The following is a 72,089-nucleotide window of genomic DNA, read 5'->3' as shown; positions in this document are numbered from 1 at the left end:
TGAGTGGGGCCCCTCAGGGTCCGATTTGGTGGGTGGGGCCCCTCAGGGTCCGATTTGGTGGGCGGGTCCCCTCAGGGTCCAAATTAGTGGGCGTGGCCCCTTAGGGTCCGATTTGGTGGGCCGGACCCCATAGAGTCTGATTTGGTGAGCGGGGCCCCTCAGGGTCCGATTTGGTGGGCGAAGCCCCTCTGGTACCGATTTTTTTGGCGGGGCCCCTCTAGGTCCGATTTGGTGGGCGGGGCCCCTCAGGGTCCGATTTTGTGGGTGGGGCCCCTCAGGGTCCGATTTGGTGGGCGGGTCCCCTCAGGGTCCAAATTAGTGGGCGTGGCCCCTCAGGGTCCGATTTTGTGGCAGGGGCCCCTCAGGGTCCGATTTTGTGGGCGGGGCCCCTCAGGGTCCGATTTTGTTGGCGGGCCCCTCAGGGTCCTATTTTTTGGGCGGGGCACCTCAGGGTCCGATTTGGTGGGCGGGGCCCCTCAGGGTCCGATTTGGTGGGCGGGGCCCTCAAGGTTCGAATAGGTGGGTTGGGCAACTCTGGGTCTGATTTGGTGAGCGGGGCCCCTCAGGGTCCGATTTGGTGGGTGGGCGGAGCCCCTCTGGGTCCAATTTGGTGGGCGGGTCCCCTCAGGGTCTGATTTGGTGGGCGTGGCCACTCAGGGTCCGTTTTTGTGGCAGGGGTCCCTCAGGGTCCGATTTTGTGGGTGGGGCCCTTCAGAGTCCGATTTTGTGGGTGATTTTGTGGGTGGGGCCCCTCAGGGTCCGATTTTGTGGCCGGGCCCCTCAGGGTCCGATTTTGTGGCCGGGGCCTCTCAGGGTCCAATTTTGTGGCAGGGGCCCCTCAGGGTCCGATTTTGTGGCCGGGGCCCCTCAGGGTCCTATTTTGTGGGTGGGGCCCCTCAGGGTCCAATTTGGTGGGCGGGGCCACTCTCGGTCTGATTTGGTGGGCGGGGCCCCTCTGGGTCCGATTTGGTGGGCAGGGCCCCTCTGGGTCCGGTTTGGTGGGCGGGGCCCCTCTGGGTCCGATTTGGTGGTCGGGGCCCCTCAGGGTCCGATTTGGTGGTCGGGGCCCCTCAGGGTCTGATTTGGTGGGCGGGGCCACTCTGGGTCCGAGTTGGTGGGTGGGGCCCTTCAGGGTCCGATTTGGTAAGCGGTTCTCCTCAGGGTCCGATTTGGTGGGCGGGGCCACTCTGGGTCCGATTTGGTGGGCTGTGCCACTGGGTCAGTTTTGGTGAGCGGGGCCACTCTGGGTCCAATTTTTTGAGCGGGTCCACGCTGGGTCCGATTTGGAGGCCGGGGTGGCTCAGCCTCCGATTTGGAGGCCGGGGTGGCTCAGTCTCCGATTTGGAGGAAGGGGTGGCTCAGCCTTCGATTTGGAGGCCGGGGTGGCTCAGCCTCTGATTTGGAGGCCGGGGTTGATCAGCCTCCGATTTGGAGGCCGGGGTGGCTCAGCCTCCGATTTGGAGGCAGGGGTGGCTCAGCCTTCGATTTGGAGGCCGGGGTGGCTCAGCCTCCGATTTTGATGCCGGGTTCAATCAGCCTCCGATTTGGAGCCTGGGGTCACTCAGCTTTCGATTTGGCGTGCCGGCCCTTTAAGACTTGTTTTGGTGCGCCGGCCCTTTAAGAATCACTTTGGCGTGTCGGTCCTTTAAGAGCCAGTATGGCGCACTGGGCTTCTAAATCCACTTTGGCGCACATTCTCTCTCATCTTCATGTGATGAAGCTGCCCCATGTCTTCCTATGGCAAAATTTTCCTATTGAAATGCATTGAGACAGTACATTCCAATGATGTGGAAAAAAATTTTCAAATGCAAATTGCGCAAAAACTACAAATGCGATCGACACGAAAAATACTTAGCACACCACTCGTGGACGTTGGCTTCGAAACGACACCTCAATGGAGTCTGTGCATGTAGCGGTTTGGGCCACATTAATTGCGGAATTCAACTGAATAATAAGAATAAGTTAGCAGCGTTCGGATTACAACATTAATACTAGATGTGTATTTCCTGAAGGAAGTACAGATAGTGGTTTGAAATGCTGCCCAGGCTGCCCCTTTAAGAGAGACTTGCCTGCTGCACCTGCAAGACTTTCAACTCAGGATCCGTTTTAACTGTGGGTGCCTCTCAGGGGCCACTTTGGCCTCAGGGTCTGATTTTGTGGGTGGGGCCCCTCAGGGTCCGATTTGGTGGCCGGGTCCCCTCAGGGGCTGATTTGGTGGGTGGGGCCCCTAAGGGTCCGATTTTGTGGCCGGGGCCCCTCAGGGTCTGATTTGGTGGTTGGGGCCCCTCAGGGTCCAATCTTGTGGCCGGGGCCCCTCAGGGTCCAATTTTGTGGGTGGGGCCCCTCAGGGTCCGATTTTGTGGCCGGGGCCCCTCAGGGTCCGATTTGGTGAGCGGGATCTATCAGAGTCTGATTTGGTGGGCGGGGCCCCTCAGGGTCCAATTTGGTGGGCCCTCGGGGTCCGATTTGGTGGGCGGGATCCCTCGGGGTCCGATTTGGTGGGCGGGGCCCCTCGGGGTCCGATTTGGTGGGCGGGGACCCTCGGGGTCCGATTTGGTGGGTGGGGCCCCTCGGGGTCCGATTTGGTGAGCAGGGCCACTCTAGGTCTGATTTGGTAGGCGGGCCACTCTGGGTCCGATTTGGTGGGTGGGGCCTTTCAGGGTCCGATTTTGAGGGTGGGGCCCCTCAGGGTCTAATTTGGTGGGCGGGGCCCCTCAGGGTCTGATTTTGTGGGTTGGGCCCCTCAGGGTCTGATTTTGTGGCCGGGGCCCCTCAGGGTCTGATTTTGTGGCCGGGGCCCCTCAGGGTCCGATTTTGTGTCCGGGGCCCCTCAGGGTCCGATTTTGTGGCCGGTGCCTCTCAGGGTCCGATTTTGTGGTTGGGGCCCCTCAGGGTCCGATTTTGCGGCCGGAGCCTCTCAGGGTCCGATTTTGTGGTTGGGGCCCCTCAGGATCTGATTTTGTGGCCGGGGTCCCTCAGGGTCCGATTTTGTGGCCGGGGCCCCTGAGGGTCCAATTTTGTGGGTGGGGCCCCTCAGGGTCCGATTTTGTGGGTGGGGCCCCTCAGGATCCGATTTTGTGGTTGGGGCACCTCAGGGTTCAATTTTGTAGGTGGGGTCCCTCAGGGTCCGATTTTGTGGCCGGGGCCCCTCAGGGTCCGATTTTGTGGCCGGGGCCCGTCAGGGTCCGATTTTGTGGCCGGGGCCCGTAAGGGTCCGATTTTGTGGTTGGGGCCCCTCAGGGTCCGATTTTGTGGGTAGGGCCCCTCAGGGTCCGATTTTGTGAGTGGGGCCACTCAGGGTCTGATGTTGTGGCCGGATCCCCTCAGGGTCCGATTTTGTGGGTGGGGCCCTTCAGGGTCCAATTTTGTGGCCGGGGCCCCTCAGGGTCCAATTTTGTGGGTGGGGCCCCTTAGGGTCCGATTTTGTGGGTGGGGCCCCTCAGGGTACAATTTGGTGGGTGGGGCCACTCTGGGTCCGATTTGGTGGGTGGGGCCACTCAGGGTCTGATTTGGTGGGCGGGATCTATCAGAGTCCGATTTGGTGGGCGGGGCCCATCAGGGTCCAATTTGGTTGGCGAGGACCCTCGGGGTCCGATTTGGTGGGCGGGATCCCTCGGGGTCCGATTTGGTGGGCGGGGCCCCTTGGGGTCCGATTTGGTGGGCGGGGCCCCTCGGGGTCCAATTTGGTGGGTGGGGCCCCTCGGGGTCCGATTTGGTGAGCCGGGCCACTCTAGGTCTGATTTGGTGGGCGGGCCACTCTGGGTCCGATTTGGTGGGCGGGGCCCCTCAGTTCAATTTGGTCAGCGGGGACCCTCAGGGTCCGATTTTGTGGGTGGGGCCCATCAGGGTCCGATTTTGTGGTTGGGGCCTTTCAGAATCCGATTTAGTGGGCGGGGCCCCTCAGGGTCTGATTTGGTGGGCGGGGCCCCTCAGGGTCCAATTTGGTGGGCGGGGCCCCTCAGGGTCCTATTTGGTGGGCGGGGCCACTCTGGGTCTGATTTGGTGGGCGGGGCCACTTTGGGTCCGATTTGGTGGGCGGGGCCCTTCATGGTCCAATTTGGTGGGCGGGGACACTGAGTCTGATTTTGTGGGTTGGGCCTCTCAGGGTCCGATTTTGTGGCTGGGGCCCCTCAGGGTCCGATTTTGTGTCCGGGGCCCCTCAGGGTCCGATTTTGTAGCCGGTGCCTCTCAGGGTCCGATTTTGTGGTTGGGGCCCCTCAGGGTCAGATTTTTGGGGCCGGGGCCCCTCAGGGTCCGATTTTGCGGGTGGAGCCCCTCAGGGTCCGATTTTGCGGGTGGAGCCCCTCAGGGTCCGATTTTGCGGGTGGGTCCCCTCAGGGTCTGATTTTGCGGGTGGGGCCCCTCAGGGTCCGATTTTGCGGGTGGGGCCCCTCAGGGTCCGATTTTGTGGCCGGGGCCCCTTAGGGTCCGATTTTGCGGGTAGGGCCCCTCAGGGTCCGATTTTGTGGACGGGGCCCCTCAGGGTCCGATTTTGTGGCCGGGGCCCCTCAGGGTCCGATTTGGTGGGCTGTGCTACTCTGGGTCTGATTTTTTGAGCGGGGCCACACTGGGTCCGATTTGGAGGCCAGGGTGGCTCAGCCTCCGATTTGGAGGCCGGGGTTACTCAGCTTTCGATTTGGCGCGCCGGCCCTTTAAGACTCATTTCGGTGCGCTGGCCCTTTAAGAATCACTGTGGCACATCGGCCCTTTAAGAGCCAGGGTGGCTCACTGGGCTTCTAAATCCACTTTGTCGCACATTCTATCTCAGGGGCATGTGTTATGTGATGAAGCTAGATTTGCATTTGTGCTGTGGGTTTCACTTTAAGAGCTGATATTATGTGGCAGAAGCTCTGTCCTTGGGATGTCATGTGACGTTCGTAGGCGTTGGCATAGTAACTGGGTCTGCCTGCGCATATCAATGAGCTCAACTGCCATTTCAATCGCCTCAGGGCACGTTTTGCCATTACCCATTGAAAAGCATTGGAGACCGTGCATTCCAATGACGGGAAAAAAAAATTTCAAACGCAAATTGCGCAAAAACTACAAATCCGATCGACACGAAAAATACTTAGCACACCTCTCGTGGACGCTGGCTTCGAAACAACACCTCAACGGCGTCTGTGCGTGTAGCGGTTTGGGCTGTATTAATTGCGGAAATCAACTTAATAATAATAATAATAAGAAGAAGAATAAGTTAGCAGCGTTCGGATTACAATATAGTGGTTTTTTCAAACCACTATAATAATAATAATAATAATAATAAGAAGAAGAAGTTAGCAGCGTTCGGATTACAATATAGTGGTTTTTTCAAACCGCTATAATAATAATAATAATAAGAAGAATAAGTTAGCAGCGTTCGGATTACAATATAGTGTTTTTTTCAAACCACTATAACTAGATGTGTATTTCCTGAAGGAAGTACAGATAGTGGTTTGAAATGCTGCCCAGGCTGCCCCTTTTAAGTGAGACTTGCCTGCTGCACCTGCAAGACTTTCAACTCAGGATCCGTTTTAACTGTGGGTGCCTCTCAGGGGCCACTTTGACCTCAGGGTCCGATTTTGTGGGTGGGGCCCTCAGGGCCCGATTTTGTGGGTGGGGCACCTCAGGGTCCGATTTGGTGGGTGGGGCCCCTCAGGGTCCGATTTGGTGGCTGGGTCCCCTCAGGGGCTGATTTGGTGGGTGGGGCCCCTAAGGGTCCGATTTTGTGGCCGGGGCCCCTCAGGGTCTGATTTGGTGGTTGGGGCCCCTCAGGGTCCAATCTTGTGGCCGGGGCCCCCCAGGGTCCGATTTTGTGGGTGGGGCCCATCAGGGTCCGATTTTGTGGCCGGGGCCCCTCAGGGTCCGATTTGGTGGGTGGGGCCCCTCAGGGTCCGATTTGGTGAGCTGGGCCCCTCAGGGTCCGATTTGGTGAGTGGGGCCCCTCAGAGTCTGATTTGGTGGGCGGGATCTATCAGAGTCCGATTTGGTGGGCGGGGCCCCTCAGGGTACAATTTGGTGGGCGGGGACCCTCAGGGTCCGATTTGGTGGGCGGGATCCCTCGAGGTCCGATTTGGTGGGCGGGGCCCCTCGGGGTCCGATTTGGTGGGTGGGGACCCTCGGGGTCCTATTTGGTGGGTGGGGCCCCTCAGGGTCCGATTTGGTGAGCGGGGCCACTCTAGGTCTGATTTGGTAGGCGGGCCACTCTGGGTCCGATTTGGTGGGCGGGGCCCCTCAGAGTTCAGTTTGGTCAGCGGGGCCGCTCAGGGTCCGATTTTGTGGTTGGGGCCTTTCAGAATCCGATTTAGTGGGCGGGGCCCCTCAGGGTCCGATTTGGTGGGCGGGGTCCCTCAGGGTCCGATTTTGTGGCCGGGTCCCCTCAGGGTCTGGATTTGTGGGTGGGGCCCCTCAGGGTCCGATTTTGTGGGTGGGGCCCCTCAGAGTCCGATTTTGTGGCTGGGGCCCCTCAGGGTCTGATTTTGTGGCTGGGGCCCCTCAGGGTCCGATTTTGAGGGTGGGGCCCCTCAGGGTCTAATTTGGTGGGCGGGGCCCCTCAGGGTCTGATTTTGTGGGTTGGGCCCCTCAGGGTCCGATTTTTTGGCCGGGGCCCCTCAGGGTCCGATTTTGTGTCCGGGGCCCCTCAGGGTCCGATTTTGTGGCCGGTGCCTCTCAGGGTCCGATTTTGTGGTTGGGGCCCCTCAGGGTCCGATTTTGCGGCCGGAGCCTCTCAGGGTCCGATTTTGTGGTTGGGGCCCCTCAGGATCTGATTTTGTGGCCGGGGTCCCTCAGGGTCTGATTTTGTGGCCGGGGCCCCTGAGGGTCCAATTTGGTGGGTAGGGCCCCTCAGGGTCCGATTTTGTGGGTGGGGCCCCTCAGGGTCCGATTTTGTGGTTGGGGCCCCTCAGGGTTCAATTTTGTAGGTGGGGTCCCTCAGTGTCCGATTTTGTGGCCGGGGCCCGTCAGGGTCTGATTTTGTGGCCGGGGCCCGTCAGGGTTCAATTTTGTAGGTGGGGTCCCTCAGGGTCCGATTTGGTGGGCGGGGCCCCTCAGGGTCCAATTTGGTGGGCGGGGACCCTCAGGGTCCGATTTGGTGGGCGGGATCCCTCGAGGTCCGATTTGGTGAGCGGGGCCACTCTAGGTCTTATTTGGTAGGCGGGCCACTCTGTGTCCGATTTGGTGGGCGGGGCCGCTCAGAGTTCAATTTGGTCAGCGGGGCCGCTCAGGGTCCGATTTTGTGGTTGGGGCCTTTCAGAATCCGATTTAGTGGGCGGGGCCCCTCAGGGTCCGATTTGGTGGGCGGGGCCCATCAGGGTCCGATTTTGTGGCCTGGTCCCCTCAGGGTCTGGATTTGTGGGTGGGGCCCCTCAGGGTCCGGTTTTGTGGGTGGGGCCCCTCAGAGTCCAATTTTGTGGGTGGGGCCCCTCAGGGTCTGATTTTGTGGCTGGGGCCCCTCAGGGTCCGATTTTGAGGGTGGGGCCCCTCAGGGTCTAATTTGGTGGGCGGGGCCCCTCAGGGTCTGATTTTGTGGGTTGGGCCCCTCAGGGTCCGATTTTTTGGCCGGGGCCCCTCAGGGTCCGATTTTGTGTCCGGGGCCCCTCAGGGTCCGATTTTGTGGCCGGTGCCTCTCAGGGTCCGATTTTGTGGTTGGGGCCCCTCAGGGTCCGATTTTGCGGCCGGAGCCTCTCAGGGTCCGATTTTGTGGTTGGGGCCCCTCAGGATCTGATTTTGTGGCCGGGGTCCCTCAGGGTCCGATTTTGTGGCCGGGGCCCCTGAGGGTCCAATTTTGTGGGTGGGGCCCCTCAGGGTACGATTTTGTGGGTGGGGCCCCTCAGGATCCGATTTTGTGGTTGAGGCCCCTCAGGGTTCAATTTTGTAGGTGGGGTCCCTCAGGGTCCGATTTTGTGGCCGGGGCCCCTCAGGGTCCGATTTTGTGGTCGGGGCCCGTCAGGGTCCGATTTTGTGGCCGGGGCCCGTCAGGGTCCGATTTTGTGGTTGGGGCCCGTCAGGGTCCGATTTTGTGGCTGGGGCCCCTCAGTGTCTGGATTTGTGGGTGGGGCCCATCAGGGTCCGATTTTGTGGGTGGGGCCCCTCAGGGTCCGATTTTGTGGCTGAGGCCCCTCGTGGTCTGATTTTGTGGCTGTGGCCCCTCAGGGTCTGATTTTGAGAGTGGGGCCCCTCAGGGTCTAATTTGGTGGGCGGGGCCCCTCAGAGTCCGATTTTGTGGGTGGGGCCCCTCAGGGTCCGATTTTGTGGGTGGGGCCCCTCAGGGTCCGATTTTGTGGCTGGGGCCCCTCAGGGTCCGATTTTGTGGGTGGGTCCCATCAGGGTCTGATTCTGTGGGTGGGGCTCCAAAGGGTCCGATTTTGTGACCCGGGACCCTCAGGGTCTGATTTTGTGGGTGGGGCCCCTCAGGGTCCGATTTTGTGGCTGGGGTCCCTCAGGGTCTGTTTTTGTGGGTGGGGCCCCTCAGGGTCCGATTTTGTGGCGGGGCCCTTTAGGGTCTGATTTTGTGACTGAGGCCCCTCTGGCTTCTATTTTGTGGCCGGGGTCTCTCAGGGTCCGATTTTGTGGGTTGGGCCCCTCAGCGACCGATTTTGAGGGTGGGGCCCCTCAGGGTCTAATTTGGTGGGCGGGGCCCCTTAGGGTCCGATTTTGTGGGTGGAGTCCCTCATGGTCTGATTTTGTGGGTGGGGCCCCTCAGGTTCTGATTTTGTGGTTGGGGCCCCTCAGGTTCTGATTTTGTGGCTGGGGTCCCTCAGGGTCTGATTTTGTGGGTGGGGCCCCTCAGGGTCCGATTTTGTGACTGGGGCCCATCAGGGTCTGATTTTGTGGTTGGGGCCCCTTAAGGTCCGATTTTGTGGCCGGGGTCTCTCAGGGTCCGATTTTGTGGCCGGGTCCCCTCAGGGTCTGGATTTGTGGGTGGGGCCCCTCAGGGTCCGATTTTGTGGGTGGGGCCCCTCAGAGTCCGATTTTGTGGCTGGGGCCCCTCAGGGTCTGATTTTGTGGCTGGGGCCCCTCAGGGTTTGATTTTGAGGGTGGGGCCCCTCAGGGTCTAATTTGGTGGGTGGGGCCCCTCAGGGTCTGATTTTGTGGGTGGGGCCCCCTCAGGGGCCGATTTCGTGACCTGGGCCCCTTAGGGTCTGATTTTGTGACTGGGGCCCCTCTGGGTTCGATTTTGTGGCCGGGGTCTCTCAGGGTCCGATTTTGTGGGTGGGGCCCCTCAGGGTCTTATTTTGCGGCTGGGGTCCCTCAGGGTCTGGTTTTGTGGGTGGGGCCCCTCAGGGTCCGATTTTGTGACCGGGGCACCTCAGGGTCTGATTTTGTGGTTGGGGCCCCTGAGGGTCCTATTTTGTGACTGGGCCCCCTCTAGGTTCGATTTTGTGGCCGGGGTCTCTCAGGGTACGATTTTGTGGTTGGGGCCCCTCAGGGTCTGATTTTGTGGCCGGGCCCACTCAGGGTCCGATTTTGTGGGTGGGGCCCCTTAGGGTCTGATTTTGTGGGTGGAGCCCCCTGGGTCCATTTTGGTGGGCGGGGCCACTCTGCGTCCGATTTAGTGGGCGGTGCCCCTCATGGTCCGATTTGGTGGGCGGGGCCCCTCATGGTCTGATTTGGTGGGCGGGGCCCCCCTGGGACCGATTTGGTGGGCGGGGCCCCTCTGGGTCCGATTTGGTGGGCTGGGCCCTTCAGGGTCTGATTTGGTGGGCGTGGTCAATCTGGGTCCGATTTGGTGGGCGGGGCTCCTCGGGGTCCGATTTGGTGGGCAGGGTCAATCTGGGTCCGATTTGGTGGGCGGGGCTCCTCAGGGTCCGATTTGGTGGGCGGGGCCCCTCAGGGTCCGATTTGATGGGCGGGGCCCCTCTGGGTCCGATTTGGTGGGCGGGGCCACTCTGGGTCCGATTTGATGGGCGGGGCCCTTCAGGGTCCAATTTGATGGGCGGGGCCCCTCTGGGTACGATTTGGTGGGTGGGGTCACTCTGGGTCCGATTTGGTGGGCGGGGCTTCTCAGGGTCTGATTTGGTGGGCGGGGCTCCTCAGGGTCCGATTTGGTGGACGGGGCCCTTCAGGATCCGATTTGGTGGGCTGTGCTACTCTGGGTCTGATTTTTTGAGCGGGGCCACACTAGGTCCGATTTGGAGGCCAGGGTGGCTCAGCCTCCGATTTGGAGGCCGGGATGGTTCAGCCTCCGATGTGGAGGCCGGGGTGGCTCAGCCTCCGATTTGGAGGCCGGGGTCACTCAGCTTTCGATTTGGCGCGCCGGCCCTTTAAGACTTATTTCGGTGCGCTGGCCCTTTAAGAATCACTGTGGCACGTCGGCCCTTTAAGAGCCAGGGTGGCTCACTAGGCTTCTAAATCCACTTTGTCGCACATTCTATCTCAGGGGCATGTGTCATGTGATGAAGCTAGATTTGCATTTGTGCTGTGGGTTTCACTTTAAGAGCTGATATTATGTGGCAGAATCTCTGTCCTTGGGATGTCATGTGACGTTCGTAGGCGTTGGCATAGTAACTGGGTCTGCCTGCGCATATCAATGAGCTCAACTGCCATTTCAATCGCCTCAGGGCACGTTTTGCCATTACCCATTGAAAAGCATTGGAGACAGTGCATTCCAATGACGGGGAAAAAAAAATTTCAAATGCAAATTGCGCAAAAACTACAAATCCGATCGACACGAAAAATACTTAGCACACCTCTCATGGACGCTGGCTTCGAAACAACACCTCAACGGCGTCTGTGCGTGTAGCGGTTCGGGCTGTATTAATTGCGGAAATCAACTCAATAATAATAATAATAAGAAGAAGAATAAGTTAGCAGCGTTCGGATTACAATATAGTGGTTTTTTCAAACCACTGTAACTAGATGTGTATTTCCTGATTGAAGTACAGATAGTGGTTTGAAATCGTACCCGGCCGCCCCTTTAAGATAGACTTGCCTGCTGCCACTGCAAGACTTTCAACTCAGGATCCGTTTTAACTGTGAGTGCCTCTCAGGGGCCACTTTGGCCTCAGGGTCTGATTTGGTGGGTGGGGCCCCTCAGGATCTGATTCCTTGGACTGGGCTCCTCAGGGCTTGAATTGTTGGCCAGGATCTCTTAGGCTCCTCTTTTGAGGGTGTGGCCCATCAGGGTCCGATTTTGAGGGTGTGGCCCCTCAGGGTCTGATTTTGTGAGTGGGGCCCCTCAGGGTCCGATTTTGTGGCCGGGGCCCCTCAGGGTCCGATTTTGTGGCTGGGGCCCCTCAGGGTCTGATTTTGTGGCCGGGGCCCCTCAGGGTCCAATTTTGTGGGCGGGGCCCTTCAGGGCACGATTTTGTAGCCGGAGATCCTCAGGGTCCGATTTTGTGGTTGGGGCCCCTAAGGGTCCGATTTTGTGGGTGGGGCCACTCTGGGTCCGATTTGGTGGATGGGGCCACTCTAGGTCCGTTTTTTTGAGCAGGGCTACTCAAGGTCCGATTTGGCGGGCGCGTCCCCTCAGGGTCCAATTTGGTGGGCGGGGCCCCTCAGGGTCCAATTTGGTGGGCGGTACCCGTCAGGGTCCAATTTGGTGGGCGGGGCCCCTTAGGGTCCGATTTTCTGGCAAGGGCACCTCAGAGTCCGATTTTGTGGATTGGGCCCCTCAGGGTCCGATTTTGTGTCCAGGGCCCCTCAGGGTCCGATTTTGTGGTTGGGACCCTTCAGGGTCCGATTTTGTGGTTGGGGCCACTCAGGGTCCGATTTTGTGGCCGAGGCCCCTCAGGGTCCGATTTTGTTGGGTCCCCTCAGGGTCTGATTTTGTGGCAGAGGCCCCTCAGGGTCCGATTTTGTGGGTGGGGCCCCTTAGGGTCTGATTTTGTGGGTGGAGCCCCTCTGGGTCTAATTTGGTGGGCGGGACCACTCTGGGTCCGATTTGGTGGGCGGGAACACTCTGCATCCAATTTAGTGGGCGGGGCCTCTCAGGGTCCAATTTGGTGGGCGGGGCCACTCTGGGTCCGATTTGGTGGGTGGGACCACTGTGCGTCCAATTTGGTGGGCGGGGCCTCTCAGGGTCCAATTTGGTGGGCAGGACCCCTCTGTGTCTGATTTGGTGGGCGGGGCCCCTCAGGGTCAGGTTTGGTGGGTGGGGCCTCTCTGAATCCGATTTGGTGGGTGGTGCCACTCTGGGTAAGATTTGGAGGCTGGGGTCGCTCAGCCTCCGATTTGGAGGCCGGGGTCGAAGAGCTTCCGATTTGGAGGCTGGGGTCGATGAGCTTCCGATTTGGAGGCGTGGGTGGCTCAGCCTCAGATTTGGAGGTTGGGGTGGCTCAGCCTCCGATTTGGAGGCCGGGGTGGCTCAGCCTCCGATTTGGAGGCCGGGGTGGCTCAGCCTCCGATTTGGAGACCGGGGTGGCTGAGCCTCCGATTTGGAGGCCGGGGTGGCTGAGCCTCCGATTTGGAGGCCGGGGTGGCTCAGCCTCCGATTTGGAGGCCGGGGTGGCTCAGCCTCCGATTTGAGGCCGCGGTGGCTCAGCCTCTGATTTGGAGGCCGGGGTGGCGCAGCCTCCTATTTGGAGGTCGGAGTGGCGCAGCCTCCTATTTGGAGGCCGGGGTGGCTCATCGTCCAATTTGGAGGCCGGGGTGGCTCAGCCTCCGATTTGGAGGACAGTTTGGCTCAGCCTCCGATTTGGAGGCCGGAGTGACTCAGCCTCCGATTTGGAGGCCGGGGTGGCACAGCCTCCGATTTGGAGGCCGGGGTGGCTCAGCCTCCGATTAGGAGGCCGGGGTGGATCAGTCTCCGATTTGGAGGCCGGGGTGGATCAGCCTCCGATTTGGAGGCCGGGGTGGCTCAGCCTCCGATTTGGAGGCCGGGGTGGCTCAGCCTCCTATTTAGAGGCCGGGGTGGCTCAGCCTCCGATTTAGAGGCCGGGGTGGCTCATCCTCTGATTTGGAGGCCGGGGTCGATCAGCCTCCGATTTGGAGGCTGGGTTGGCTCAGCCTCCGATTTGGAGCCTGGGGTCACTCAGCTTTCGATTTGGTGTGTCGGCCCTTTAAGACTCATTTCAGTGCGCCGGCCCTTTAACAATCACTTTGGCGTGCCGGCCCTTTAACAATCACTTTGGCGCGTCGGCCCTTTAAGAGCTAGTTTGGCTCACTGGGCTTCTTCTAAATCAACTTTCGCGGACATTCTCTCTCTCAGGGGCATGTGATGAAGCTAGATTTGCATTAGTGCTGTGGGTTTCGCTTTAAGAGCTGATATTATGTGGCAGAAGCTCTGTCCTCGGGGCGTCATGTGACGTGCGTAGGTGTTGGCATAGTAACTGGGTCTGCCTGCGCATATCAATGAGCTTAACTGCCATTTCAATCGCCTCAGGGCACGTTTTGCCATTTCCCATTGAAATGCATTGCAATGACGGGAAAAAAAATTTTCAAACGCAAATTGCGCAAAAACTACAAATTCGATCGACACGAAAAATACTTAGCACACCTCTCGTGGACGCTGGCTTCGAAACGACACCTCAACGGAGTCTGTGCGTGTAGCGGTTCGGGCCGCATTAATTGCGGAAATAAACTGAATAATAATAAGAAGGATAAGTTAGCAGCGTTCGGATTACAATATAGTGGTTTTTTCAAACCACTATAATAAGTTAGCAGCGTTCGGATTACAATATAGTGGTTTTTTCAAACCACTATAATAAGTTAACAGCGTTCGGATAAGTTAGCAGCGTTCGGATTACAATACAGTGGTTTTTTCAAACCACTATAACTAGATGTGTATTTCCTGAAGGAAGTACAGATAGTGGTTTGAAATGGTGTCCGGGCTGCCCCTTTAAGAGAAACTTGCCTGCTGCTCCGCAAGACTTACAACTCAGGATCTGTTTTAACTGTGGGTGCCTCTCAGGGGCCACTTTGGCCTCAGGGTCCGATTTTGTGGGTGGGGCCCCTCAGGGTCCGATTTTGTGGCCATGGACCCTCAGGGTCCGATTTGGTGGGTGGGGCCCCTCAGGGTCTGATTTTGTGCAGGGGCCCCTCAGGGTCTGATTTGGTGGGTGGGTCCCCTTAGGGTCCGATTTGGTGGGCGGGGTCCCTCAGGGTCCGATTTGGTGGGCGGGGTCCCTCAGGGTCCGATTTTGTGTGCGGGGTCCCTCAGGGTCCGATTTGGTGAGCGGGGCCCCTCAGAGTCCGATTTGGTGGGCGGGGACCCTCAGGGTCCGATTTGGTAGGCGGGGACCCTCAGGGTCTGATTTGGTGGTCGGGGCCCCTCAGGGTCCGATTTGGTGAACTGGGCCCCTCAGGGTCCGATTTGGTGGGAGTGGCCCCTCAGGGTCCGATTTGGTGGGCGGGGCCCCTCAGGGTCCGATTTGGTGGGCGAGGCCCCTCAGGGTCCGATTTGGTGGGCGGGGTCCTTCAGGGTCCGATTTGGTGGGCGGGGTCCCTCAGGGTCCGATTTGGTGGGCGGGGTCCCTCAGGGTCCGATTTGGTGAGCGGGGCCCCTCAGGGTCCGATTTGGTGGGCGGGGACCCTCAGGGTCCGATTTGGTGAACTGGGCCCCTCAGGGTCCGATTTGGTGGGAGTGGCCCCTCAGGGTCCGATATGGTGGGCGGGGCCCCTCAGGGTCCGATTTGGTGGGCGAGGCCCCTCAGGGTCCGATTTGGTGGGCGGGGCCCCTCAGGGTCCAATTTGGTGGGCGGGGCCCCTCAGGGTCCAATTTGGTGGGTGGGGCCCCTCAGGGTCCGATTTGGTTGGCGGGGTCACTCTGAGTCCGATTTGGTGGGCGGTGCCACTCTGGGTCCGATTTGGAGGCCAGGGTGTCAGCCTCCGATTTGGACCCCAGGGTCGATCAGCCTCCAATTTGGAGGCCAGGGTGGCTCAGCCTCCGATTTGGAGGCCGGGGTGGCTCAGCCTCCGATTTGGAGGCCGGGGTGGCTCAGCCTTTGATTTGGAGGCCGGGGTGGTCTGCCTTTGATTTGGAGGCCGTGGTGGCTCAGCCTTTGATTTGGGGGCCGTGGTGGCTCAGCCTTTGATTTGGAGGCCGGGAAGGCTCAGCCTCCTATTTGGAGGCTGGGGTGGTTCAGCCTCCTATTTGGAGCCTGGGATCACTCAGCTTTCGATTTGGCGTGTCGGCCCTTTAAGACTCATTTTGGTGCGCCAGCCCTTTAACAATCACTTTGGCGCGTCGGCCCTTTAAGAGCTAGTTTGGCTCAGTGGGCTTCTTCTATATCCACTTTGGCAGACATTCTCTGTCAGGGGCACGTGTCATGTGATAAAGCTAGATTTGCATTTGTGCTGTGGGTTTCCCTTTAAGAGCTGATATTATGTGGCAGAAGCTGTCTTGGGGGCGTCATGTGACGTTCGTAGGCATTGGCATAGTAACTGGGTCTGCCTGCGATATATCAATGAGCTCAACTGCCATTTCAATCGCCTCAGGGCACGTTTTGCCATTTCCCATTGAAAAGCATTGGAGACAGTGCATTCCAATGACGGGAAAAAAAATGTTCAAATGCAAATTGCGCAAAAACTACAAATCCGATCGACACGAAAAATACTTAGCACACCTCTCATGGACGCTGGCTTCGAAACGACACCTCGACGGAGTCTGTGCGTGTAGCGGTTCGGACTGTATTAATTGCGGAAATCAACTGAATAATAAGAAGAACTAGATGTGTATTTCCTGAAGGAAGTACAGATAGTGGTTTGAAATGGTGCCCGGGCTGCCCCTTTAAGAGAGACTTGCCTGCTGCCCCTGCAAGACTTTCAACTCAGGATCCGTTTTAACTGTGGGTGCCTCTCAGGGGCCACTTTGGCCTCAGGGTCTGATTTTGTGGGTGGGGCCCATCAGGGCCTGATTTTGTGGGTGGGGCCCCTCAGGGTCCGATTTGGTGGCCGGGGCCCCTCAGGGTCCGATTTGGTGGCCGGGGCCCCTCAGGGTCGGATTTGGTGGGTGGGGCCCCTCAGGGTCTGATTTTGTGGCTGGGGCCCCTCAGGGTCCGATTTGGTGGTTGGGGCCCCTCAGGGTCCGATTTTGTGACCGGGACCCCTCAGGGTCTGATTTTGTGGGTGGGGCCTCTCAGGGTCCGATTTGGTGGGTGGGGCCCCTCAGGGTCCGATTTGGTGGGTGGGGCCTCTCAGGGTCCGAAGTGGTGGGAGGGCCCCGCAGGGTCCGATTTTGTGGCCGTGGCCCCTCAGGGTCCAATTTTGTGGTCGGGGCCCCTCAGGGTCCGATTTGGTGGCCGTGGCCCCTCAGGGTCCAATTTTGTGGATGGGGCCCCTCAGGGTCTAATTTGGTGGCCGGGGCCCCTCAGGGTCTAATTTGGTGGGTGGGGCCATCTGGGTCTGATTTGGTGGGTGGGGCCACTCTGGGTCCAATTTGGTGGGGGCCCCTCAGGGTCCAAGTTGGTGGGTGGGGCCCCTCAGGGTCTGATTTGGCGGGCGGGGCCCCTCAGGGTCCGATTTGGTGGGTGGGGCTCCACAGCGTCCGATTTGGTGGGCGGGATCCCTCAGGGTCCGATTTGGTGGGCGGGGCCCCTCAGGGTTTGATTTGGTGGGCGGGGCCCCTCAGGGTCTGATTTGGTGGGCAGGGCCCCTCAGGGTCTGATTTGGTGGACAGGGCCCCTCAAGGTCTGATATGGTGGGTGGGGTCCCTCAGGGTCCGATTTGGTGGGCAGAGCCCCTCAGGGTTCGATTTGGTGGGAGGGGCCCCTCAGGGTCTGATTTGGTGGGCGGGGCCCCTCAGAGTCCGATTTGGTGAGCGGGGCCCCTCAGAGCTCAATTTGGTGAGCAGGGCCCCTCAGGGTCCGATTTGGTGAGCGGGGCCCCTCAGGGTCTGATTTGGTGGGCGGGATCTCTCAGTGTCCGATTTGGTGGGCGGGGCCCCTCAGGGTCCGATTTGGTGGGCGGGGGCGCACTTTGGCGCACATTCTCTCTCAGGGGCATGCGTCATGTGATGAAGGTAGATTTGCATTTGTGCTGTGGGTTTCGCTTTAAGAGCTGATATTATGTGGCAGAAGCTCTGTCCTGGGGGCGTCATGTGACGTTCGTAGGCGTTGGCATAGTAACTGGGTGTGCCTGTGCATATCAATGAGCTTTACTGCCATTTCAATCGCCTCAGGGCACGTTTTGCCATTTCCCATTGAAAAGCATTGGAGACAGTGCATTCCATTGACGGGAAAAAAAAATTTCAAATGCAAATTGCGCAAAAACTACAAATCCGATCGACACGGAAAATAATTAGCACACCTCTCGTGGACGCTGGATTCAAAACGACACCTCAACGGAGTCTGTGCGTGTAGCGGTTCGGGCCGCATTAATTGCGGAAATCAACTGAATAACTTGTGATTGGCGCATTATAATTGTAATACTAGATGTGTATTTCCTGAAGGAAGTACAGATAGTGGTTTGAAATGGTGCCCGGGCTGCCCCTTTAAGAGAGACATGCCTGCTGCCCCTCTAAGACTTTCAACTCAGGATCCATTTTAACTGTGGGTGCCTCTCAGGGTCCACTTTGGCCTGTGGGGCCCCTCAGGAACTGATTTGGTGGGTGGGGCCCCTCAGGATCCGATTTGGCTGGCGGGGCCACTCTGGGTCCGATTTGGTGGGCGGGGCCACTCTGGGTCCGATTTGGAAGCCAGGGTGGCTCAGCCTCCGATTTGTAGGCCAGGGTCGATCAGCCTCCGATTTGGAGGCTGGGGTGGCTCAGCCTCCGATTTGGAACCTGTGGTCACTCAGCTTTCGATTCGGCGCACTGGCCCTTTAAGACTCATTTTGGTGCGCCGGCCCTTTAGGAATCACTTAGGCGCGTCGGCCCTTTAAGAGCCAGTTTGGCGCATTGGGCTTCTAAATCCACTTTGGCGTACATTATCTTTTAGGGGCATGCATCATGTGATGAAGCTAGATTTGCATTTGTGCTTTGGGTTTCGCTTTAAGAGCTGATATTATCTGGCAGAAACTGTGTCCTGCTGGGGTCATGTAAAGTTCGTAGGCATTGGCATAGTAACTGGGTGTGCCTGCGCATATCAATGAGCTTACCTGCCACCTCTCGACTGCCCCATGTTTTCCCTATGGCAAAATTTTTTGAGACAATGCATTCCAATTACTGGAAAATGTTTATTCAAACGCAAATTGCGCAAAAACTACAAATCCGATCAACACGAAAAATACTTAGCACACCACTCGTGGACGCTGGCTTTGAAACGACACCTCAACGGAGTCTGTGCGTGTAGCGGTTCGGGACGCATTAATTGCGGAAATCAACTGAATAGTAATAATAATACTAGATGTGTATTTCCTGAAGGAAGTACAGATAGTGGTTTGAAATGGTGCCCGGGCTGCCCCTTTAAGAGAGACTTGCCTGCTGCCCCTGCAAGACTTTCAACTCAGGATCCGTTTTAACTGTGGGTGCCTCTCAGGGGCCACTTTGGCCTCAGGGTCAGATTTTGTGGGTGGGACCCCTCAGGGCCTGATTTTGTGGGTGGGGCCCCTCTGGGTCCGATTTGGTGGACGGGGCCACTCAGGGTCCGATTTGGTGAGTGGGGCCCCTCAGGGTCCAATTTTGTGGTTGGGCCCCTCAGGGATCGATTTTGTGGTTGGGGCCCCTCAGGATCCAATTTTGTGACCGGGGCCCTCAGGGTCTGATTTTGTGGGTGGGGCCCCTCAGGATCCGATTTTGTGGGTGGGGCAGCTCAGGATCTTATTTTGTGGTTGGGGCCCCTCAGGGTTCAATTTTGTAGGCGGGGCCCCTCAGGGTTCGATTTTGTGGCCGGGGGCCCGTGAGGGTCCGATTTTGTGGCCGGGGCCCCTCACAGTCCGATTTTGTGGTTGGGGCCCCTCAGGGTCCGATTTTGTAGTTAGGGCCCCTCAGGGTCCGATTTTGTGAGTGGGGCCCCTCAGGGTCCGATTTTGTGGCCGGGGCCCCTCAGGGTCTGATTTTGTGGCCGGATCCCCTCAGGGTCCGATTTTGTGGGTGGGGCCCCTCAGGGTCCGATTTTGTGGCCGGGGCCCCTCAGGGTCCGATTTTGTGGGTGGGGCCCCTTAGGGTCCGATTTTGTGGGTGGGGCCCCTCAGGGACCAATTTGGTGGGTGGGGCCACTCTGGGTCTGATTTGGTGGGCGGGGCCACTCTGGGTCCGATTTGGTGGGCGGGGCCACTCTGGGTCCAATTTGGATGCCAGGGTGGCTCAGCCTCCTTTTTGTAGGCCAGGGTCTATCAGCCTCCGATTTGGAGCCTTGGGTCACTCAGCTTTCGATTTGGCGCGCCGGCCCTTTAAGACTCATTTTGGTGCGCCGGCTCTTTAAGAATCACTTTGGCGCGTCGGCCCTTTAAGAGCCAGGGTGGCTCACTGGGCTTCTAAATCCACTTTCGCGCACATTCTCTCTCAGGGGCATGCGTCATGTGATGAAGCTAGATTTGCATTTTTGCTGTGGGTTTTGCTTTAAGAGCTGATATTATGTGGCAGAAGCTCTGTCTTGGAGATGTCATATGATGTTCGTAGGCGTTGGCATAGTAACTGGGTGTGCCTGCGCATATCAATGAGCTTAACTGCCATTTCAATCGCCTCAGGGCATGTTTTGCCATTTCCCATTCAAATGCATTGAGACAGTGCATTCCAATGACGGGAAAAAAAATTTCAAACGCAAATCCGATTTTGTGGCCGGGGCCCCTCAGGGTCCGATTTTGTGGGTGGGGCCCCTTAGGGTCCGATTTTGTGGGTGGGGCCCCTCAGGGTCCGATTTTGTGGGTGGGGCCCCTCAGGGTCCGATTTGGTGGCCGGGGCCCCTCAGGGTCCGATTTGGTGGCCGGGGCCCCTCAGGGTCCGATTTGGTGGGCGGGGCCCATCAGGGTCCGATTTGGTGGGCTGGGCCCCTCAGGGTCCGATTTTGTGGCCGGGGCCCCTCAGGGTCCGATTTTGTGTCAGGGGCCCCTCAGGGTCCGATTTTGTGGTTGGGTCCCCTCAGAGTCCGATTTTGTGGTTGGGGCCCCTCTGGGTCCAATTTTGTGGGTGGGGCCCCTCTGGGTCCAATTTTGTGGGTGGGGCCCCTCTGGGTCCAATTTTGTGGGCGGGACCACTCTGGGTCCAATTTGGTGGGCGTGGCCTCTCAGGGTCCGATTTTGTGGTTGGGTCCCCTCAGGGTCCGATTTTGTGGTTGGGGCCCCTCAGGGTCCGATTTTGTGGCCGGGGCCCATCAGGGTCCAATTTTGTTACCGGGGCCCATCAGGGTCCGATTTTGTGGCCGCGGCCCCTCAGGGTCTGATTTTGTGGCAGGGGCCCCTCTGGGACTGATTTTGTGGGCGGAGCCCCACTGGGTCCAATTTGGTGGGCGGGACCACTCTGGGTCCAATTTGGTGGGCGGGACCACTCTGGGTCCAATTTGGTGGGCGGGACCACTCTGGGTCCAATTTGGTGGGCGGGACCACTCTGGGTCCAATTTCGTGGGCGGGACCACTCTGGGTCCAATTTGGTGGGCGGGGCCCCACAGGGTCCGATTTGGTGGGCAGGGCCTCTCTGGGTCTGATTTGGTGGGTGGGGCCACTCTGGGTAAGATTTGGAGGCTGGGGTCGCTCAGCCTCCAATTTGGAGGCCGGGGTCGTTGAGCTTCCGATTTGGAGGCCGAGGTCAAAGAGCCTCCGATTTGGAGGCAGGGGTCGATGAGCTTCCGATTTGGAGGCCGGGGTGGCTCAGCCTCCGATTTGGAGGCCGGGGTGGCTCAGCCTCCGATTTGGAGGCCGGGGTGGCTCAGCCTCCGATTTGGAGGCCGGGGTGGCTCAGCCTCCGATTTGGAGGCCGGGGTGGCTCAGCCTCCGATTTGGAGGCCGGGGTGGCTCAGCCTCCGATTTGGAGGCCGGGGTGGCTCAGCCTCCGATTTGGTGTGTCGGCCCTTTGAGACTCATTTGGGTGCGCTGGCCCTTTAACAATCACTTTGGCGCGTTGGCCCTTTAAGAGCTAGTTTGGCTCACTGGGCTTCTTTTAAATCCACTTTGGCGCACACATTCTCTCAGGGGCATGTGTCATGTGATGAAGCTAGATTTGCATTTGTGCTGTGAGTTTCGCTTTAAGAGCTGATATTATGTGGCAGAGGCTCTGTGCTGGGGTTCAAGTGAAGTTCGTATGCGTTGGCATAGTAACTGGGTCTGCCTGCGCATATCAATGAGCTCAACTGTCATTTCAATCGCCTCAGGGCACGTTTTGCCATTTCCTATTGAAAAGCATTGGAGACAGTGCATTCCAATGACGGGAAAAAAAATTTTCAAACGCAAATTGCGCAAAAACTACAAATCCGATCGACACGAAAAATACTTAGCACACCTCTCATGGACGCTGGCTTCGAAACGACACCTCAACGGAGTCTATGCGTGTAGCGGTTCGGGCCGCATTAATTGCGGAAATCAACTTAATAATAAGAAGAAGAATAAGTTAGCAGCGTTCGGATTACAATATAGTGGTTTTTTCAAACCACTATAATAAGAAGAAGAAGTTAGCAGCGTTCGGATTACAATATAGTGGTTTTTTCAAACCACTATAATAAGTTAGCAGCGTTCGGATTACAATATAGTGGTTTTTTCAAACCACTATAATAAGTTAGCAGCATTCGGATTACAATATAGTGGTTTTTTCAAACCACTATAATAGGTTAGCAGCGTTCGGATTACAATATAGTGGTTTTTTCAAACCACTATAATAATAAGAATAAGTTAGCAGCGTTCGGATTACAATATAGTGGTTTTTTCAAACCACTATAACTAGATGTGTATTTCCTGAAGGAAGTACAGATAGTGGTTTGAAATGGAGCCCGGGCTGCCCCTTTAAGATAGACTTGCCTGCTGCCTCTGCAAGACTTTCAACTCAGGATCCGTTTTAACTGTGGGGGCCACTCGGGGGCCGATTTGGTGGGCGGGGCCAGAGAGAGAGAGAAAGAACAGTGACAGAAAGAAAGAGAACAGAGAGAGAGAAACACAGAAAGAAAAATTCTATAAAGATACTATAGCAGCCCGGCTCCCAATGTAGTGCCCACCTGAGCCTCCTGGTGCAGGACATATCATGATCCGCTCACATGGCCTGCATCCCCGATTCCAAGGCGATCCCGCTGTCCGCTCTGTCAGAGGAGGATGATGGATCTGAAGCATTCCCTGAAGTGCCTCCATGGTTCCGTCACAATCTCCTCCCGAAATTAACTAATTTCTGGTCAGCTTCTAGCACGTCACTTCCGGTAGAACACACGTCTCTGCTACATCCACCTTGTAAACCCCTCCTGACCCCACACAAGTACACACATGGCTCTGCTACATCCACCTTGTAAACCCCTCCTGACCCCACACAAGTACACACACGGCTCTGCTACATCCACCTTGTAAAACACCTTCTGACCCACACAAGTACACACATGGCTCTGCTACATCCACCTTGTAAAACCCCTCCCGACCCCACACAATTACACACACGGCTCTGCTACATCCACCTTGTAAACCCCTCCTGACCCCACACAAGTACACGCACGGCTCTGCTACATCCACCGTGTAAACCCCTCCTAACCCCACACAAAGTACACACACGGCACTGCTACATCCAACTTGTAAAACCCTCCTGACCCCACACAAGTACACACATGGCTCTGCTACATCCACCTTGAAAAACACCTCCTCCTAAACCCACACAAGTACACACACGGCTCTGCTACATTCACCTTGTAAAACCCCTCCTGACCCCACACAAGTGCACACACGGCTCTGCTACATCCACCTTGTAAACCCCTCCTGACCCCACACAAGTACACACATGGCTCTTCTACATCCACCTTGAAAAACCCCTCCTGACCCCACACAAGTACACACATGGCTCTGCTACATTCACCTTGTAAAACCCCTCCTGACCCCACACAAGTGCACACACGGCTCTGCTACATCCACCTTGTAAACCCCTCCTGACCCCACACAAGTACACACACGGCTCTGCTACATCCACCTTGAAGAACCCCTCCTGACCCCACACAAGTACACACACAGCTCTGCTACATCCACTTTGTAAACCCCTCCTGACCCCACACAAGTACACACACGGCTCTGCTACATCCACCATGTAAAACCCCTCCTGACCCCACACAAGTACACACACGGCTCTGCTACATCCACCATGTAAAACCCCTCTTAACCCCACACAAGTACACACACGGCTCTGCTACATCCACCTTGAAAAACCCCTCCTGACCCCACACAAGTACACACACAGCTCTGCTACATCCACTTTGTAAACCCCTCCTGACCCCACACAAGTACACACACGGCTCTGCTACATCCACCATGTAAAACCCCTCCTGACCCCACACAAGTACACACACGGCTCTGCTACATCCACCATGTAAAACCCCTCTTGACCTCACACAAGTACACACACGGCTCTGCTACATCCACCTTGAAAAACCCCTCCTGACCCCACACAAGTACACACACGGCTCTGCTACATCCACCATGTAAAACCCCTCCTGACCCCACACAAGTACACACACGGCTCTGCTACATCCACCTTGTAAACCCCTCCTGACCCCACACAAAGTACACACACGGCACTGCTACATCCAATGCACCAGATCAAACTTTTTTACACGTACCACCTTGCAGCCCACAATGGCGTTCACCTCAAACTCGTCCAAAGACAAGCTTGATGTCCCAGCAGATGACTCGGAGAACCGCGACATGTGAACGGGCTTTAGGAGGGAAACGTGGAAGGTATCAGGGCTACCCAGGGAAGTGCCAGCCAGTAGACCACAGGATTGACCTGTTCGAGGATCTTCAAAGGATCGATGTAGCGAGGTGCGAACTTAGTGGACTCGACCCGCAGCCTAATGTTACGGACGGAGAGCCACACTAAACACTAAGTTGTCAGGGGCGAAGGTTGGAGCGGGGTGCCGGTGTGCGTCGGCGGAGACCCTCATTCTCTCCTTGGAGGCCGGGATGGCATCCTGAGTGTGGTCCCAAATGTCACGTGCCTTCACCGCCATCTGCCACCCTAGAATCAGTTGAAGACATGGGCATGGGAACAGGGACGTGTGGATGCTGGCCGTAATTGAGGAGGAACGGCGTCTGACCCGTGGTATCGGCCACAGCGTTGTTCAATGCAAACTCCGCCCATGGTAGCAGGGATGCCCAGTCATCCTGCCTTGCTGAGACAAAGTGTTGGAGATATGTAACCAGGGTCTGGTTGGCCCTCTCTACCAACCCGTTCATCTCAGGATAATAGGCCGAGGAGAGATTCAGCTCAATGCTGAGCAGATTACAGAGTTCTGTCCAGAACCGAGACGCAAACTGGGGGCCCTGGTTACTGACTACCATGAAGTCGAAAGATATGCTTAATAAACAGTGCTGCCAGGCCCCGGGCAGAAGGTAACCTCGAGAGAGGCACCAGATGCACCATTTTGGAGAAATGGTCGGTGACAACCCAGATAACCGTGCTGCCCCTGGACATGGGCAGACCCATCACAAAGTCCATGCCGACCAAGTCCCAGGGCCTGTCCGCCACCGGCAGGGGGTAAAGTAGCCCAGCGGGTCGTTGCTGGGGAGACCTGTGAGCCATATGCGGCCACCAATATGTTCTCGCCAGGAGGTCGGTTGTCTGTCTCATCCCAAAGTGTCCACTCACCCTGGACATGTGAGCCCAAGAGAGGACCTCCGGTCTCAGATGGGCAGGGACAAAATTCTTGCCCGGGGCACAGAATCTAGAGCGATCGGAGCCACGGTCCTCAGGCTCTCAGATGGGACGATCAAGCGAGGCTCTGTCTTCTCCAATTACACCACGGAGTGAGAGAGAGCCTCGGCCCGGACGTTCTTCTCACCGTACAAAAAATGAAGGGTGAAGTGGAACCGGAAGAAAAAAGCGACCATCTGGCGAATTTAGCCACTGGGCCATCTGTAGGTAGAACAAGTTTTTGTGGTCAGTGAACACCTGGAAGGGAATGCGAGTCCCTTCCAGGAGATGTCTCCACTCCGATAAGGCCAACTTCATTGCCAGCAACTCCCTATCCCTGACATGGATGCTTCTGACCTTGAACGTCTTTCTGAAAAAGAACCACTCCTGCACTGACGGAAGAGGCATCCACCTCCAAGATAAAAGGCTTATCCACATCGGGACGGCGGAGAATGGGAGCGCCAGCAAAATGAGTCTTGATGGAGGAGAAGGTCTTGGAGACCTGTTCAGACCACAACTTGGGGTTAGCTCCCTTCTTGGTGAGGGCGACCAAGGGAGCTACCAAGGTGGAGAAGTGGGGAATGAACTGATGATAGTAGTTTATGAACCCCAAAAAGCGCTGCACCGCTTTGAGGGAATGGGGTTCCTGCCAGTCCATTACTGCCTGCAATTTGCAGGATCCATAGCCAAACCCTGGGCCGAGATGATATAGCCCAGGAAAGGCAAGGACTCCTGCTCGAACAGGCACTTCTCCAACTTGGCATAGAGAGAGTTCGCCAGTAAGCGGTAGAAGACTTTGCAAATCTTTCTCCGGTGGGACTCCATATCTGAAGAGAAGATGAGGATATCATCCAGATTGACCACCACCGAAGAGGAAAGCATATTTCGGAAAATGTAATTTACAAAGACTTGGAAGACGGCCGGGGCATTGCAGAGGCCGAAGTGCATGACCAGATACTCATAATGGCCATCCCTGGTATTAAAAGCTGTCTTCCACTCGTCCCCCTCATGGATACGTATCAAGTTGTAAGCCCTTCCACAGGTCGAGTTTGGTAAACTCTCTTGCTCCCCGCAACCTATCGAACAGTTCCGATATCAGGGGCAGTGGGTATTTGTTCTTAATGGTGATGGAATTAAGACCCCTGTAATCGATGCAAGGTCGCAATTCTCCACTCTTCTTCTGAACAAAGAAGAATTCTGCCCCTGCTGGTGACACTGACTTCCTAATAAATCCTCTTGCCAGATTCTCCCTGATATACTGTGACATGGCCTCTGTCTCTGGGAGAGACAAGGGATACATATGGCCCCGGGGAGGCTCGACACCAGGCAAGAGGTCTATAGGTCAGTCATAGGGGCGGTGCGGCTGAAGAGTCTCTGCCGCACTCTTGGAGAACACATCTGCGTACTACTGATAGTTCTTATGGTGTGGGAAGCAAAGTCTGCGGGGACCTCCGTGGAGGCAACCTGTACATACTCCCTCTGACATCTACCCTCACAGGACTTGCTCCAACTAAGAAATCTCCCCAAGGACCACTCTATGTGGGGCTAGTGGCAACGCAACCAGGGGACTCCCAAGAGAACCTGATCGATGCCTTCGGGCATTATAAGGAGGGACAATGTCTTGTGATGGGATGGAGACAGCGAGAGCCTTAGTGGAGCAGTCTGATGGGTAAACTGTGAAGGTAGTGTCGAGCCAATCACCACTCTGATGGTGACAGGCTGGGGTAACATAACCAAGGGGATTGTGTGCCGTAAAGCGAAGGCCAAGGACATAAAATTACCCTCCACTTCAGAATCCATGCAAACTTCTGCCGCTAGAGTGGAGAAACCATACTCTAGCGTTCCCTCGAAGGTTAGCTTGGAGGAGAATGGTGTGGTGTCTAGTAGGCCTCCTCCTATTAACACTAGACGTGAGCATTTCCCGAGCGCTGTTGGCACCTATTGGCTAAGTGACCAGACTGATTGCAATAGAAACAGACTATGGAGGGTCGGGAAGAGCAAATCCCCAACAGTGTCACCAGCAAAGCACCCCACACCATCACACCTCCTCCTCCATGCTTCACGGTGGGAACCAGGCATGTAGAGTCCATCCATTCACCTTTTCTGCGTCGCACAAAGACATGGTGGTTGGAACCAAAGATCTCAAATTTGGACTCATCAGACCAAAGCACAGATTTCCACTGGTCTAATGTCCATTCCTTGTGTTCTCTAGCCCAAACAAGTCTCTTCTGCTTGTTGCCAGTCCTTAGCAGTGGTTTCCTAGCAGCTATTTTACCATGAAGGCCTGCTGCACAAAGTCTCCTCTTAACAGTTGTTGTAGAGATGTGTCTGCTGCTAGAACTCTGTGTGGCATTGACCTGGTCTCTATTCTGAGCTGCTGTTAACCTGTGATTTCTGAAGCTGGTGACTAGGATGAACTTATCCTCCGCAGCAGAGGTGACTCTTGGTCTTCCTTTCCTGGGGCGGTCCTCATGTGAGCCAGTTTCTTTGTAGCGCTTGATGGTTTTTGCCACTGCACTTGGGGACACTTTCAAAGTTTTCCCAATTTTTCGGACTGACTAACCTTCATTTCTTAAAGTAATGATGGCCACTCGTTTTTCTTTACTCAGCTGCTTTTTTCTTGCCATAATACAAATTCTAACAGTCTATTCAGTAGGACTATCACCTGTGTATCCACCAGACTTCTGCACAACACAACTGATGGTCCCAACCTCATTTATAAGGCAAGAAATCCCACTTATTAAACCTGACAGGGCACACCTGTGAAGTGAAAACCATTTCCGGTGACTACCTCTTGAAGCTCATCAAGAGAATGCCAAGAGTGTGAAAAGCAGAAATCAAAGCAAAAGGTGGCTACTTTGAAGAACCTAGAATATAAGACATACAGTATTTTCAGTTGTTTCACACTTTTTTGTTAATTATATAATTCCACATGTGTTAATTCATAGTTTTGATGCCTTCAGGGTGAATCTACAATTTTCATAGTCATGAAAATAAAGAAAACGCTTTGATTGAGAAGGTGTGTCCAAACTTTTGGTCTGTACTGTGTGTGTGTATATATACACACACACACTATGACTTATCTCGGCTAAGATAAAGCCCAGATCCTCAGGCTACATTCACACTATGGGCGTAGCCAGGATCAAACCTAGGGGGGGCAGAATCTCATACTGTTCCGCAGAATTTCATACTGCACACCTCAGCTGCTGCAGAACCTCATACTTCACACCCCTACACTTGAAAATAAAGCCTGCACCTTAAGAAGATGTGGTGATGAATGCAGTCTATTTATTCCAGCTATCAGTTGATGTTGATGTTACTGAAGACGAGCAATGCCTGTCCTGGGCGTCCTTTTGGGCAGCTATGAGGTGTACCTGACTGGTGCTAAAAAAAAGGAGTGTTAGTCTGTGTGCTATCCGGCTTTCATTCTTTTTGGTACAGATATGATATGGATAGACAGATATGGATAAATGGATATATAGAGCGGATTTCTAATCTGCTTTTGCTATTGAAAACATTATCTATGAGCTCAAAAACCTTTCAGGTGATGCGGTTTTTTAAAAAGCTGATCTGCTTTTGCAACTGAAACGTATCCTCAAAAAACGCAGGAAAAACACTGTATGTGAATGCAGCCTTAGATCAGGAATAGAACAGTAGGACATTTCATAGGACAATAGGACATTTCATAACTTTCCCAAATTCCTATGAAAAAATATTCAGCACATTCTGCATTGAACTACTGTACCCAATTTATTATATATTTTAGGAGTCGGTCCATTTTATACCGACTCCGACTCCACCAAAATGAGCACCAACTCCGACTCCACGACTCTGACTCCACAGCCCTGGTTTGTTGACGTCTTTTTTTTTTTTTTTAAATGTGGCGCCCAAAACTGGACACAGTATTCCAGATGAGGTCTGACCAAAGTGGAGTAGAGGGCAATAATGACTTCTCGAGATCTGGACTGTATGCTTCTGTTAATACATCCTAGAATTGCACTTGCCTTTTTTGCTGCTGCATCACACTGTTGACTCATATTCAGTCTGTAATCAGCTCCTCCAGAGTGACGGGAACCTCCTGAGTGGCCAGGGCATCCTTAACGCGATCAACCAAACCCCTCGAGAAAACCAGTATAAGGACCTTGTCTGGCCATTCCAGCTCGGAAGCCAGCGTCTGAAATTGGATGGCATACTGGCTGACCGGGAGCGAAATCTGTGTCAAAGCCAACAACCAGAGCGTGGTATCATGTGTGACCCGTGGTCTCAGAAAGACTTGCTTCAGCGAGACTAAGAACTGAGAGGCACTCTGTACCACGGGGTTACCACGCTCCCAGAGTGGGGTGGCCCACTCCAGAGCCCTGTCCGACAAGAGGGAGATGATGAACCCCCACCTTAGCCCACTCAGAGGGGAATCGGGCGGCCAGCAGGTCTAACTGAATAATGCACTGGCTCACAAAACCCCTACAAGAGACACTATTGCCCTAGAACTTATCGGGCAGCGGGAGGCGCGACAACGTCAGGTCAGGGATGGCAGAGGAGACACGAGAGGCAGCCTCCACCGCAGTAACATCCGCAGCTGAGGTTGACCGCTCAAGAGCCGCCAATCTGCCTTCCAGCTGCTGGATGTACTTTTGCAGACTCTGGTCGTCCGTCATTGCTTGCCAGACCCTGCGCTAATATAATGTTAGGGACTGGCGGAACACACCTAATAAGCGTAGCGCCTAGGTGCATTCGCAGTCCGGGGTCCACCGTGCAGAGGTGTTAACTGCTGCTAAACAATAACGGACAGTGTATGGCAGGGAATAGCCAAACTCAGGAGGGTTAAAGTCACCCGGTATGTACTGAGGTGGACTCTGTTACTTCACAGAGACTGCCCTAACAGGCGTAGGAGCCATAACCTGTTCAGCCTCACAGACTATGGCTAGGAGAGCGTTAGTGTGAACTCACAGGATGCTGCCTCAAGACACGGGGTCAGCGCCCCTCTAGACCCACTCACACATGGAGCCACTACTGCGGCCTCGGGGGTAAACCCTTAAGGAATGCTGTACCCTGTTAACAGCCACAGGGTGCAGCAGGCAGTTGCTTACCGCACTGTGTGTACAGAGCCGCACTAGCAGACGCCACTAACCAGCCTAAGCCTAGAGCTGGAAAGCGCACTATCGCACAGCGTCACTCTGACAGACGCTGCAGTAATGCGGTACCGAGGTGCCGAATGGTGCCCTCAGGCGCTACTAAGTAAATGGAGCTGAGAGCACTGCGGCACTAGGCAGTGCCAGAACTCGGTGCTGACTTAAAGCCCTAAACCCTACACACATGCGTATCAAAGGGTGGGGAAATATAATAAGTCATTCACCAGAATCAGACATCCATCATCAAACGCACACTTCAGCAACAAATCTCTATATTAGCGCATGGCCAAGCGGCAATGCAAACCTTTTATAGCTGCAGCCTTCCGGGACCTTCCTGGTGGTTCAATCGGAGCAGCAACGGGACCTGAGCATGTGACCTCTGACCTCCAATGAGAGGTCGTCCCACAGGCCTGCTCAGTAGGGGAAAAGCAGGACTTAGGCTGGTTTCACATTTGCGTTAAAACAACGCTGCGCCCTGCGTCGTTAAGCCCCGCCCCGAGCCGGCTCCCTGCCCGCCCCATCCGGGATCACCGCCTACTTTCGCATTTGCACGCATGCGATCGGCGCACCCTATCTTTAGCATAGGGTGCGCAGATCATGCGCTGCCAGTGTGAAAGTAGCGTGCTGCGCACTTTTGACGGTGCGCCGTGCGCGCCGAAATGCAACATGCTGCATTTCGGCGCGCACGGCGCACCGTCAAAAGTGCGCAGCACGCTACTTTCACACTGGCAGCGCATGATCTGCGCACCCTATGCTAAAGATAGGGTGCGCCAATCGCATGCGTGCAAATGCGAAAGTAGGCGGTGATCCCGGATGGGGCGGGCAGGGAGCCGGCTCGGGGCGGGGCTTAACGACGCAGGGCGCAGCGTTGTTTTAACGCAAATGTGAAACCAGCCTTAGTCCCAGGAGTGTCTGATTGCTGCTGACTCAGGCATGATACAATAGTAGAGCCAGAAGGAGCAACCAGATGCCTAGCATTAGCCTGGGACCGTGTCTCTGCTGAGCAGCCTCCTCTCTGGCTGGAGAGAAATGGGAGACTGCAGGAGGCAAGACTTGAGTTCCCTCCTGTGCAGAGGCAGGAACCCGACACCTAAGGCCTCTTTCACACTTCAGTTTTTTGCATCAGTCAAAATCCGCCAAAAGGACGGATGGCGGCTCCGTTTTAGTACTGATGACAACGGATGCCACCTGTCCGTTTTTTTGACGGATCCGACAAATGAAGAATTTTAAAGGAATCGCAGCCTGGAAAAGGAGAGAGAGAGAGAATTTTTTTTTTTTTCTTTTTTTTGTCCGGCACCCAGAAAGAATTTCGGGTTAAATGAGTGTCAGGAGGATCCGCCAGAGAAAAAAACATTGCAAGCTCCGTTTTGAAATCTTTGAGGATGGTGACGGACAGCAACTTTTGGTGGATCCGCAAAAAAAACGGATGCAACGGACGGCAATCAGTCACAATCCGCCAATAATGGAAGTCAATGAGGGAAAAAAACGGATCCTCAAAAGAAAATTGAGGATCCGTTTTTTTCAAAACATGGCGGATTGTGACTGATTGTAAAAAACTGAAGTGTGAAAGAGGCCTAACATGTGTGCAGCAAAAACACATCCGAGCAAAGAAAATGTATGAGCGATATCAGGAAACTCACTAGATAATATGGTAATCTCATTCCCCTTCACCAGTATCTATTTAATTTTAAACAATAAAGTTGTGATTTCTTTGAGTATTATTGATTGTAGTATCATCTCTTTTTGTGTATGTATGATTATATTGATGATAGATCCGTATAGTCCTTTCGTATGCACATGGTTACCTTATATGGTTTATTGTTACTGTGCACCATGTGCAAACGTCATATAAGTTGTTATATACGTATATTACAATACTTCTTGACCAATGTCATTTTAGTGGACATGTGCGAAAATCTTACCTACCTACCTTCTCCACAAACCATTTCATCTTTGTAGTCTGTAACTGAAGAAAGCCAGTTATGGCCGAAATGTTTTTGTTTATTACTTTGACTGCATTAAAACTACATAAACTTCATCACAAGTTGAGTGCCAAGTTTATTTTACCTTATCTATACATGGTGTGGGAACCAACTTGACCTCCTACTCTAGTAGTGCATACTGTGTCTTCTTTATAATAACTAGATTAAGACAAAGCAACAAAGTTCAATGGAGCCCTAAAAAATCCCAGAATTTTTAGCCCACAGATAGGTGAGGCGTGTGATGGAGATACCTCACTTTAAATTATATGGCCTGTATTTTTTTAAAACAGCAAAAGAGCGTAAATTATTAGGCTAAAACACAGCAAAAAAGTTCAATGGAGCCTTAAAAATCCCCCAATTTTTAGCCCACAGATAAGTGAGGCTTGTGATGGAGATACAGGCCACAAATAAATGTGGGGTATTTTTTTTTTTTTTTTTTTTTTAAACAGCATAAGAGTGTGAATAACTAGGCTATGACACAGCAAAAAAAGTTCTTTGAAGCTCTAAAAAATCCCCCATTTTTTAGCCCACAGATAGGTGAGACTTGTGACGGAGATGCCCCACTTTAAAATATCTGGCCTGTTTTGTTTTTTGGCAGCAAAATAGTGTCAATAACTAGACTAACACACAACAAAAAAAATTCAATGGACCCCTGAAAAGGCATAATTTTGAGCACAATGATAGGCGATCCGTGTGGAGGACAAACAGTGTCAAATATCTGCCCTGTAGGTAGATATTTTTTAAGCAAACTGGTGTCAGAAACGTGTATAAGACACTTCAAAAAAAATTTAAAGTATCACAAAATGGCAGAATTTTATGCGCACTCAGATGTGATCACTGTGACAGCCAAATCCCTGTTTAAAATATCTTTATTTTAACACTGTACTATGGAAAGGATCTGTCTGTACTCTGCAGTGCCAACATGCAAATGAATAAAAAAAGTGTGCTCTGGATTGCTTTTAAATAAAATAATCAGGATTAAGATGCAAAAACAAATTATTCCTTGCCACTGGTACCTGGGTCTATGTATATACGGTCAATATATGTCATAGGCAGCAGCAGACAGTAATGAAACTTTTTTATTTATAAAAATACAAAACTTAAACTTACAAAAAACACTCCATTTTACAAAAACTGAGAAAACAAAATCCACAAAGCCAAAAGTTCACAAAGCAGGCCTACCAGAACCCAATAGTCCAGACTCAGGAACCCCCAGAAAGGAATTTTTTCCATGTCCTTTCCCTTTCCTTTACTGATTTTCACAAGAAAACCTAACACACATCCAACTTTCCACATTCACCTACATTCACACTTTCTCTCTTAACCCCTTAATCCCATATGACGTACTATCCAGTCCATGTGCTCTGGGACTTAGCGAACAGCGGCGCCCATGTGGTGAGCGCCGCTGATCGCGGCCGGGTGTCCGCTGATTATCACAGCTGACACCCGGCACAATGTGTCAGGGGCGGTCACGGACTGCCCCCAACACGTTAACCCCTTGCACACCACGATCAAACACGATCACGGTGTACTGGAGATTAAAGGGAAGCATTGGCAGGGAGGGGGCTCCCTCCGTGCTTCCCTGACCCCCCCCCACGGCAGCGCAATGTGCAGCGCTGCTGCGGGGAGCTCCTTCCCTGCAGGCCCCCGAATGCAAGATGGCGACGGGACCTTCGGGGGCCTGCAGGGAGCCGGCTTCCTCAGTGCCTGCAAAACGCAGGCATGAGGGAGCCTGCTGCACTGCCTGTGACAGATCGCTGATCTGTCACAGTGATCTGTGATGTGACAGATCAGTGATCTGTCACAGGACAGTGATGTCCCACCTGGGACAATGTAATAAAGTTAAAAAAAAGTGTTAAAATAATTTTTTTAAAAATCGCCAAATTAGAAGAAAAAAAAATATTCCCCCAATAAATTCATTTTTTGGAAATAAAAAATAAATAAAAGTACACATATTTGGTATCGCCGCGTCCGTAACAACCTGCCCTATAAAACTGTTCCATTAGTTAACCCCTTTAGCGAACCCCTAAAAAAAATAAAAATAAAAAAAGAAGCAAAAAATAATGATTTATTATCATACCGCTGAACAAAGTGCAATAACGCGCGATCAAAAAGACGCATACAAATATCCATGGTACCGCTGAAAACGTCATCTTGTCCTGCAAAAAACGAGCTGCCATACAGCATCATCAGCGAAAATATAAAGTTATAGCTCGCAGAGCAGAATAAAGCGATGCAAAAATAATTATTTTTTATATAAAATAGTTTTCATTGCATAAAACCGACAAAACAACGACCTAAATGAGGTATTGCTGTAACCGTACTGACCCGAAGAATAAAAGGGCTTTATCAATTTTATCGCATGCGGAACGGTGTAAAAAGAATTTCATGAAACGCTGGTTTTGTTCATTATGCGTCCCAAAAATCGGAATAAAATGCGATAAAAAAAGTCACGTGCCCGAAAATGGTACCAGTAAAAACGTCAACTCGTCCCGCAAAAAATAAGACCTCACATGACTCGGTGGGTCAAAATACGGAAAAATTATAGCTCTCAATATGTGGTGATGCAAAAACTATTTTTACAATAAAAAGCGTCTGTTAGCGTGTGACAGCTGTCAAACATAAAAATCCGCCATAATTAGTAAATCAAACCCCCCCGTTATCACCCCCTTAGTTAGGGAAAAATAATAAAATTAAAAGAAAATGTATTTATTTCCATTTTCCCATCAGGGTTAGGGCTAGGGTTAGGGCTGAGATTAGGGTTAGGGGTGTGCTGGGGTTAGGGTTGGAGTTAGAATTGGGGGTTTCCACTGTTTGGGCACATCAGGTGCTCTCCAAATGCAACATGGCTTGTCTGATCTCAATTCCAGCCAATTCTGCGTTGAAAAAGTCAAATGGTGCTCCTTCCCTTCCAAGCTCTGCCATGCGCCCAAACAGTGTTTTACCCCCACATATGGGGTATCAGCCTACTCAAGACATTGCAAAACAACTTTTGGGGTCCAATTTCTCCTGTTACCCTTAGGAAAATAAACTGGGGGCAAAAATATCATTCTTGTGGAAAAAAATGATTTTTTTATTTTCACGCCCGGGCGTTATAAACTTCTGTGAAGCACTTGGGGGTTCAAAGTGCTCACCACACATCTAGATAAGTTCCTTGGGGGGTCTAGTTTCCAAAATGGGGTCACTTGTGGGGGGTTTCCACTGTTTAGGTACATCAGGGGCTCTCCAAACGTGACATGGCGTCCGATCTGAATTCCAGCCAATTTTGCACTGAAAAAGTCAAACGACGCTCCATCCCTTCTGAGCTCAGCCATGCGCAGAAACAGTGGTTCCCCCCCCACATATCAGGTATCAGCATACTCAGGACAAATTGCACAATAAGTTTTGCAGTCCAATTTCTCCTGTTACCCTTGGTAAAATAAAAAAAAATTGAACCTGAAATATTTTTTTTTGTGAAAAAAAAGTTAAATGTTCATTTTTTTTAAAATATTCAAAAAATTCCTGTGACGCACCTAAAGGGTTAATAAACTTCTTGAATCTGGCTTTGAGCACCTTAAGGGGTGCAGTTTTTAGAATGTTGTCACTTTTGGGTACTTTCTATCATATAGACCCCTCAGAGTGGCTTCAAATGTGATGTGGTCCGTAAAAATAAAATGGTGTTGCAAAAATGAGAAATCGCTGGTCAACTTTTAACCCTTATAACTTCCTAACAAAAAAAATTTTGGTTCCAAAATTGTGCTGATGTAAAGTAAACATGTGGGAAATGTTACTTATCAAGTTTTTTTGTGTGCCGTATCTCTGTGATTTAAGGGCATAAAAATTCAAAGTTGGAAAATTGCAAAATTTTCAAAATTTTCGCCAAATTTCTATTTTTTTCACAAATAAACGCAAGTTATTTAAATGAAATTTTACCAGTAACATGAAGTACAATATGCCACGAGAAAACAATGTCAGAATAACCGGGATCCATGGAAGCGTTTCAGAGTTATTACCTCATAAAGGGACAGTGGTCAGAATTGTAAAAATTAGCCCGGTCATGAACGTGCAAACCACCCTTGGGGCTTAAGGGGTTAAAAACCAGCCTAATCGCCCAAAGTAGCAAAACAAAAAGGCCCCTTTGGCCATAGCACAACTACATATACACTTTTTTGAAAACCACAATTTTTTTTCTCCGCAAAACACTTTTTTTTTTTTTTTTTTTTCATAACACATCACCTACTCTTAACCCCAATGCCCTACACGCAAGATCCCATGAAAAGTTTCATGGCTATTACAATGCAAAACCACGGTCCATGAATAGTTTATTATGCCCTTTACTTAAATGGGTCCATTTGCCCTCCTTTTTAAAGTTTCCGTTAGGATGTCCTTTTCCATCGTCTTTAGAGAACCCATGCACCCCTCCACCCAACCTAAAACTAAATCCCCCAACATGCCACACACAAACAGACAAACCTACAATCTATGTAGTTTAACTATAACAGAAGCACCTTTATATTCTTCCTATATAACTTTTTGCTAAATGGATATCATCTTTAACATTAATATATTTAACATTTGCAAAACACAAAACAAAGCTCTTGAGAATACAAAATAGGAGAACGTGATCAAATTTTGCGCTGCTTAATCACTGTAGTCCAAGAGTATTATTGAAAGTTGTCTTTATTCAACGCGTTTCAGAGTTTCAAAGAACTCCTTCCTCAGGAGGTACCACATACATATGTCAAAATAGGATAAAAAGTGTCTTTACTGTAAGAACAGTGAGACTATGGAACTCTCTGCCATATGATGTTGTAATGAGTGATTCCCTACTAAAATTTAAGAAGGGACTGGATTAGAGTTGAGCGACTTTTGCTTTTTTAGGGTCGCGTTTCGTTTCGTGAAACCCGACTTTTCCAAAAGTCGGGTCGAGCAAGATCGTCCGATTATAGGGAAAAGTCGGGGTCGTCCCGAAACAATAAACCCAATGTAAGTCAATGGGGAATAAAAGTCAGCAGTGAGAGGAGGACAGGAAACACACCTACAGTGCCCATTTGAATGCCAAAAGCATCAATTCTTCTTACTTAAGCTTGTCAACCTTAATTAACTTCATAATACAAGTTACGCACTGAAAAATGGGGGTTATTTGGCTAAAGTTGTGGGGGGGGAGGGCTGGCTGCAGGTTTTCATGTGCCCTGGGCGAAAGAGCGCCCCTTTAACACATACCACAACTCATCATGCTATGATACGGCAGAGAAATAGCGGTATAGTACAATGAAAAATACCTCACTTTTTACATCTCATGACGAGGCCCATCTATTTCTCCATACAAAATCATTGGTCCCATATAATGTTTGAAACAGTATATGATGAGCTCCACATAATGCTACAGTATATGTTGGTCCCCATGGATGAAGCTCCACTGTCTTATGGGCCCAAATAATGCTCCAAACATAATGGGCCCCATTTCTACTGCTCTAGTGTATAATGGGCCCTGTAAATGCTGCTCCAGTGTCTGATGTCCACCTTTGGAATGTTCCAGTGTATGGTGGGCCCCATCTATCATTCTCCAGAGTATAGTGCTCCCCAAAAATTGCTGTCCCAACATAGAAAACAATCAAATAAGTCTCCTCACTAGGGAATCCCTGTACTTGTCTGGACAGGTGCTGTAGCTTGCGTAACAGCTCGCCAGCCGTTCTCACGCCCAGTATGGATTGCACGTGATTGCACAAAGGTTAGAAAGGGTACCGTATCCCTGGATAACATGTATGGATAGCGTACACATTCAAAATATATGTCTATACAGCATGAGGCAGGCTCAGACGGTGTTAGGCCCAGTATGGATTGCACGTCATTGCACAAAGGTTAGAAGGGGTACCGTATCCCCGGATAACATGTATGGATAGCGTACACATTCAAAATATATGTCTATACAGCATGAGGCAGGCTCAGACGGTGTTAGGCCCAGTATGGATTGCACGTCATTGCACAAAGGTTAGAAAGGGTACCGTATCCCCAGATAACATGTATGGAGAGCGTACACATTCAAAATATATGTCTATACAGCATGAGGCAGGCTCAGACGGTGTTAGGCCCAGTATTGATTGCACGTCATTGCACAAAGGTTAGAAAGGGTACCGTATCCCCAGATAACATGTATGGAGAGCGTACACATTCAAAATATATGTCTATACAGCATGAGGCAGGCTCAGACGGTGTTAGGCCCAGTATGGATTGCACGTCATTGCGCAAAGGTTAGAAGGGGTACCGTATCCCCGGATAACATGTATGGATAGCGTACACATTCAAAATATATGTCTATACAGCATGAGGCAGGCTCAGACGGTGTTAGGCCCAGTATGGATTGCACGTCATTGCACAAAGGTTAGAAAGGGTACCGTATCCCCAGATAACATGTATGGAGAGCGTACACATTCAAAATATATGTCTATACAGCATGAGGCAGGCTCAGACGGTGTTAGGCCCAGTATGGATTGCACGTCATTGCACAAAGGTTAGAAAGGGTACCGTATCCCCAGATAACATGTATGGAGAGCGTACACATTCAAAATATATGTCTATACAGCATGAGGCAGGCTCAGACGGTGTTAGGCCCAGTATGGATTGCACGTCATTGCACAAAGGTTAGAAAGGGTACCGTATCCCCAGATAACATGTATGGAGAGCGTACACATTCAAAATATATGTCTATACAGCATGAGGCAGGCTCAGACGGTGTTAGGCCCAGTATGGATTGCACGTCATTGCACAAAGGTTAGAAAGGGTACCGTATCCCCAGATAACATGTATGGAGAGCGTACACATTCAAAATATATGTCTATACAGCATGAGGCAGGCTCAGACGGTGTTAGGCCCAGTATGGATTGCACGTCATTGCACAAAGGTTAGAAAGTGTACCGTATCCCCAGATAACATGTATGGAGAGCGTACACATTCAAAATATATGTCTATACAGCATGAGGCAGGCTCAGACGGTGTTAGGCCCAGTATGGATTGCACGTCATTGCACAAAGGTTAGAAAGGGTACCGTATCCCCAGATAACATGTATGGAGAGCGTACACATTCAAAATATATGTCTATACAGCATGAGGCAGGCTCAGACGGTGTTAGGCCCAGTATGGATTGCACGTCATTGCACAAAGGTTAGAAAGGGTACCGTATCCCCAGATAACATGTATGGAGAGCGTACACATTCAAAATATATGTCTATACAGCATGAGGCAGGCTCAGACGGTGTTAGGCCCAGTATGGATTGCACGTCATTGCACAAAGGTTAGAAAGGGTACCGTATCCCCAGATAACATGTATGGAGAGCGTATACATTCAAAATATATGTCTATACAGCATAAGGCAGGCTCAGACGGTGTTAGGCCCAGTATGGATTGCACGTCATTGCACAAAGGTTAGAAAGGGTACCGTATCCCCAGATAACATGTATCGAGAGCATACACATTCAAAATATATGTCTATACAGCATGAGGCAGGCTCAGACGGTGTTAGGCCCAGTATGGATTGCACGTCATTGCACAAAGGTTAGAAAGGGTACCGTATCCCCAGATAACATGTATGGAGAGCGTACACATTCAAAATATATGTCTATACAGCATGAGGCAGGCTCAGACGGTGTTAGGCCCAGTATGGATTGCACGTCATTGCACAAAGGTTAGAAAGGGTACCGTATCCCCAGATAACATGTATGGAGAGAGTACACATTCAAAATATATGTCTATACAGCATGAGGCAGGCTCAGACGGTGTTAGGCCCAGTATGGATTGCACGTCATTGCACAAAGGTTAGAAAGGGTACCGTATCCCCAGATAACATGTATGGAGAGCGTACACATTCAAAATATATGTCTATACAGCATGAGGCAGGCTCAGACGGTGTTAGGCCTAGTATGGATTGCACGTCATTGCACAAAGGTTAGAAGGGGTACCGTATCCCCGGATAACATGTATGGATAGCGTACACATTCAAAATATATGTCTATACAGCATGAGGCAGGCTCAGACGGTGTTAGGCCCAGTATGGATTGCACGTCATTGCACAAAGGTTAGAAAGGGTACCGTATCCCCAGATAACATGTATGGAGAGCGTACACATTCAAAATATATGTCTATACAGCATGAGGCAGGCTCAGACGGTGTTAGGCCCAGTATGGATTGCACGTCATTGCACAAAGGTTAGAAAGGGTACCGTATCCCCAGATAACATGTATGGAGAGCGTACACATTCAAAATATATGTCTATACAGCATGAGGCAGGCTCAGACGGTGTTAGGCCCAGTATGGATTGCACGTCATTGCACAAAGGTTAGAAAGGGTACCGTATCCACGGATAACATGTATGGATAGCGTACACATTCAAAATATATGTCTCAGGAGGCAGGCTCAGACGGTGTCAGGCACAGTATGGATTTGACGGCCCAGATTACACAGCGGAGGAGCAGGGAGAGGTAAAGATTGCAAATGCTGGGGCCCTGGCCAAGCAAGGGGGGCCCACTCGTGGGCGTCGGTACTGGCACTGGGCCCCTCATAGTACAGCGGTGTGTCTGACGGCGGGTGTGCACCACCACCGTCAGAGACACTTGATTGCACTATGAGGGACCCTGTGCCAGTGCCCGCGCCCAAGAGTCAGCCTACCCACCTGTCCAGGGCAACGGCACTCGCACGGTGTCGTGCGCTAGGTGGTGACCCCGGCCATGGGGGGGAGGCAGCACAGTTAGAGAGTTTTAGAAAGTGGCATATGTTGATGTTGGACATTCAACTGATGCAAAAGGCGAAATAGGTGAAGTACCAGGAAGAGGTGGACCAAAGCAAGCCATTTTTCTGTCACCCTATGTGTCATCAGGGGAAGGTGGGACAAAATCCTTGGAAACCCATGCGTGGTTCATTTTAATGAAGGTTAGATCATCCACATTTTGGGTTGACAGACGGGTCCTTTTTTCTGTCAGGATTGATCCAGCTGCACTGAAGACTCTTTCCGATAGCACACTTGCAGCTGGGCAAGCGAGCTCCTGTAAGGCATATTGGGCCAATTCAGGCCAGGTGTCCAGTTTAGCGGCCCAATAGTCAAAGGGGAATGACCTGTGTGGGAGAACATCGATATGGGAGGAAAAGTAGTTTGTAACCATAGTTGACAACTGCTGTCTCCTGTCACTTTCCATCGATGCAGTATTACCAGTTGTGTGAGCGGTATTTGAAAAATCAGTCCACAACATTGTCATGAAACCCCTGTCTCCAACGCCACTTCTGCTGTGTGCACCACGAACACCTCTGCCAAGCTGCCCCCGGCCCGTACGGCTCGTGTGAGAACCATCACCCCTGCTGTGTGCTGGGAATGCCTCAAGCAACCAATTTACCAGAGTTGCTTGTTTATTAGCCAATATTAGGTCAAGGTTCTCCTGTGGCATGATGTTTTGTAATTTGCCTTTATAGCGTGGATCCAGGATGCTGGCCAACCAGTAGTCGTCATCGTTCATCATTTTGGCAATGCGGGGGTCCCTTTTTAGGATCCGCAAGGCATAATCTGACATGTGGGCCAATGTTCCCGGTGTCAATGATGCACTGCGAGTGCTGGGTGGAGGAGCACTTTCTGGCAAATCCACATCCCTCCAGTCACGCACAAACCCTGTACCAGACCTTGCCACGCCAACATTTTCACTTGCCCCACGAGATGCATCCTCCTCCCCTAAGTAATCATCCCCATCATCCTCCTCCTCCTCCTCCTCTTCTTCCTCCACCTCGTCCAAGAGAGGTCCCTGAGCAGACAATGGCTGAATGTCATCAAGGATTCCCTCCTCCTCTTCCTCCTCATCAACATTGGCTGCAGACGCCTGCTCCTTAAGGTGCGTCAAAGTTTGCATGAGCAGACGCATAAGTGGGATGCTCATGCTTAGGATGGCGTCGTCTGCGCTTACCAGCCGTGTGCATTCCTCAAAACACTGAAGGACTTTACAAAGGTCTTTCAGCTTCGACCACTGCACGCCTGTCAACTCCATGTCTGCTCTCAAAGTGCCTGGCCGTGTATCCTCCCACAAATGCATTATGGCCTGCCTCTGCTCGCACAGCCGCTCCACCATGTGCAGGGTGGAGTTCCACCTTGTTGCAATGTCGATAATGAGGCGGTGGTTGGGAAGGTGGAGCAATCGCTGCAGCTTCTGCATATGAACGGAGTGTACAGGCGACCGGCGGATGTGCGCGCACAGTCTTCGCACCTTCTGGAGCAGGGCTGTTAACTCCGGATAATTTTTGAGGAAGCACTGCACCACCAGGTTCAAGGTGTGAGCCAAGCAAGGTATGTGGCTGAGTTTTGAAAGGGCTATGGCTGCCACAAAATTACGGCCGTTATCACTAACTACCTTGCCTGCCTCAAGATGTACACTGCCCAGCCATGACTCAGTTTGTCGCTTCAAGTACTCGGCCAGCACCTCGGCGGTGTGTCTGTCGCCCAAACACATCATCTGCAACACAGCCTGCTGACGCTTTCCACTAGCTGCTCGATAGGGGGACACATCGTGTGCAACAGTGGCAGCTGCAGATGGAGTGCTCGTACGACTGCGCTCTGTGGACGAGCTGTCGCTTCTGGAGGAGGAGGAGGAGGGTCGAACGCCTACAGCCAACTGTTTCCTATACCGTGGGCTAGGCAGCACTGTCCCACCACCGCTGTCCCCTGTGGACCCTGCATCCACCACATTAACCCAGTGCGCAGTGATGGACACGTAACGGCCCTGGCCATGCCGACTGGACCATGCATCAGTTGTGAGGTGCACCTTTCCGCTCACTGACTGCTTGAGTGCATGGACAATGCGGTCTTTCACATGATGGTGGAGGGCTGGGATGGCTTTGCGAGAGAAGAAGTGGCGACTGGGTAGGTCATAGCGTGGTACTGCATAGGCCATGAGTTCGCGGAAAGCTGTGCTTTCCACCAACCGAAAGGGCATCATCTCAAACGAGATTAGTTTGGCAATGTGGGCGTTCAAACCCAGTGTACGCGGATGAGAGACTGAGTACTTTCTTGACCTACTCATAGTGTCTGGGAGGGTGAGCTGGACTTGAGAGCTGCATATGGTGGAAGTAGCGGTGGACAGGGCGGACTGAGAGAGGGTTGATGATGGTGATGGAGTTGGTGTTCTTTCTGATGGCCTAGAATCAGTCTTTCGTTGATATAACAGTGGGATTCCCTGACTGCTGTGGCCTTGCAACGACACCTCAACATTTGCTGCTGTGCTAACCGGTGGGCTTACAGTGGGGGAAACAATGTAGCGTTGCTGACTACCTTCGTTGTGATCAGTTGCACATGTGGCACTTGAGGTTTGGTGTTGTGTCCACGCTTGCAAGTGCATGCTGGTTAAATGTCTAAGCATGCAACTGGTATTCAAATTTTTCAGATTTTTCCCTCGGCTAAAGGTCTTTGCGCACTTCTTACAGATAACCTTGGCCTGATCATGAGGATTTTGTTCAAAAAAGTGCCACACTGCACTCTTCCTACTTTGGCAGACATTTTGCAGCCTAGCACGCTGTGATCTTTTGACCCTCTGGACAAGCTGTCCAGCAACTCTTTTGATGTTTGGAACCTGTCTTTGGAGTGCTCCGGGCCTGCCAGATAACAGCTGTTGCGATGTCGATGTCTGCTGTGGATGCTCCTCATCTGAGCTATTGGAAGCAGCACCCTCTTCCCCCAATGGATGCCAATCTGGGTCAACAACTGGGTCATCCATCACCTCCTCTTCTATGTCATGTGCACCTTTCTCTGTGTCACCGTGTATGGTGGTATAGTGTGCGGGAAGGGGCACCTGAGTCTCATCAGGGTCAAAATCTGGCTCTGTACACTGCGAGGACAATGTAGTGCTCTGAGTGAATGTACCAGCAGAATCATCCATCAGCGGCTGTGCATCAGTGCACTCCATGTCAGATTCATCTTGGCCTGGGTAATTCACCATTTGACTTGATAATCCAGGCATGGTATGTGAAAACAGCTCCATGGAGTAATCAGTAGTATGGCCTGCGTCATCCTTCAACCTTGGTTGGGGTGAAGGACACAAGGAAAGGTGTGGTTCATGAACATGAGCCTCCAATGACGACTCAGTGCTTTTACTTTTTACAACTGAAGAAGAGGAGGCGATAGAGCTGGAGGCTGAGTCAGCAATGTAAGACAAAACTTTTTCCTGATGCTCTGCCTTTAAAAGCGGTTTGCCAACTCCTAGAAAACTAAGCGTTCGAGTCCTTATGTAGCCAGACGATGACGCAGGGTCAGCACCTCCTGCATTCAGGCCTATTTTGCTCTTGCCACTACCATCAGATCCACCACCAACACCATCATTACCAGCTGCCAACCCCCACCCAATTCCACGGCCTCTTCAACCAGCCTTCCTCATTTTTGGTAGAAATGTAGACAAAATCCAACAAACTATATAGTAATGTAAAACAAGGTACAAGGTGTCTATAGGACAGGGGAGTTTTAGAATTTCTGCACACACTTGTGGACAGTGGACACTTGTGGATTGTGTGCGGCCCACTTATATCTGAGCGCTATGTGACACGCTCGATGGCACAGCTGCCTGTGACCAAAGTGACGAGAGGATAATGGAGATTTTGAATCTCTGCGTACACTTGTGGACAGTGGACACTTGTGGATTGTGTGCGGCCCACTGATATCTGAGCACTATGTGACACGCTCGATGGCACAGCTGCCTGTGACCAAAGTGACGAGAGGATAATGGAGATTTTGAATCTCTGCGTACACTTGTGGACAGTGGACACTTGTGGATTGTGTGCGGCCCACTGATATCTGAGCGCTATGTGACACGCTCGATGGCACAGCTGCTTGTGACCAAAGTGACGAGAGGATAATGGAGATTTTGAATCTCTGCGTACACTTGTGGACAGTGGACACTTGTGGATTGTGTGCGGCCCACTGATATCTGAGCGCTATGTGACACGCTCGATGGCACAGCTGCCTGTGACCAAAGTGACGAGAGGATAATGGAGATTTTGAATCTCTGCGTACACTTTTGGACACTGGACACTTGTGGATTGTGTGCGGCCCACTGATATCTGAGCGCTATGTGACACGCTCGATGGCACAGCTGCCTGTGACCAAAGTGACGAGAGGATAATGGAGATTTTGAATCTCTGCGTACACTTTTGGACACTGGACACTTGTGGATTGTGTGCGGCCCACTGATATCTGAGCGCTATGTGACACGCTCGATGGCACAGCTGCCTGTGACCAAAGTGACGAGAGGATAATGGAGATTTTGAATCTCTGCGTACACTTTTGGACACTGGACACTTGTGGATTGTGTGCGGCCCACTGATATCTGAGCGCTATGTGACACGCTCGATGGCACAGCTGCCTGTGACCAAAGTGACGAGAGGATAATGGAGATTTTGAATCTCTGCGTACACTTTTGGACACTGGACACTTGTGGATTGTGTGCGGCCCACTGATATCTGAGCGCTATGTGACACGCTCGATGGCACAGCTGCCTGTGACCAAAGTGACGAGAGGATAATGGAGATTTTGAATCTCTGCGTACACTTTTGGACACTGGACACTTGTGGATTGTGTGCGGCCCACTGATATCTGAGCGCTATGTGACACGCTCGATGGCACAGCTGTGACCAAAGTGACTAGAGGATAAGGGAGATTGGATTTCTTTTAAAAAAGCAGTTTGCGGAGCAGTGGGTAAACAGCAATGCCAGCGTGTCAGGAAGCCTTAAAAGGCAGCCCAACAACCAACACCACTGATACACCACAATATAGCCTCCCCTTGCACTGCACACACAGTGACTTGTGTGTTGTGCAGGCCAAATCACTAGCAGCAGAAGCAGTTTTTTTGTCTTCTTCCCTGCCTAACGCTCTCCCTACAGAATCAGCAGCAACCTCTCCCTATACTAAGATCGGCAGAAGATGGCGGTCGGCGTGCACGCCCTTTTATACCCCTTGTGACGCCCACCAAAGCAAGCCAATCACTTGCATGCCCTTCTGAAAGATGGTGGTGACCCGTGCCTATGTCATCACGTTGCCCACAGTGTCCGTGGATCCTGATTGGCTGAAAAAGAGCGCAAAACAAACTTTTGAAACGCGACTTTGGCGCGTAAGTCGCCGACCTCTTGGCCGACCTCATCCTAGGGTCGGGTTTCGTTTCATGAAACCTGACTTTGCCAAAAGTCGGCGACTTTTGAATTTTTTCGACCCGTTTCGCTCAACTCTAGACTGGATGCCTTTCTTGAAAAGTATAATATTACAGGGTATATACACTAGTTTCCTTAAACCCCTTAACGACCGCCGATACGCCTTTTAACCAGGGCTGTGGAGTCGGTAAGCCACAGTTGCAACTCCGACTCCGACTCCTGGATTTTATCAGGCTCCGACTCCGGCTCCGACTCCGACTCCGGCTCCGACTCCTTCATAAATGGCCAATTCATAACAACAAATTTACTGTTGTAAAATATTAAACATCGTGCTTATTCAGTTTCTCACCATCATATAAGTAATCAGACCACTTAGAGCAAAAACTACATTTATTAGAATACAATTAGAATATAGCAAATAACTTTTATAAACTTTTCTAAACTGTAAGTAAATATGCAATAAACACTTTTATGCAGTTAATAAGAAGAAATCTCTAAATTTGTCTTCAGAAAAAGTATTGCCTCTGTCAGATCCTCCTTCATGGATGCCCTCAAATCTGATCTAATTATTTTGAGAGCAGAGAACAACCTCTCTACACTAACTTGTATTGGTGGCAAAGCAGTAACCACTCGGGAAACATCTCTGACAATGTCAGGATACAGAGGAATCGCTTGTTGCACTGTTATTTTTGATGAACGGTCAAATTTCTCAATTTCTTTTAGTGCACATGAAAAATTTTGCTGAAATGTACTGGCTGTGTTCCTTGATGGGGATGACTCTTCTTCTATGCGGGAACGCTTTGCACGGTCCTTGTGATCCAAATATTTTTCGAAATTAAATTCTTCATCAGTTGATGATGAGGGTGAAGATGTGGCAGGACGACCAAATTCTTCTTGTTCCTCTTGACTGTTCTGCAATCCTTTCATCCTTACTGCTATTTCAAACAGAGCTTCTTTTCCTTTACTTAGCTGTTGATCATCTAGAAGAATCCGATGCATTGGGTCTACATAAACAGCTACCAAAAGAATGTTATTTTGTAATAGTAGCTCCTCTCTCCGTTTCATTGATGTAGCAATGCCACTTGCAATTAACCCTCCTCTTTGGGACAGGCGAAACATCAGGTTCTTCCACTCCTTTAAGAAAATACCTGGAGTTAAGTCCTCTGCTTGTAATTTTTTAGTCACTGTAAATGGGTGCTCTAGCAATTTTTCCAGCTCAGTTACCTGATTTCACTGACTTTCATTTAGCGTCAGTTGAGGGTTAGCCATGTCTACAAGAAAGGTTTTCAGTTCAACCAAGCGCTGAATCATTAAGTAAGTACTGCCCCATCGTGTGGCTTGATCAATAATTGCCCCTTTTCCAGCACGTCTCTTCATAATTGAGTCAACTTTAGGGGTTCTGGCAACAGTAGCCAATTTTCTCACCTTGCCAATCAGTGCAGCAGCATGTCCTTCTTGCAGACTGTCTCTTATAGCCAGCTGTAGCGTATGCACAACACAGCGCATGTGATGAATGAAAGAACATATTGACACAGTTTCAAGAAGATCATCTAAACTATCATGTTGCTGTTCATCTGAAGCAACTTCAGTTTGCTCCTCAGTTACAATACTGTGTTCCTCTATTTCAAACATTTCTGTGTCTGTGGACCCAGAATTTTCTTCTAGCTGCTGGTCACCATCATTACTCTCATTCATTAGCTTAATAGTACTTATCATATTTGAAGCATTGTCAGTTACGACAGAAAGAACTTGCTCTTTTTTAAGTTCATAGTCTTGCAGAACCTTTTCCACCAAGACCTGGAGAAACTCACTGGTGTGATGAGCTTTGGTGTCTTTTACTGCCAATGTCTTGGTAACTATTTCATTTTTGTCACAAACAAATCGGACATTGATGGCAAAATAGTTCACTCTGTGGCGTGTGCAGGCATCCATTTTAAGAAACAGAAAGCGTCCCTTGAGAGTTTTTTTAAGTTCTTCCTTTTGTTTAAAAGCTTCTTCGATTACTAATTTTCTAATACTCTCTCTCTCCAGAGAAACACCAAGCTTGCGGGCCATTTCCCCATTCAGACACATAAAAGCTGGTCGTGAAAATAATGAAATAGGCACACTATCCTTTACAACAAGCTCTATGATATGTTTTTTAAATGTGTCTACTGTCATTGTCACAGTAACTTTGTCACTGACAAAATATCTTGCAACTGATGGCTGCAAAGTTCTCTGCTCCTTTGTTTGGCTGGAAGAGCTGGGCACTGGTTCATTGGTTTGGATGCAGTCTTTCTCATCCACTGCTTTCAGTACTTCTGGATGAAAGCGCTGTAAATGTCTCTTTAGATTAGAAGCTCTGGTAGGAGCATTTTTATCTTTGCCTGAATATGCACTCATCTTGGCTTCACAGCATTTGTTTTCGTCTGGATCATTTGTCATACACTGACAGACATAATGTTTTCTATCTTGAGTGATGGTGAAATGTTCAAATACAGCTGATTTAATGTGATGCTTCTTTGACATTCTCAGGTTTTTAATTCTGCATTCACAATCCAAATGACAATTGTTTTTCCTAAAAACAATTGTACAAAATTATTGCCAGGTCGTACAACTGATATAGTGGTCAGTAATACTGTTATTATTCCTCATGTACTCACAGTTAACTGATGCAAAGTTTGTTGAAAGGATAATACTTCTTACAGTCTTCCTCTTCTGAGTAGCAGGCAGCTGTGAGATGCTTGGAAGACGCACACCTAATATGATCTAGTCTAGAGGAGGAGCTTTACTACTAAGAATTTGCAACACATTTTCACTTTCAGTTTCATACATTGTAAGTAGGGGGGTTGGGGCAGCATGAGGTTAACCAAGTATAAGATTAGATAAGGGCAGTGGAGAACAGTGACACACAAGAAGTAAGAAATGTCTCTATCTCCAGCAGAACTGCTTATCACTGTTGTTCATAGTTTGATAGAACATATACAGTGGGGCAAAAAAGTATTTAGTCAGTCAGCAATAGTGCAAGTTCCACCACTTAAAAAGATGAGAGGCGTCTGTAATTTACATCATAGGTAGACCTCAACTATGGGAGACAAACTGAGAATAAAAAAATCCAGAAAATCACATTGTCTGTTTTTTTTTCATTTTATTTGCATATTATGGTGGAAAATAAGTATTTGGTCAGAAACAAGCAATCAAGATTTCTGGCTCTCACAGACCTGTAACTTCTTCTTTAAGAGTCTCCTCTTTCCTCCACTCATTACCTGTAGTAATGGCACCTGTTTAAACTTGTTATCAGTATAAAAAGACACCTGTGCACACCCTCAAACAGTCTGACTCCAAACTCCACTATGGTGAAGACCAAAGAGCTGTCAAAGGACACCAGAAACAAAATTGTAGCCCTGCACCAGGCTGGGAAGACTGAATCTGCAATAGCCAACCAGCTTGGAGTGAAGAAATCAACTGTGGGAGCAATAATTAGAAAATGGAAGACATACAAGACCACTGATAATCTCCCTCGATCTGGTGCTCCACGCAAAATCCCACCCCGTGGGGTCAGAATGATCACAAGAACGGTGAGCAAAAATCCCAGAACCACGCGGGAAGACCTAGTGAATGAACTGCAGAGAGCTGGGACCAATGTAACAAGGCCTACCATAAGTAACACACTACGCCACCATGGACTCAGATCCTGCAGTGCCAGACGTGTCCCACTGCTTAAGCCTGTACATGTCCGGGCCCGTCTGAAGTTTGCTAGAGAGCATTTGGATGATCCAGAGGAGTTTTGGGAGAATGTCCTATGGTCTGATGAAACCAAACTGGAACTGTTTGGTAGAAACACAACTTGTCGTGTTTGGAGGAAAAAGAATACTGAGTTGCATCCATCAAACACCATACCTACTGTAAAGCATGGTGGTGGAAACATCATGCTTTGGGGCTGTTTCTCTGCAAAGGGGCCAGGACGACTGATCCGGGTACATGAAAGAATGAATGTGGCCATGTATCGTGAGATTTTGAGTGCAAACCTCCTTCCATCAGCAAGGGCATTGATGATGAAACGTGGCTGGGTCTTTCAACATGACAATGATCCAAAGCACACCGCCAGGGCAATGAAGGAGTGGCTTCATAAGAAGCATTTCAAGGTCCTGGAGTGGCCTAGCCAGTCTCCAGATCTCAACCCTATAGAAAACCTTTGGAGGGAGTTGAAAGTCCGTGTTGCCAAGCGAAAAGCAAAGTATTGAGATGAAATTTTGTTTCTGACCAAATACTTATTTTCCACCATAATATGCAAATAAAATGGAAAAAAAACAGACAATGTGATTTTCTGGATTTTTTTTTCTCAGTTTGTCTCCCATAGTTGAGGTCTACCTATGATGTAAATTACAGACGCCTCTCATCTTTTTTGCCCCACTGTATAATGGAGCCCTATGACAGTTTTAATAAAGAAATGAAAGAATAGATATAGACACATAGAATACATATATATATATATATATATATATATATATGCATTCTATGTGTCTATATCTATTCTTTCATTTCTTTATTAAAACTGTCAGTGTGAGTTTACTGTATAGCGCACTGAATTGCCGGCTTTGCTAAAAGACACCTGGTGCGTATTTCTCGCAAGTCACACGTGTGGTCCGTGTGTAATCCGTATTTTTTGCGCACCCATAGACTTGCATTGGCGTACTACAGGCGTAGTACGCTGACAATCGCAGCATGCTGCGAGTGGCACGGAGCGTAGGATACTGAGGAGAAATATACGCCTGGTGTGAGGGACCCCATAGAAAATCATTTGTCCGTGTCTAATGCGTGCTTTTAGCGCCTCTCACTCTCCCGTATTCCTCGCCAGTATGACCCCGGCCTTATGCCTTTTTGCGCAGCGTATCGAGCGCACATGAAACATGTCAAAAGCGCATGCAAACGCTTGTAAATGCGTTTTTTGTAGCATTATTGTGCGCATTACGACAAAAAATTGCAGCGTTTTTATGCGTTTGTAAGCATTTTTCATGCGTTTGCATTTTTTATGCGCAATGGTGTCACTTCACAGGAGGAAAATCCTTGAAAAATTCTTGCAATACACTCCACCAATGGGACTGCAGTGGGCGTGTCTTATGGAAATTCTTTATATAGACCCTGTTTACAGCTGAATTCTTCACATTTGCTTGCATTTGCCTTGATAAACATGGATCTGCGCTAGAAAGCACTACCAAGGACCAGCAGACGTTGCTGGAACTCGGATACCGAGAAGGAGGCACCTAAGCTAAAGGCACTGCCGAGAACCAACTGACGGTGCTGGAACCCAGATGGGTAGCAGAAGGTACCCATGAAAAACAAAGTTGCAAGGCCGCGAGCCGGCCGTAGTTACCGAAACCCACAGGCCTACAGGGGGTGCTTGTCCTATTGGCATTACGGAACCAGCCTTTGTGGCCAGATCCCGCAGCCCACATAGGAAGCCCATAAACTGCAGGCACCATAGACTCGGCTAACCCGACCGCAACACGACAGGACAACATACTGGTGGCAAAGTGACGTTGACACTACCCAGAAATAGCAGGCGTGCTGGAACCAGGCTGGGCAGGAGGGAGTACCCATGCCAAAGACACTGCCGAGAACCAGCTGACGGTGCTGGAACCCAGAGGGGCAGCAGAAGGAACAAGAGCCAATGGCACTACCGAGGACCAGCTGACGGTGCAGGAACCCGGTTACTAAGCAGGAGGTACCTGTGCTAGAAAGCACTACCACGGACCAGCAGACGCTGCTAGAACTCGGATACCGAGAAGGAGGCACCTCAGCCAAAGGCACTGCCAGGAACCAGGTGATGGTGCTGGAAACCAGGGAAAATACTACAAACAGAGTGGTAAAGGTTATTGATCATGTTATTTCATGTGTTTGAACTTTGACTTCTTGCAATAACATGTGACTATTGGCACCAATTTTCAAATATGGAGTGTATATAGTCTTGTGACAACGCTATCTGTTCATGTTTGTCATCCCCTGAGGAAGTAGTCCTTACTTCGAAACACGTTGGGAATAAATGATTAATCTTTCACCGTAAGTGGGATTCTGTATTTTGTCAAGCAGCGCATGGAAGTCCATAAATTATTTCCATAAGAATTGACAAACAGAGTGGAGACAGATGCCTAATTGGAGCAAGTTAAAAATCTGTAGTTGTAGACAGAGCAGGAGAAATTGCCGGACACAAAGCTGGGGATCAGATGACATTTCTGAACCCCAATAACACTGGAGCATATGTTTACAGTGCAGATGGCACTTCTGAGCAACATCAGGCGATGTTGGAGCCCAGGTTCAATCAGGGTTTAGGCTGAGGCCTAATTGGAGCAAGTTTTATATCTGATGTAGTTTGAATGTGGAGGCAGCAGGAGATATTGCCGGACACACAGCAGGGGAGCAGCTGGCGTTACTGAACCCCACTAACACAGGAGCTAGTGTTTTTCTCTGTGCAGACGGCACTTCTGAGCAACAGCTGGCGGTGTTGGAGCCCAGGCATTACAGTTCAGGTGGTAGAAACATGAACACAACAGGAGACCTGGATACTGTTGCCAACCAATTATTTATTCTGGAAGAGGACTGGCAAATTCCGGCGAGATACAGGCCTTGTTCATTTTCAGAAAATTAAGCCGGTCAACGTTATCGGAGGATTGTCGCGTGCGACGGTCTGTTAGTACACCACCTGCGGCACTAAAGACGCGTTCCGATAATACACAAGCAGCAGGGCAAGCCAGCACCTCTAATGCATACTGGCTAAGCTCTGGCCATGTATCCAGCTTAGAGACCCAAAACTTGAAGGAGGAAGAGCCGTCTGGGAGTACACTGACAGGGCAAGACAAGTAGTCTGTCACCATCTGACGGAAACGTTGCCTCCTGCTGACTGGAGCCGTCTGTGATGGTGTAGACATTTGTGGCGGGCACACAAAACTTTGCCACATTTGGGCCATACTGGTCTTGCCTTGTGCTGAGGCGCTGCCTCTGCTCCCTCTTTGTGCAAAGCTTCCTCCACTGCCTCGACACACAGAGCTGCTTTGTAAAGCACTAGCAGCACTGCTCTCGGGTGGAATGGAGAACATGATGCAATGCACCAGTGTGTCTTGGTACTCCACATTTTACACTCCCGGTTCAACAGTGTTATGAGGCTTTGTAAGTTGTCCCGGTAGCAAGGATCTAGGAATGTGTACACCCAATAATCAGCTGTGTTGAGAATGTGGGCGATGCGGTGGTCGTTTCTCAGGCACTGCAGCATGAAATCAACCATGTGCTGCAGACTCCCGACTGCCCAAGAAACGCTGTCCCCTGCTTGAGGCGTCATCTCTGCCTGCTCTGCATCACCCCAGCCTCGCTCTACATACTGACTACTAGAGCATTGTGTACGTCCATCCTCTGGAGAGATGTCTTCCTCCTCCATTGACTCCTCCTCATCCTCCTCACAAAGTGTCCCCTGCCTAGGCCTTTGTGAGGAACCACGTTGCGCAGACTGTCCAGAAGCAGATGGCATTTGTGACTCCTCATCCTCCACCTCTTCCAAAACCTCCTCCCTTAGCGCCTGCAGTGTTTTTTGAAGCAGGCAGATAAGGGGGACAGTCATGCTGACTAATGCATCATCTGCACTCGCCATCCGAGTGGAATCATCGAAGGCATGCAAAACGTGGCAGATGTCCTTCATAGAGGCCCACTCAGTGGTGCTGAAGTGTGACCGGCGCACAGTGTGACTTGTTTGCGCCTGATGCAGCTGGTACACCAATACTGCTGCCTGCTGCTCACACAACCGCTCCAACATATGCAACGTTGAATTCCACCTGGTGGGTAGGTAACATATGTTGCGATGTTCCGGAAGGCGGAATCGGCGCTGCAGAGCTGCAATGTGCGATCTTGCCATGCTGGAATGCCGCAAGTGAGCGCACTCTATGCGGACCTTGTGCAACAGTGCATCAAGATCCGGATAGTCCCTCAGAAAGCTCTGCACAACCAAGTTGAGCACATGTGCCTGACATGGGATGTGAGTGAGGTTGCCTAGGCCCAGAGCTGCCACCAGATTTCAGCCATTGTCACACACTACTAAGCCTGGCTGGAGATTCGCTGGCACAAACCACACGTCGCTCTCCTGCTTGATGGCATTCCAGAGCTCCTGCGCTGTGTGGCTTCGATTCCCCAAAGAAATTAATTTCAGTACAGCCTGTTGACATTTGGCCATGGCTGTGCTCATATCGGTCGTAACAGGCTCCTGCAGCGCTGATTCTGCGGAACTGGAGTATGAGGAGGCGTCAATGTGTACAGACTGGATTCCTGCAATCCTTGGAGTTGGCAGAACACTTACAGCGCCACTCTCAAGATCTGTACCCGGCTCTACAACATTTACCCAATGGGCAGTGGAAAGGTATCGTCCCTGTCCATGGTTACTGGTCCACGCATCGGTGGTCAGGTGGACCTTGCTACTAACGGCATTTAGTAGCGCATGTTTAATTTTTCCCTCCACATGCTTTTGTAGGGCAGGGACGGCTTGCCTGCTGAAATAAAAGCGGCTGGGCACGGTGTATTGTGGGACTGCCAATGCCATGAAGTTCCGAAGGTGTCAGTCTCCACCAGCCTGAATGAGAGCATTTCAAGGGCCAGTAGTTTGGCAATGCCAGCATTCAGAGCCTGTGCTCGGGGATGGTTTGCAGAGTATGGCCGCCTTTTCTCCCATGCCTGTGCTACCGATGGCTGTAGAGTGGCCTGGGAGTGTGAGGATGACAGGGAACGTGGTGCTGTGGGTGGAATGTCACTGGGTCTCTGGACAACAGTGCCAGAGGTTCTTCCATGGCGATCCTGTGAGGAAGCCAAACCAGCTGTGTGTGAGCTGGAGGAAGAGGCTACAACACGAGCTGAAGAGGTGGTAGGTGCTGCTGTAGGTTGGCCTACGTCTTCAGTGTGTCTTTGTAACTCCACAACGTGCTTGGTCCGCACATGTTTCCACATATTTGTGGTATTCAGGTTGCTAACACTTTTCCCTCTTTTGACTTTATGACTACACAGCTTGCATTTGACAAAGCAAATGTCATTTGCAACTGTGTCAAAAAAGGACCACGCACTGCAAGTCCTGGGAGCGCCCGTTTTTGCTTTTGGAAGAGGAATGCTCCCAACGGGTGCCGAAGTGGAGGCTACAGGCAACTAAGTCTGCCCCCTCCCTCTCCCTCCTGTTTTGGCCATTCGGGGAATCTCTTCCTCAGAGCTGCTCCCACCACCTTCCTGTTCCTCACGCCATGATGGGTCAAGGACCTCATCATCTACTCTCCCCTCTTCAAACACCTGCTTCTCCTGGGTAGTCTCACCAGCACAGTACGCACCAGAAAGTGGCACCTGAGTCTCATCATCTGATGCATACTGAGGTGTGCTGACCATAGGCACTGGCCCACCTGCCTCTTCAGATTCAGAGGGACAAAGCAGTTGCGCATCACTGCATACTCCCTCTTCACATTCTAGAATGCTGCTTGGTTGGCCCCCTGTTTCCAAGCCAAGAGATTCAGAGAACAGAAGTAGAGGTGGCTGCCTGGGCAATTTGGCAGGGGGTGAAGAGACAGATTGTTGCTCTTCAGTGCTCTGGCTCTGAGAGGATGTGGAAGTCATTGAAGTCTATGCGGTAGCTGCCATCCATCCGACAACGGCTTCAATTTGTTCGTCCCGCAGCAGTGGGGTACGGCGAGGTCCTACAAAGCTGCGCATAAAGGACTGTTGCCTGGTAAAACTGGGGGATGCTAAGTCACTGGTGCCCGCAGCAGGCACAGAATCCTCACGTCCTCTCCCTGCTGAAATTCCACGCCCACGACCACGTGCATTACTCCCTGCCTTCATCTTGGTAGACTGATAAAGATAGGCAGAAAAGTACAAGGGGGGGGCTTAGTGTGCTTATTCCTGAACAGCTGCCAACAGGTATAAGAAACACTAATTTTATAAAGTGTGTGGACTACACTTTAATATGAGCTAATGTGGCCTATACAACTGTCAAGTGGAGTGTTTGGTGAACTTTATTTACGTGGTTTTTTTAAAAAAAAAAAACAAAGGATGTGACCAACGATGTGAAAGCGATAGTATCACAAACTTTTTGGAGCTATTACAATGCAGGAAGGTAACCTACAATGCAATAGATGAGGCTCCAAAAAATAGGCTAATGCTAATCTGGCTGCGGCTGCAGGGCACAAGCCAGAAAAAAGGCTCCTCTATCTACTCCGATATAGTGTTTGCAACCAACCAATGTAGATGGATACGGATGAAAGCACACTAATAGGAGAAAAAAAATCAGGAAAAATGAGCTGCAATAAAACAAAAAAAGGACTATGTATGAGGCAGTGACGCACACTGAGCGGACTACAACCAGAGGTGGCTGCAGAACACACTACAACGTGAGCTGCACACACACATAGAGACCTCACAGACAGCCGTGAACAGTGCAGAGAACTGGGCACTAGCACTGAAAGGCTGCAGAAAGGCTCCGCTGTCTACTCCTATAGTGTTTGCAACCAATGGATATGGATGGATGCACACTAATAGGAGAATTAATGAAAAATGAACAGCAATAAAACAATAATATGTATGAGGCAGTGACGCACGCTGAGTGGCCTACAACTAGAGGTGGCTGCAGGACACACACTACAGCATGAGCTGCACTCACACAGACCTTGCAGACAGCTGTGAACAGCGCTGCAAGGCAAAAGAAAGCTACAGTGATTGATAATGTAGCCTGGGTAAAGCACAATATTATTTAGCAAATTGCTATCTCTAACTGTTCCTCAGAGTCTTGACTGAAGTCTAACTGAATTCACAGCAGAGTGAACCCTAAATGGCGGCGGCTTTTATAGTGCATCATGACATAATTTCAGCAGCCAATCACAGCCATGCCAGTAGTTAACATGCCTACATGCCTAACAGGATGTGCCCACACTTCTGAGGATTCCTCATTGGCTGAATCAAATAAAACTGGCTCAGAGCATTATGGGAACTTCCGATTCCAGTATTCAATATGCAAAAAGTATCGAAACTCAGCATCGGAATTCCGATACCGCGAATATCGGCCGATACCCGATATTTGCGGTATCGGAATGCTCAACAATTGCAAGAGCCAATGGTGTAAAAAAATTGTCTTGTTGGTATGTTAATAAAAAACACTGCTTTGATGCCTGTACTGAGTGCATTCTGTGTTTTTACACTCCCAATACTATTAGCAAGTAGCCAGGTGTATCAGTGAATTTATGATGCTGTTTTGTGCATCATGAATTCACTAATACTCCTGAGTAGGTAACTATGCATACACACAAGTTGTATTACCTTTATAATCTCTACAGTGTGTGTTCAATTAGCAGCGACCATGGAGAAAATACAACTAATATTTCTGTCACATGGGGCGATTTTACAAATAGTGAATTTTGGATTCACTGGCATACTTCACTTTTCATGACACCGAAACATGTGACTGTAAATATTATTTGTAGGATCAGCACTGTGGCTTGGATTTTGAAAGCACACTGGTAAAATACCCAAGCCTGGTGTCATGCTGAAGTGACGAATACGTCACAAATTTATCACAAATGGGCAGGAGAATGCACATTAAACTGCAGCATCACTACACTCTTCTTCAAATATATGGAGAGTTAAGCAATGCTGCAGGTTCCAACTCATGTGTATTCACCTGCCCAGGTGTGATAGTGATGATGATACAAGGTCAGGGTATTTGTGAAGTATATATAACATTTATTTTCACCATCATTAATCAGTTTCTTCAACACACACGTAATAGAGTATGTGGGTAATTACAAGGTATATCTACAGTTCCTTGCCTTACCTCATAGTTAAATGATGATGGTACAAAATAGGCAAGGTAACAATAGATATGCCTTGCACTCAACACCATCCTCTATGCCATGGTTTCCAAAATCTAGTCCTAAATGTCCACCAACAGATCATGTTTTAAGGATTTAATTTTTTTTTCCTCAGGTGATGCAGTTATCGCCAGAGTAATGGAATTACTTAAAACATGCTTTGTTTGTTGGCCTTGAAGACTGGAGTTGGGGAACCCTGCTCAATTCAGTCTGTGCAATACACCAGATATCTCCATTACTGTTGTTTCTTGTGTCAGTCTAGAAGTAAATTGTTGTTAAAAAAAAAAAAACAATCTTCTGGACTGGATCCAGCAGGGTACCCCAACTCCAGTCCTCAAGGTCCACCAACAGATCATGTTGTAAGGAAATCCATATCTCCGTTGATAACTGCTTCACAAGAGCAAAAAAAAAAAAAGGAATTCCATACAACATAATCTGTTGGTGGACCTTGAGGACTGGAGTTGGGGAACCCTGCTGGATCCAGTCTGTGCAATATTATAGAGACTGCTGTGGAAAAGAAAAGTCATATAGATTGGTTGTTTTGACAACACATCTCAAAGACTGACACAAGAATCTCCAAGTCTGACACAAGAAACACATCTCAGTAATGGAGATATCTGGTGGCAAAAACGCTAAGTGTACGGCGCAGTGTGTGTAGTCGGCGATTGACACAGTAACCAATCCAAATATTTTGAAAGCAGAATTGCACATTTATTTTTACAACAACAAAAAAAAAGATTTTATTAGGAATGACGTTTGGGGGAAGATTAGGATACTTTGGGGGTGTGGAGAGACGAGGAACGGCTGGAGGTTGAGGAAGAGGTTCTAGGAGAAGGGGCGACAAAAGTACTGGGGGAAGGGAGCTCTGGAATGGACATGGAGGCAGGTTGAGACACATTAGGAGGAGAGGGTGGATGGATCAACAAAGTTTTTTTTTTTTTTCCCCCTTTGGCGCAGGAGTATCCTGCCTGGACCGACTTCCACCGTGTGCCCGCCTTACTTTGCTCGACCGCTTGGAGATGGTGGACTGCGGCGTTGACCTGTAAAATATTGAATGTGGGTCACCACTCTGCTGCGCTGTGGTGGTGGTGGCGGTGCTCCTAGAAGGGGACAAAGTTGTGTCAGTGCTCATAGAATTGGCGGCTCATAGAAGGAGGCTGAGTGTCGGTGATCTGAGCAGAAGTTCTGGTGGGACTCCGAGGAGGAGAATTGGTGGCGGTGCTCCTTTGCTGAGGAGTGCTGGCGGTGCTCCTTTGATGTTGACTGGTGGTGTCGGTGGCCCAAGCAGGTTCTGTGGTGGTTTTGCTCCAAGCAGGTGGTGGTCCACCATACAGGAGCAGCGCTTGCCATAGTGGTGGTGGCGAGGAGTGTTCAGCAGCACTCAGACTTGGGGTGGTGTAGTGGTGTCCGGCTTCGCTGGGAATGCAGGTGGCCGTGCAGTGGTATGCAGCAGAAGTCGGTAGGGAGGTGTAGCGAGTCAGCGGTGGCACTGTTGGAAATGACACCACTGACTGCTGCACATACCGAATCTGCTGCATAGCCTGCAAGAAAGCAGTGTTGCAGGCCTGTAACACACTCAGCTGTTGCTCAGGACTAAGGTGTTCCGCCATGCCCTGTTCAATTTTACTGAAAAAATGGTGCGCTGGTCTGTTGAGGTTGTCCTCCAGATGGTCAAGGCACTGTTCAACAAAGTGGAAGCGGTGTTCCATGTGGTTAAAACCACGCTCCATCAGGGAAAAACCGCTTTCCATTCTGGCGGATAGCGCCTTGAGGCTGGCCTGAAAGGCCTCGCTCAAGTACATGAACTCGGGCATGACAGGCCTGTCCGAGGCCCTCTGCCGCTGGCGGGTAGTGCCCGCATAACCAGTGACAGAGACCTGGGACAGGGGAACACCTGATGGACCAGCTTCCTGGTGACCAGCTGTCTGTGTTGCTGACCTGCAAGATGCTTCCTGGCTGTCAGATGGCTGGGATGGGTCCGAGGTCGATCGATGAAGAACCACTCCCGGGACAGGTTGCAGGGGGCTTCTCCAAGTGCTGTGAAAAGAAAGGGAAAACATTAGTATCATGCATTAACAAGAAGCATCAGCTGTGGAATAGAAAAGCACATAGTAATAAAAATACTTGCGCTCTGCTGGCAAGGACCGGTCTCAGGAAAGCCAACTCGTGATGATAGCGGTACTTTCTTCTGCGCCTTGCCGCTGAACCACTGCAAACATGTCCCTCAGCACGAACATCAGTGTTGAAGCGGTCCTTCATCGAGCGCCAACGTGTGCGGATTTTGTTCACTGTTGGGGAAAAAATGTTACACAATGCACTGAAGGCAACCTAATTATCAGCACAAACACCTGATAGAACTTTGCAAACAGTCAATGCTGCAGCACAAAAAATTCTATACACAATGCATTCACTGTTGATCCTGAGGACACTGTTATGTTTCCTGCTAGAATATATGTAGCAGCCAAAACAACAGTATCATCAGGAGCAAGAGTGAAAACAGGATCAAGACAGCAGCTCAATACAAAAAGCAATCACTGTTTTCCAGAAGGCATTGGTGTATTTGATGCAAGAATATATCTTGCCACAAACACACCAGCACCATCAGGACCATAATTCACTGCAGCTTCAAGACAGCAGTTCAATACACAAAGCAATCACTGTTTTCCAGAAGGCATTGGTGTGTTTGATGCAAGAATATATCATGCCACACACACACCAGCACCATCTGGACCAAAAATCAATGCAGTATCACAGAGCATCTTTATACTTACTGAATGCCCTTTTTGAAGTTGGAGAGGTGCTGTCCCAGCCATCCATCATCGCTGCGGCCACCTCATTCCAGAGCTGCCGGGTCACCACTGTCTTTGTACTGCTGGTCACGGCTGTCCCACAACGGGATGCGCTCCTCAACGAGGTGGATCAGGTGCTCGTTGTCGATGTACACTTCTTCGTCATCCTGTTGTGGATCCTAGAAAAAAAAAAATTAGAATCTTTGTAATTTTGGAGAATGAAAAAGATAGAAAAAGAAACAGAGAAGAAGCAAGATAAAAGATGAAAATAAAGACAAAAAAAAAAGTAGAGATTCTATACTAACATTGCATCTCCTCGCCACGACTTGGCTCAGACTGTTCCCGCTCAGACTACTCCTGCACTTCACCTTCACTGGCAGTGTCCAATGTCTGTAAAAGAGAAAAAAAAATTAACACATTTCTAGAGGCAGCTAAACTTACTCAAAGGCAGTAACATCCTCACCTCACGATCAGCTTGGGCCAGTTCTTGCCGAGATGGCGAATAGACCGATCCAGAAGAAGACATGCTGAAATTTAAACAAAAAATATATTAGTACATTCTAAAATTGTACAGCACACAGACATTATGTTGAAGAATACTCACATTTTGGCTATTAAAGCTTGAATCCACAGTTGGAAGACTCTTCTATGTTCTTGTCTGGTCTCTGCACGGCTGTCGGTAGAGCATTGGTCTGGCCCTGAAGACACCTTCTTTTATCAACACTCCTCCAAAACAATGTTGCTTGTTTAGGGGGGAGGTTTAGACAAGTGTCTAGACATTGTTTACTGAAATCGCGTGTGCGCACAAAGCGTTGACGTGCGTGCATCCAAGCGCATGTCAGTGACCCCATAGACTGTAATGCTATTTTTGGGTGCGCACATATGTGCTCGATTTTTTTGACAATGTAGGCGGAACAAAAAATGCAACATGTAGCGCACGGCGTGTCTGGGCTCAGACCTGTAAAATGCGCAGCGCACACTAAACGCTGATGAGCGCGTGCAATCGCAAGACCCTGCGACCACCATGTTAGAGATAGGGGAACATTGCGCGTGCGCCCGATAGCGCATGATGCGCTGCATGATAAAATGCTAGTGTGAAACCAGCCAAAGAAGGGATGAGAACTCATGAATCAGAAAACAAGAAATACTATCCAAAGGGAACTACCATCCGAGGAGCCACAATCGTCACAAAGATGCAATTTTCCACTGATAATTACATATAGATAATAATATAAGTAATACACATATAATTATAATTTGTGTATAAAAACTGCCAATATATTAAAGGAATTATCATAAAGTTTAACCCCTTTCTGACATATGATGTACTATCCCATCCACGGTACCCGGGCCCGTATGACAGGGGACGGGATAGTATATCAGCGCGATCAGTGACGCTCACGGGGGGGCGCCGATGATCGCGGCTGAGTGTCAGCTGATTAACCCCTGGCACACTGCGATCAAACATGATTGCAGTGTACTCTGTGTGCTTCCTTAAGACCCTTGGAGCAGCGCGATGTGCTCGCGCTGCTCCGAGGGTCTCCTCCCTGCAGGCCCTAGGGTCCAATAAGGTCACGGGGGCCTTCGGGGTCTTGCAAGGAGGCAGCTTCCTCAGTGCCTGCTGAAAGCAGGGGCTGAGAAAGCCTGCTCCAGTGCCAGTCAGATCGCTGATCTTGACAGTGCACTGCAAAGTGTCAGATTAGCGATCTGACATTTTATTATATTGTCCCACACTGGGACAATATAATAAAGTAAAAAAAAAAGAAAAAACAAGTGTGAAAATAATTTTTTAAAAATCCCTAAATAAAAAAATACATATTCCCTAATAAATTCTTTTTTTTGTAAATAAAAAACAACTAATAAAAATACACATATTTAGTATCGCCACGTCCGTAACGACCCACCCTATAAAACAGTCCCACTAGTTAACCCCTTTAGTGAACACCTTAAAAAATGAAAAACTATCAAAAAACAAATGCTTTATCATCATACAGCAGAACAAAAAGTGCAATAACGCGTGATCAAGAGACGGATATGAATAAACATGGTACCGCTGAAAACGGCATCTTGTCCCGCCAAAAAACAAGCCGCAATACAACATCAGCGAAAAAATAAAAAAGTTATGGCTTGGAGCATAAAGCGATGCAAAAATAATTTTTTATATAAAATTGTTTTTATTGTATAAAAGCGCCAAAACATAAAAAAAACATATAAAAGGTATCGCTGTAATCATACTGACCAGAAGAATATAACCGCTTTGTCAATTTTACCACACGCGGAACGGTGTAAACGTGCCTCCTAAAAGAACTTCATGAAATGCTGTTTTTTTTCATTCTGTGTCCCAAAAATCGGAATGAAAAGTGATCAAAAAATGTCATGCGCCCGAAAATAGTACCAATAAAAATGTCAACTCGTCCAGCAAAAAAATAAGACCTCACATGACTGTGGGTTAAAATACGGAAAAATTATAGCTCTCAAAATGTGGTGATACAAAAACTATTTTTACAAAAAGCGTCTTTTAGCGTGTGACAGCTGCCAAACATAACCCGCTATAAATAGCAAATCAAACACCCCTTTATCACCCCCTTAGTTAGGGAAAAATAATAAAATTAAAAAAAGTATTTCCATTTTCCCGCTAGGGCTAAGGTTAGGGCTAGAGTTAGGTGTGAGATTAGGGTTAGGGGTGTGTTGGGGTTAGAGTTGGATTCAGAATTGGGGGGTTTCCACTGTTTGGGCACATCAGGTGCTCTCCAAACGCAACATGGCGTCTGATCTCAATTCCAGCTAATTCTGCATTGAAAAAGTCAAATGGTGCTCCTTCCAAGCTCTGCCATGCCCCCAAACAGTGATTTACCCCCACATATGGGGTATCAGCCTACTCAGGACAAATTGCAAAACAACTTTTGGGGTCCTATTTCTCCTGTTGCCCTTAGGAAAATAAAAAATTGGGGGCAAAAATACTTTTGTGGGAAAAAAATATGATTTTTTTATTTTCACGCCCGGGCGTTATAAACTTCTGTGAAGCCCTTGGGGGTTCAAAGTGCTCACCACACATTTAGATAAGTTCCGTGGGGGTCTAGTTTCCAAAATGGGGTCACTTGTGTGGAGTTTCCACTGTTTAGGTACATTAGGGGCTCTCCAAAGGCAACATGACACCCACAGAGCATTCCATCAGTTTGCATTCCAAAACGTCACTACTTCCCTTCCGAGCCCCGACGTGGGCCCATACAGTAGTTTTCTCCCACATATGGGGTATCAGGGTACTCAGGACAAATTGGACAACTTTTGGGGTCCATTTTCTCCTGGTACCCTTGGGAAAATTAAAAAAATGGGGACTAAATGATCATGTTTGTGGAAAAAATACGATTTTTTTATTTTCACGCCCGGGCGTTATAAACTTCTGTGAAGCACTGGGGGAGTTCAAAGTGCTCACTGCTCATCTAGATAAGTTCCTTAGCGGGTCTAGTTTCCAAAATGGGGTCACTTGTGGGGGGGATTCCACTGTTTAGGTACATCAGGGGCTTTCCAAATGCGACATGGTGTCCGATCTCAATTCCAGCCAAAAAAGTCAAATGGTGCTGTTTCCCTTCCGAGCTCTGCCATGCGCCCAAATAGTGGTTTACACCCACATATGGGGTATCAGTGTACTCAGGACAAATTGCACAATAACTTTTAGGGTCCTGTTACCCTTGGGAAAATAAAAAGTATTGACATCTTCTTGACACTTGTCGAGAGGGATCTCAGAAGGATTCCATCCAACTCATCAGATTGAAATCTTTCAAAAGATGAGCAGGAGGCTGTAGTCAGGTTAATGGATCAAAATGATCTAATAATAAAGCCCTCTGATAAGGGTGGTAATCTTGTGATTATGGCAGAGAAAGATTATCTACAGATGTGTCTAAATATTCTAACGGATGTACAAACTTATGGGATCTTGTGCTCTGATCCCTCCGTGGAGTATAAGCCCGAGTTCAAGGACATACTTATAAAAGCTAGAAGTGACGGTTTGATTTCCAAAAATGAGTTTGATTTTGTATACTCCACTCAACTGTTGACTGCCACATTCTACACCTTACCTAAGGTACATAAGGGGCTTGACCCCTTGAAGGGGGGTCCAATTGTATCAGGATCAGATTCCTTGATTCAGAATTGTGGCATTTACATTGATCGGATACTCCGTCCTTTTGTCTTGGCCCTCCCTTCATACTTAAGGGACACTTCAGATCTCCTTCTGAAGTTGGAGGGTATTCATGTCACGGAAAATTCCTTATTAGCCTCGATAGATGTTGAGGCACTATACAGTAATATATCACATGAACTGGGCCTGAAGGCGGTTGAATATTTCCTCAAAACAAGGGCAATTCAATATAGGGCCCATAACCAATTTTTGTTGGATATAATGTGTTTTACCCTCACAGAAGATTTCTTTCTCTTTGACAGGAAGTACTTCCACCAGCTCAGGGGCACCGCTATGGGCAGTCCCTGTGCCCCAACTTACACTGGTCTGTTCCTGGGCTGGTGGGAGGAAACCATTATCTTCTCGGATGAACCACAATGGTGGCAAGAATACATAGGAACATGGCATAGATTCATTGATGATGTATTTGGCATTTGGCAGGGGACAGAGAGCAATTTCATACAATTTGACAATGAGCTAAATGATAATAACATCGGTATGAGATTTCCGTATGAAATTAATAGGACCACTGTACCATCTCTTGATGTCCTGATTAAGAAAGAAGAGAATGGCTCTCTGAAATCTCAAATTTATCGCAAACCGACAAGTACAAATAGCTTGCTTCGATGGGATAGCCATCACCCTGAAGCATTAAAACTTGGTATCCCCAAAGGCCAGTTCTTAAGGTTGAAGAGGAATTGTTCGGACATGGATACCTTCAGACTCCAGTCAATGGACATGAAAAGGAGATTCCTGGATAAGGGATACCCTAGGGCTATTGTTGAACAATCTTATCAACATGCCCTTTCCAAAGACATGAATTCCCTGTTACCAAGTCAAGATATCAGCCCACGGGGGTCTCTGATATAATTAGGATCATAGGGACCTTTGATTGTCAGAATGAGAGAGTGAGGGATATTCTCAATAAATATTGGGACATTTTAATATCTGACCCAGATCTCAATGGCATTATTGGCCCATGCCCAATGATTACATTCAGAAAGGGGCATTCCATTAAAGACAGCCTGGCGCATAGTTTTTTTAGGAGACCCACACCCACTGGGACATGGTTGGACCATAAAACCTGTGGTTTTTTCAAGTGTGGGAATTGCGTGAATTGTAAGTTCATGAGATCATGCAAATTTTTTATCAGTTCCCATAATGGAAAAAAGTTCCATCATAGAGATTTCTCTAATTGTAAAACCCCTGGCGTAATATATATGGCTACATGTAGTTGCCCGCATGATTACAAGGGGAAAACTTCGAGGGAATTTCGACACAGAGTGGGTGAACACGCTGATGACATCAAGCATAACAGAGATACTACAGATGAGCGACTTTGCCTTTTTTGGGGTTGAGTCGGGTTTCACTAAACCCGATTTTCGCAAAAGTCAGTTCGAACGAAATCAGCCAATTATTGTGAAAAGTCGAAGTCCGACTGAAGCACGAAACCCAATGTAAGTCAATGGGGAAGAAAAGTCGGCAGTGAGAGGAGGACAGGAAACACACCTAGAGTGCCCATTTTAATGCCAAAAACATCAATTCTTATTCCTTAAGCTTGTCAACCTTAATTTACTTTATAATAATAGTTAGGCATTGAAAACTGGGGGTTATTTGGCTAAAGTTTTGGGGGGGTAGTGCTGGCTCCAGAGTGTCACTAGGCTCTTTTAACACATGACACAATTCATGATCCTTTGATACGGCAGAGAAATAGCGGTACAGTACAATGAAAAATACTTCAATTCTTACATCACATGACTGATATCCATTTTAAATTCTCCAATAGCTCCAAAAACAGACAGCATATTCCTCCATACAGTATTATGGCTACTGCATAGTGTGCCATACAGAATATTGAGGCCCATATATTTCTCCATACAGAATCATTGGTAACATATAATGTTCGATACAGTATATGATGAGCTCCACATAATGCTACAGTATATGTTGTTCACCATGGATGAGGCTCCAGTGTCTTATGGGCCCAAATAATCCTCCATATATAATGGGCCCCATTTCTAATGCTCCAGTGTATAATGGGCCCTGTAAATGCTGCTCCAGTGACTGATGTCCACCTTTGGAATGCTCCAGTGTATGGTGGGCCCCAGATATCATTCTCCAGAGTATTGTGCTCCCCAAAAATTGCTCCCAACCTTTAAAACAATTAAATAAGTCTCCTCGCTAAGGAATCCCTGTACTCTGGACTCCTCGTCGTCCCCATCTTCCATCTCTCTGCACTTGGACTGTTTAGGCAGAGGGCGTTCAGACGTGATGTCATTGCGCTCTTTGACCAGAATGTCACTGTCAGGAAAAGTGTTTGGTTTCTGGGGGCAGTATGGTTGCAAAGCTGAACCTTAAAGAATGTCTAGAAGAGCACCACCAGGAGTGGAGCCTGCGGCTTAATTGGACTCAACATGGGCAACCTCAACCATGCCATCCACAAAAAAGCTGCACAGATTGCAAGCTTAATTCCAGTAACGAACAAGACTCAGACATGCCCCCGCCGTCTGCGTCCAGCTTACTAGAGGGACACGTGAGGCTCTGGCACGCAAGATCGGCCAATAACAGGTCTGTCATGCCGGGGCTGCACGCGTGCTACAATGAAAGGACCAGCGTGTATCGCTTACAGGTGCGGATAACATGCTGAACCCCGTTAGTGATGGGGATCTGGGATTACAATTCTTCCCCGCGAACAAGCATTTCCCAGGAAGTGCAGGTCAACCGTAATTGCGGAAATAGGCCTAAACGGCATTCCAGAAAGAATGTGAAAAAATTAAGTGTCCAAACCACAGGTGCTGTAGCTTGCTTAACAGCTGGGCTCCTCTGCTGAGTAGCACACAGTTCTTACATAAACAGGCAGCATAGCTTGGTTCACGGGTGGCCAACTCTGCTGAGTATCATACACAGTTACTAGGCCCAAAGTATTAAGTGGTGTAAATGCAGTCAAAAACTGGTTCTTTCATAAACAGGCGGCATAGCTCGGTTCACGGGTGGGCTCCTCTTCTGAGTAGCAGACACAGTTACTAGGCCCAAAAGGATTTTCAGGACAATATGCGGTAAAAAATTATTAGAAACACACATGGAGCAGCTCCTTCACAGGTGTACTACACCGCTGACACCACTACCATGCCCTAAAACTGTCTATTATCATTGGAAACCATTATTAATGTGAAAAAAAGATACGCTTTTGTTTAACGAACCGTTCTCGAACGGAAACTCGAACAGCCGAATTTTAATCAAAGTGTTGTAGTTCGACGAACGGATCTAACACCGCCCAAAACAGCTAGAATTTGAACTTGACCAACAGTTCCACTCAAACACCACTCATCTGTAATCAGGACGCAGACTCAGATGGTCTCAGGCACAGTATGGATTCGACAAGATTGCAGAAAGTTGAGAAAGGGTACAGTGTCAACGGATAACAGGTATATATAGCATAGTTTAAACATTTCAAATCTCCGTGTTTATTTCCGGAGTCCGACAAAGACACTCAGAGGCTCAGTATGGATTAGACAACAATCTAAAAAATAGAAAAAACTAAATGTTTTTGAAGCGTACACCAGTATACGCTGTTGGGGTATTTTTAAATCTTCATATATATTTCTGTCTCAGTAAGACAGTCCAGACTCTCCGCAAGAGGAAACGAGATGGATAAAAGTACAGACATAAAGTCGAGTGATTGCAGAAATGTAGGAATCACTAATCACGGGAAAAACTCCCGGGAGAATTCTCAGAGGCAATGCTGACCCTCAATTACTTTGTGTGCGGAGACAGCGAAAACAGTTCTTTGTGAAGAAAGGGTTGCTGTATCGCAGTACCGTTGATCCCATCTCCGTTACTCATATCCATCAAATTTTGATCACAGGGAGAGATGTAGACATGGTCCTCACTGCCTATCATGATCTATCAGGTAACTTTGGAGTGCAAAAGACAGAAGCCACAGGCTGTAGGTGATTCTATTGGATTGGCATAAGAGGGCACATTTAAAAATGTGGGCAGGAATGTCACACGTCTGTGAGTAGGGAAACTGTGAAAGCTGATGATAAATCACCACTGCATCTCATTGTGAGTCGACGTCCATAATAAATGGAAGCCATTGATCATCTGAAGCTAGAGTCTGGTCAGCAGGACAGGGCATAGCTACATCTTATCCATCATCTATCAGTTCAGCAAATTTGTAGTGGCAGTCCCAGGGAAGGATTTGACAGCCCAGGCTACACAGTGGAGGAGCAGGGAGAGGTAAATATTGCAAATGCTGGGGCCCTGCCCAAGCAAGGGGGCCCACTCGTGGGCGTCGGTACTGGCACTGGGCCCCTCATAGTACGCCGGTGTGTCAGACGGCGGGTGTGCACCCCCACCATCAGAGACACTTGATTGCACTATGAGGGACCCTGTGCCAGTGCCGGCGCCCAATAGTCAGCCCACCCACCTGTCCAGGGCAATGGCACTCGCACGGTTGCGTGCGCTAGGTGGTGACCCTGGCCATGGGGGGGAAGGCAGCCCAGTTAGGGAGATTTAAAAAATGGCATATGTTGATATGGGAGGGAGGTTTAAAAAATGGCATATGTTGATATGTTCAGCAGCTGCAAATGGACGAATTGGAGAAGTCCGAGGAAGAGGAGGACAAAAGCGAGCATTTTTCTGGCAACCTATGTGTCATCAGGAGAAGGTGGGACAAAATCATTTGAAACCCATGCATGGTTCATTTTAATGAAGGTTAGATCATCAACATTTTGGGTCGACAGATGGGTCCTTTTTTCTGTTAGGATTGAGCCAGCAGCAGTGAAGACTCTTTCTGATAGCACACTAGCAGCAGGGCAAGCGAGCTCCTGTAAGGCATATTGTGCCAATTCAGGCCAGGAGTCCAGTTTAGAGGCCCAATAGTCAAAGGGGAATGACCTGTGAGGGAGAACATCGATATGGGATGCAAAGTAGTTTGTAACCATAGTTGACAACTGCTGTCTCCTGTCACTTTCAATCGATGCAGTATTACCAGTCTTGTGAGCGGGACTTGAAAAATCAGTCCACAACATGGTCATGAAACCCCTGTCTCCAACGCCACTTCTGATGTGTGCACCACGAACACCTCTTCCATGTTGCCCCCTACGGCTCATTGGAGAGCCATCACCTCTGCTGTGTGCTGGTAATGTGTCAAACAAACGGTTTACTAGAGTTGCTTGTTTGTTAGCCAATATTAGGTCAAGGTTCTCCTGTGGCATGATGTTTTGGAATTTGCCTTTATAGCGTGGATCCAGAATGCTGGCCAACCAATAGTCGTCATTGTTCATCATTTTGGCAATGCGGGGGTCCCTTTTTATGATCTTCAAGGCATAATCTGACATGTGGGCCAATGTTCCAGGTGTCAATGATGCACTGCGAGTGCTGGGTGGAGGAGCACTTTCTGGCAAATCCACATCCCTCCAGTCACGCACAAACCCTGTACCAGACCTTGCCACGCCAACATTTTCTCTTGCCCCACGAGAAGCATCCTCCTCCCCTAAATAATCATCCCCATCATCATCCTCCTCCTCCTCTTCCTCTTCTTCCTCCACCTCGTCCAGGAGAGGTCCCAGAGCAGACAATGGCAGACTGTCATCAAGGCTTCCCTCCTCCTCTTCCTCATCCTCCTCGCCTGCAGACGCCTGCTCCTTAATGTGCGTCAAAGTTTGCATGAGCAGAGGCATAAGTGGGATGCTCATGCTTAGGATGGCGTCATCTGCACTTACCATTCGTGCGCATTCCTCAAAACACCAAAAGACTTTACAGAGGTCTTTCAGCTTCGACCACTGCACACCCGACAACTCCATGTCTGCCCTCAAAGTGCCTGGCCATGTATCCTCCCACAAATGCATTACAGCCTGCCTCTGTTTTCGCAAAGCCTCTCAACCATGTGCAGGGTGGAGTTCCACCTTGTTGCAACGTCGATAATTAGGCAGTGCTTGGGAAGTTGGAGCAACCGCTGCAGCTTCTGCATACGACTGGAGTGTACAGGTGACCGGCGGATGTGCGAGCACAGTCTTCAGACCTTCTGGAGCAGGCCTGTTAACTCCAGATAATTATTGAGGAAGCACTCCACCAGCAGGTTCAAGGTGTGAGCCAGGCAAGGTATGTGTCGGAGTTTTGAAATGGCTATGGCTGTCACAAAATTCCGGCCGTTATCACTAACTACCTTGCCTGCCTCAAGATGTAGACTGCCCAGCCATGACTCAGTTTGTCGCTGCAAGTAGTCTGCCTGTACCTCCGCGGTGTGTCTGTTGTCGCCCAAACACATCATCTTCAACACAGCCTTCTGACGCTTACCACTAGCTGTTCAATAGTGGGACACCGAGTGTGCAACACTGGCAGCTGCGGATGGAGTGCTCGTGCGACTGCGCTCTGTGGACGAGCTTTCGCTTCTGGAGGAGGAGGAGGGTCGAATGCCTACACCCAACTGTTTCCTATACCGTGGGCTAGGCAGCACTGTCCCACCGCCGCTGTCTCCTGTGGACCCTGCATCCACCACATTAACCCAGTGCACAGTGATGGACACGTAACGGCCCTGGCCATGCCTACTGGACCATGCATCTGTTGTGAGGTGCACCTTTCCACTCACTGATTGCTTGAGTGCATGGACAATGCGGTCTTTCACATGAAGGTGGAGGGCTGGGATGGCTTTGCGAGAAAAGAAGTGCCGACTGGGTTGGTCATAGCGTGGTAGTGCGTAGGCCATGAGTTCGCGGAAAGCTTCGCTTTCAACCAACTGGTAGGGCATCATCACTAATGAGATTAGTTTGGCAATGTGGGCGTTCAAACCCAGTGTACACGGATGAGAGGATGAGTACTTTCTTGTCCTACTCATAGTCTCTGGTAGGGTGAGCTGGTCTTGAGAGCTGCATATGGTGGAACTAGCGGTGGACATGGTGGACTGAGAGAGGGTTGATGATGGTGATGGAGTTGGTGTTCTTTCTGATGGCCTAGATTTAGTCTTTCGTAGCAATAACATTGTGATTCCCTGACTGCTTTGGCCTTGCGACAACACCTCAACATTTGCTGCTGGTGGTGTGCTAACCGGTGGGCTTACAGTGGGGGAAATGATGTAGCGTTGCTGACTACCTTCATTGGGAGCAGTTGCACATGTGGTACGTGAGGTTTGGTAGTCCGTCCACGCTTGCAAGTGCATGGTGGTTAAATGTCTATGCATGCAACTGGTATTAAAATTTCTCAGATTTTTCCCTCGGCTAAAGGTCTTTGTGCACTTCTTACAGATAACTTTTGCCTGATCATTAGGATTTTGTTCAAAAAAATGCCACACTGCACTCTTCCTACTCTGGAAGACATTTTGAGGCCTTGCACGCTGTGCTAATTTGACCGTCTGGCCTAGCTGTCCTGCAACTCTTTTGGCTTTTGTAACCCGTTTTTGGACTGCTCCGGGACTGCCAGATAACAGCTGTTG

Source organism: Dendrobates tinctorius, unplaced genomic scaffold (genome assembly GCF_039654945.1).
Source record: "Dendrobates tinctorius isolate UK_male_01 unplaced genomic scaffold, ASM3965494v1 ptg000033l, whole genome shotgun sequence".
Taxonomy (NCBI): Eukaryota; Metazoa; Chordata; class Amphibia; order Anura; family Dendrobatidae; genus Dendrobates; species Dendrobates tinctorius.
Note: the sequence above shows the minus strand (reverse complement) of the source record.